Below are 72,089 nucleotides of genomic sequence, written 5' to 3' on the forward strand. Positions count from 1 at the left end.
TCTGAAACAGCGAGGTGGCAGGTGCAAGACAGCGACCCGGTCCATGCTTGCCACAGTTACACGGGCGTTATTATCTCCTACACTTTTGGATGACGTGGTGCACACGCCTTTGATGTGGAATAACGCTACATGCCGCTCACTTGTAGCTGTCTTCTTTGCAGGCATATTCCCGAGAATATACACGCATATTCTTTGTTTTTTTAGCCATATTGGCTACCCAACGAAAAGCTTAACATGACTTGGCTTGACTTCACTGCCTAGATTTCTTCCCATTCTTACGGACTGTCAGTGCTGTCAGCTACTTCAGGTCTTTTCATTTCTGGTGGTAGCACATTTTTAGGCACGATAGTGAAAGAAAAATATTGGCCTAATTTGCATCATAATTTTGGTCAGAAATTTACGAAGATTTATTAGACTGACACACAAGGAACTTCATTGGAAGATTTAGTGGAGAAAAAAAACTTCGCAATAATATACCAAGTCAAAATTATTGTTTAAGCACCTTCATTTTAACTTCTATTGTCTGATTTATGGTAAAATATACAAATACAGAAAATAGCATTCTGTGGGTACATTCATATGAGTTTTTTATTAAAGGACTACATCTCTATTAGTTTGTATTAGACTCATGCAAACTAAGAGCTCCGAAGTCTATTAGCACTTTACTAGTTCTATTAGTATTTGTAAACTACGATATACTATTAGATCTATTTGTATTAGACTAATACATCTAATACAAAAAACTTACAAAACTGATACAAGGTTGTATAAGACTAATGCATGTCTCACACACCCAACACGAAAATGTATCAGACTAATACAAGTTTCTAGTAGAATTTTTGCTAGGGATTCAGTGTGCCAGGTGAACGGCAAACCAATATTTAATTATAAGCTGCTACTACTTGTCACAACTTATCGAAGCTCTTTTTGCAAGATATAAACCAGTGACATATTTGATGGGTGTCAAACAGCTACTCAGTAGAGACATTTTGTGGACACTTGGCAAGTGCGAAGTCAATTTGCCAGTTGTTTGTACTTATTCTATGATTGACCACTATTTTTGTCCTGGACATCGGCTGTCATCCGTTGTTACTGCTAAACCGTGATTCAGGTTAGGACCAAAGTTGTGCACAATTTTACCACTAACAAACATAGAAGATATAACATGGTGCATCAGTGCGCTCGGCTATCAAGCACTACCAGTTTTTTTTTTTTTACATTTTCTGGCTATAGTGGTTTCTAGTGGAGTGGATCAGCACTGCTCACTTTGCATGACAACTTTTGCAGTCGAAGCTTGGAGCAAGCGGCATTGATTTGGAGGGAACACAGACCCTGCAGAGTACACTCTTGCTCTAATTCGGGCAAAGTTGTGGATTTTTGGAGTACATGCAGTACGCAGAATAAGTGAAGCATGTGAGTGTAAACAAAAACTGAGAGTCTGAAAACATAGTAGGTGAGCATTTCTTAGAGAAGTAAAGTGAGTACAATAAAGCTGGGCAAGAAGAGAGGTTGTGATGTTATTAGGTTATGGGGACTCAAGATGAGGTACTGGGATATGCACAAGTCAGAGACTGCAACACGGGGTTTTGTAATTTTGCATGGAAGAACATTTATGTCGGGCGATGAATACTGAGTAAGGCACAAGCAATCGAACATAGAAGACAGTTGGTACGTTCAGGTCGTGGAAATGCTGTGTTTATCTCCTAAACACAGAAGAGTCCGAGTTAAATTCAATAATGCTAGTGAAAGCTGCTTCTGTCCTGCAGATTGGAAGACTTGTTCTGGTCACAGAGGCAGGGAAGAGAAGGCAGTTGAAGGCATGATGGAGGCATCAGCATTGTCAAGTCAGGGCCATGGTTCAGGCCAGTAGTGGATGCAGAGCGGTGGCTTGATGGCAAAACGTCGGGCCATTGTAGAGAATGGAAACGGGGTGCCTGGTTGTCCGGTCGACAGCCACAGGGCATTGTAGTTCTGGCTGTCCGGTTGGCAGGCCTCGGAAACTGACAACTTCTTTCGACATCCTCATGGTCATGATGATGACGTTCAACCAATACAGTAGGCGACCGTTATTTTGGACTGCAAAAATTCGGACTTGATTGATATTCCGTACTTTTTCGAGGAACCGTCAGTTGTCCCATAGGATTCAAACAAAATAAAGCCAAAAGGTCAATTTTTCGGACACATTTTTCTGTGGCAGAGCCACGGTGCGACTCCAGGGTGACGCCATTTGGAATCCTAAGCCACCTGGCTAGCTTCGGATTGAATGTGGATTGGCTTCGCTTTTGCCAGGGTAACAAACTTTGATCTGGGATGCCATAATTTTGCATGTATAACCTGCAGTGGAAGCAATCTTGAAAGCTAGAAATAGGTCATCATGGCCTTTTAGATGCGACTGCATCTCGTTCACTCGCCTTGTCCATGCAGCATCGGCGTCGTTGTCGTCCGCCCCTCCCCCATTCTCCTCGCCGCAAGAGCTGCGCTCTCCGCCGCTCACCCCCTCTCCTCTCCGATAGCGAACACTCTCTCGCGAGGGGCATTGGATTGGATTCAATTGGATTGGCTTGGATTGGATTAAAGTGGATTGTGTTGGATTGTGTTCCATCAAAGCCGCGGCAGGGGGTTCACAGCACGTTTCACCTGATGGGAAAATCAACCTAACGGAAACAACAACGGAACCTCGTATGCGTCGCATCTACACAGGGGTTCCCGCGAGGGGAGGTGGGAGAATTTCTTTTTTTTTAGATACCACTGTCTCGGGTGATGCTGAGGAGTTTAGACAAGGAACCAGTAGCGACTTTTTCCGTCCTATTTAAAGGAAATAAAGTTCATTTCAGATAGCTGTTTTATTCAGACTATTTATCATTCCTCTCCAGGTCCGGAAAATCAGTCGGCTGCTGTATTTACTTCGTTGCGCCGCACAACGGTAGTGGATTGGCCATATTCTTTTGGTTTTGCCACCATATCACATCACAGAGGGGTTGGAAGGGAACCGGCCTGAACAGTGTTGGTGGTGGTTCTGTTTTGCGCAGAGCCTACTGTGTCTCGCATCGTCTCCGGCAGTGTGTCGTTCCTTCAGATGGTGGGCACGACCTGTGTGCAATCTGTGCCGAGGAGATGGTGTACCCCTCCCTGAGTGTTTTGGTGACACCCTGCTGCCGACACCTCTTCCATCGGAACTGCATACAGGTCTGTAGTAGTCTTGGTGGTTTGGCAGTGCGGCACTCACCCACAGTATTGTGCCTGTGTACTTCAACCTTTGATAAAGAAACCTCAGCAGAGGATAATGAAAAAGATTGCCTAACAACTTTCTCCTTTTTTTGCACTTAGGAGCACTGGAAACGCTTTATCTTCATTGGTAGGAAATGCCGTGGAGCACAATCTGCTTTTCTTTTATCAGATTTTCCTCTTTTGGACGGGTCGCCAGCATTTATGCTTTTTTGACAAAAACAAAACATTCTAATTGCATCAACTTAAAACAGCCTAGTGGCACCATGTGACAGTGCAAGGCAGAACTGATGCAATTTCACATTATAAAAGGTTACAGGGGCCTGGGGTGGGCACAGAGAGTTTGAAAAAGATATTCTGTTTGAATGTTTCAGAAACCCTTCATGTGCAAAGCTTTATAAAGTTTAGCTGAGCCAAGTGCACAATCAAACTATGAACTTGTCGGAAGCTCATTACCGATTCCTGGGGGTTAGAAAAAATTACACTGGCGCCCAGTGCTTGACATCGTCAACTTTATGGTTGTTGCAGCTGGGAGTTGGCTGGGGCCCTTTGCAGGCAAACGCTAAAGCTTGTAACAGACTTCTGTCTCTCTTCCGCACAGCAACAGGCACTGAGCTCTGGCAGCCATTTCTTCCGTTGTGGCCACTGCAACGACCAGGAGTCCTTCCAGAAGGAGATGCAAACGCATGGCATCTACATCCCTGAACAGTAGGTGCCTCTTTCTTTATTGACGCTGCTTTAGGGTTCTGATAAAGGGTAGACACAGACATTCCAAGCAGATATTGTTAGGATGGGGTAGCATTGGAGGAAAAGGGGCAGCAGACATCTGAAGGAGTGCTGACATGCAATTGTCGCGTTGTGTTCTTATCGATCGCTGCTGTGCATGTCTAGCAGCATGTCTAGCAAATGGCACATCAACTGGTCGATTGGAGCAGTTTGAGGTAGAGCACTCAACTCGTCAGGCTGATGACGATGTTGAAATTCAGTTAAACCTCGATATTACGAAGTCGTTCTTGGGTGCGAAATTTCGTTAAATCGAGAATTTCGTAAAATCGAGGCTTGATTTGTACTAAAACTGGTCGCAAATATTGTGTGAATTAAGAGTTTCAACACTTAGGCAATTGAATTCGGATAGATGACGGTAGTTCATGTGTCGTAACACCGGTGCTTTTTCCGCAACGCCTCATTAAATATGATAGCAGACTAGGTTTCCACTGTTTCTTTTTTTTTTCATTTCTGTCACTACTAAACGCTGCTGTTAGTCAATTGAACCCGCGTCCACGCCCTGTGAACTTCACACCGGCGAGGTGCTGGTTCGAAGTTCGCCTCTTTTCGTCCACTCAGTGGTAGGCTTAGGTGCAGCGTTGAGGGGTGTGGCGGGCCAACAGCGGAAGGGTGCTATGAAACTTTCGAAAGACTTTTTTCATGTGCAAAGGCTCTGCAGTGTGGGCGCGTGATGCAACCACGACACTCGAGATAAAGCCATGAATGTGAGTTGAGCGGAGTACAGGCAGACCGCTTCACTGTGTGGAGCAGCTCTTACGTGCTTCCGCTAAAGCAGAAAGCTTACATTAAATATTTTCCGGCCAAATTCGATTAAGCAATTACTTTTATGCCCACTGAGCCCTTAATAAACCGATTTCTCCGCATCGAAGCTGTGTAATTAACTAAAGCCTGGGATTGGGCTAGTTGGTTTGACATCTCAGGGGGTAAAAACAGCGCATAGACGGGGACTAACGGACGAAAAGACAGTACAAGCGCTTGTACTGTCTTTTCGTCAGTTAGTCCCCGTCTATGCGCTGTTTTTACCCCCTGAGCTGTGTAATTAACACGGTTGAAACCAAGTTGACGACGTTCAAAGAGAGCAATTTATTGCCACCAGCACTCGACGTTCAAGCCGTAGTGAACAAGTCCGTAAGCAGTGCTTGGCATTTCTTGACCAGGGTGGGCTTTACGTGGCGCTAGTATGCTGACAGCGCTAATAAGGCTTGCTCTTAAACATTCGCGTGCGCCTGCGTGCCTCCACAGAACGTCGATAGCATCCATCACTTCGGTGGCCGCCGGTTGCACTGGCACTTTCTCAAGCTCTTGTTCGGAACACTTTTCTTTCCCTTGGAGTGCTCATGCTGCTTACAAGACTCACCTAATGATGCACGAACAAAATAATAATGTGATTATCAGTGAGCACAACCTAGAGCAGCAGCACCATGAGCAAGGATGTGTAGAAAAAAAAGCTTGAAGTAGGCTTCGGCAGCCTAAGCATAGAGGGCGCTGGCAAAGGCAACGATGGAGACGTCAGAATGGTGGCAGCACTATTAAGCCGTCCATGACCGCTAGCGGTTTGAGCAGCTTCTTTCATCGCTTTTAGTTGTCAACTGCAAATTTCACCACTTTTCTTTCATTTTAGCCTTTTTAAGGGGTCGTGAAGAGATATTGAAAAAAGATGTGTTGTGCATGCACTTGTAACCGTGGAACCTTAATAAACAAGTAATGCATATCTGTTGCCCGATATCGGCAAATAGAAAACAAATGCAGTTACGGTTTCACTGAGGCTTTCCTCCTCAACTTGCGAAGTGACGTTTCAGTAAGTCAGTAAGAAGCAAGTCGTAGTTCTCCCTCGTCTGCACAATACGTCGGCATAGAGCGGGCTTGCAAAGGGTCAGATAAAGTTACCGTACTTACCCGATCCTAATGGGCCCCGATTCTAATGCGCACCTGATTTTCCAGGCAAAAACAGAAAAAACTTGCACCTCCGATTGTAATGTGCACGGAACTTTGTGACGAAGAAAAACAAATGTGAGAGAAACGGGCGATTTATTTCCCGAAGTAATCTCACTCATCTCACTCCTAGTCACTCTCCGGGAGCTCCTTGTTGCTTTCCGCTGACTGCAACATTTCGTCCTCAGTGCTGTTAAGCGCGTTTGCAACACCACACTTCAGAACAAACGTTCAACCATGGTCGACAGGATCGTGGCCCACTTCCGCACGCCCATCCCGCGAGCTTCTCCAGAGGAGCACGCTTCAGCCGACCGCTCGTTTTGAACACGTTGGAGCCGCTCGTAAGCCACTCGTGGAAGCGGTGCACCTTCGTTGCCACTGCTGCCATTGCTGTTATCAAGCGCGCAAGTGGAACGATTTGATGATATGTGTGAATCCTGATAGAGATAGAAAAGCCTCGGCACCTAGGCTTCTTGCGTCCCTTTTCTTTCCTCCATGTTGCGTCCGAAAAATTGTTGCCATGGAGGAAAGAAAAGAGTATTCTTTCCTCCATGATTGTTGCTAAGTGCTTTGGCGCCATCTTGAGATGGCAAAGGCGATGGGTGGGACGAAATTTTCGCTTTTTCAGCAGTTTCGGTTTCGTATCCGATTCTAATGCGCATGCATATTTTTGGCCTATTTTTCCGGAGAAAAAGTGCGCATTAGAATCGGGTAAGTACGGTACAACATCGGCGCCATGATGAAACTCGCCCTGCAACTGAACGGGAGATGTCTGATCTCTGATACGACTGATCAACATGGGCAAACTTTCAGTCAACAACGTTGGCGAGTGGCGCAGGCAGAAGTAACCGCGTTTAATCTAAACTGGGCATTCGTAAACTGTTTACACTGTTTCGCACGAGTCTAAACTGTCGTTTTGCTAGCCGATATTCTTGCACAAGTTTGCCGACGTCTCTCTCACGTAGCCTGTATTGTGAGTGGCGCGAAAGTGAAACTTCTTACCTGACGAGATAAATGACTGGACGCTTACAATGAGAATTTATTATGTAAAATGTTTATCGAAGGAACTTCAAGTAGTCGGAACTTAAAACCCATCCTTCATTCACTCATCAAGCGCAAAAATAACTAGCGAGAAGCAGTGGTACAGCGCTGAGTCGCCGAGTCCCACCATCACGCAGTTCGACAATTGCGTTCCTGTTTCTTGCAATAAACAATGCTGTTAACGCTGTTTCATTGATTGTATATGCCCCCCTTTGGCTAACTGCAGAAGCGCTCAACAGTAAGTTGGCAGTTAAAGCTATGGGTTGATTAGAATTTATGAAAGCACGACACACCGTAACTTTGGGCTGGCCCGGAGGTCGCGAATTCGAATCGCACAAGGGGCACTTTTTTTTTTTTTGCTTGAGCGGTTTTGTGCCATTTCATACAAAAAAGGTAAAATTCCGAAAACAATTCGGCAAAACATGAAATTCAGCAGGGAAACCAGCTACAAACTGTACAAACAGCCAGTAGGTCTGAATTCCGCCGCAATGGTTGCCAGACAACTGAAGCGGGACACCGCTCATGTGGATAGAAAACTGTTTTTTGGCAACGAATAAAGGATGCATTATTTTTAAAATATCGGGTTTGCAGCTTTTCAGAACATTATACACAAAGAACGTTGAACCGCGTTGAACTCTTTAATGTACTTGACGGGACATCGCTCTAGTTGCACTGCCGACCGACGACGTGCGCATGGTCGCTTGCGATGCGCCTCAAAACGAGAATTTCAAGGGCACCTCCTAAATTTCAGAAGCAATGAATTGTGAAAATATTTGGGATTTACATTCTTAAAAGGTCATTTAAGCAGGCAAAATTAAGCAAAGACCAATGCATTTTCTCTTCGCGACCCCTTTAAGAGTTAATGCGAATACTGCATGTTTTCAATGAGGGCTCTGGGAGGTGAAATGAAACGTGCCTCGACCGGAATTTCGTTCTTCCATTCTTACGTTCTTGCCGTGACTTCGTTAAATCGAAAGCGCCACACGAAATTAATTCGCAAAATCGAGATAAAAATATGTGCACTTAGTAAAATTTTAATAGAAGACTTGAAAACATTTGTTATATCCCAAATTTCGTTCAATCAAGGTTCGTTATATCGAGGTTCAACTGTAGTACGCTTTCACGGTTTCTCATACATGCAAGAATTAAGATTGATTTGAAATATATAATGCTGGACTGTTGGAGTTGAAATTTTCTGGCAGATGTCTCCACATACAAAGGGGGCTATTTACATTGGTATCTTGGCCTTGAAGTTTCATGTCAGTACTTCTTTGAAAACCTTAACTCTTTCTTTACGGGGCCATAGGCCATCGGGCACGGAGTCCGATTGACTTCAAACCTCCCACAAAAACTCCGAGCTCCTTGCAGACAATTACTGCCGTCTGGCGTATTCACTGGCAGCTCCTTTTTCTGTTTAAGTTTCATTCATTTTTTCTACCATTGCTGGGAATTCAGTTTTTGCTGCTGGTGATTTTTCTCACCCATGCAGCAGTGGTGACTCCAGCAATGACGTAATCGTCAGATTGTAGTTCTGATGAAGCAGATACTTGATTATTGATTACAATGATGTGTCACAAGGACACACCCCTTTTTCGCCCCTGGATCCTGTACAACACCAGCCGAAAAGAATGGAGAAGAGAAGTAATTGCGAGATCTACGAAAAACAAAGGCACAAAGAATGAACGCCTTCTGCTGAACGTGCAATATGTACCTTCTGCCAGTGCGTGACTGCTTCGCTGAGTGGCACAGCCATCAATGCCGCTAGATTGATGGGCCTTCAAAAATTCAGAACATGGTGTACTACAGGATTGATGTATATATTGACTGATAGCTGAGGAACATGGGAACAACTTGTATATTTCGGATTTACTAAAATAATTTTCTGGCTTAGTACAGTTGCCTATTTCTATTGAATTTATACTTTTTTGAGAGAGGAGGGCACCAACCAAGTAATGAAAAAGAAAAACTTAAAACTTAACTACCCTCCCGACCAGACGGGCGTCCGTCAAACCCTTGACTTCATTTATACTTTTTGTGCATTTTTTTATTTGGCAACTAAACTCACGATAATTGTACCTCCCACAAAACTGCTGTGATGCATTGGAAAGACAAAGTATAAGCTACAATTACATGTATAACAATGCTAGATGTGTCTTGTTGCTCAAGGGGAAATAAGTTTTTTGTGCAAGCATCCAAAATCTGTCATTTTTACACCGTAGAGAAAGAGTTAGTATATTGCCTGACTGATAAAATTTTGATGAAATTTTCAGTGTACTATGAACATTAAACCGATGTACTAGACTTTTGTTTAAAACTCCCTTCAATTCTTCTGACTGGATCCTTTGTATCATTCAAGCAGTTTCACCCAAAAAGTGCAGGGTGTTACATCCATACATGGGTGTCTTTTAAAAAATTTTCCTGAGAAAACCGCACCTCCGTTTGCACTCAAATTTTATGTCATTTTGTGGTTTATTTCATTTAACACTTAGAACAAGAACGTCATTTGCCTGCCTAGGAAAACAAATGAAAATGACTTTTTCCCACAGGAAAACTTGGCGCCGTCTTGGCAATCTTGTCCTGTGTACCAGCGCTTGTCCTGTGTACTCCTTTCTGCGTCCTGTTACGTTTGCGCCTGGTTTCATTCAAGATGCATTTCCAACTCGCCCAGCTTGCAACTCTTTTACTACAGTTGTAGTGTGGCACCCAACTCTATTCAACATCACCAAGGTTTTTCTTAGGCAAAAGTCATTTTTATTTGTTTTTAGACAAGTGGGCAAACCCTGTTGCTGTTCTTGCAGTTAAACGAAATAAACCACAGAATGCGACCTTCACGTAAAGGTTGAGCGAGACCGGAGGAGTGGTTCGCTCAGGAAACATTTAAGGACGCCCACTTATCGATGTAACGTCCTGTATGCGTGCTGAGCCAGTGACAAAGTGGCTATCATCAGATGAGATGTTGTGTTGCAGGGATGCCTCATGGGAGCAGGAGCCCCATGCCTTTGAGGAGCTGCTGTTCCGGTACAGCCGCTGTGACGCTGCCCGCTGCTTTTGCCCCCAGGGGCGCAAACACTCGGAGCAGGGCAGGTAGGGGGCTGATTGCTAGTGACTGCACTGGTATTGGCGGTGAACGCGACCACGGGCGGCGCTGCGACGCACGCCTCCGTGACGTCGGCTTAGGGATTCTTGCATTTGTCGTCTGCTTCACTCGCGCTCACTCTCCCTGCTATTTCTTTGCGCTCGGTTGACGTCTGACGCTTCTATGCACGAGATTTGGCATGTGCGTAACTTTTTATCATAATGATGAACATAAAATCGCATACACTAGCTCAAGGCGTGAGTTAAAGGGCAGTTTTGGGTACCGCTACGGGAGAAACATTGCCGGCGTTGCCCCCATTCCTTACGAAGCCGATCCTGTGCGGAGCGCGAAGAGTCGGAGCTAGGGGTCAGCTTCTGTATTAAGCAATGTTTCAAACAAAGGGAACAGTTAGCTGCTTATAACTGACAACAGCTAAATTGCAAGACCAAAACATACCAGGCCTTCAGGGTTTGGCAGAAGGCATTGCGATTACCGGTAATCGTATGTAAGGTTAGAGTTTTTGCAACCTTGCCGAATGCTCGAAAGTTTTGTATCACATCCCTTACGTTGTCATGGCATGAAAGTATCCGGCATGCGTTAAGGGGCTGCAAGAACTGTAGGTTGAGTTCCGAATAACCCACTATGCGTATAGGCGCGTGCTGGTTTTATACCACGAACCCGTATGGAGGTTTGTTGAGCACGAGTCACGTCTACGGTAAAGAAACAGTAACACTATGTTTGTTCAGACCTGGAGGGATATTTCAGTACACTCCCCACAGCCATGTCTTCCCAGTATTTAGATTTGTGGGGAAAATGCACTCAAGAGGAGGAGGAGGAGAGGGAGGAGGAGAAAACTCTAACAGTAAAATCAAGCTGATTAGTGGTTTGGGTTCTCAGTCCAGGACAAATGAGTGAGCATTTTTTTTCCAAATCATAGATCGCCATCCCGGTTTGTTTTTTTACTCCTGGAAGAGTCGAAGAGAGCTCCTTGCAAATATTCATCGGTTTCTATTCTTATAATATATGCATGTATACTATTTATTGCATTCGTTAGCGAGTATATCAAGCCTTAAACACTGTAATCGTGTCATAAGTGTTGATGAAAGTCAGTTCGTTATGATAACAATGGTTACGATAGAAATTTGGAGCATGAAAGCCGCCTTCGAGTACTCTGGACAACGTTGCTTGGGGCACGATCGCGCTGGCGTAGCAAAAACCTCCTCATTGTGTTTGCATGTGAATGAACAACGCATACTGCGGATATGCACTTTCCTGCACGTAGTCATGACGTACGCCAATTTGTGAAGAAGGAATGTATGCCATACATACAGCCTGAAGAAAGTATCCTCACTATCTTTGTGAGCCTCCCAAACATCCTCAAACCTACTAATAAGACGTTTGTAATGGTTATTGAATAGTTAATTAATTATTAATATCAAAATAATACGTCGGGCACAAAAAAAACATTCATCTGATACAAGTCAATAACAACGAAAAAAATAAAAGACAGCCACTTTATTTCTTGCTGTGCGATGCGCGTGTACGTAGCACTGGACTGTTGAGTCGTCATAAGAGCATCTTAAAAATACTGTAGGAAGCCAACGCATTTTGAATACTTATCTGTGCGCTGAACCTTGCGAATAAGCTAGAAAGGATGAGTTGAACACGAGATTTCGACTGATGCTCTGAATAAAGTTATTCTTTCTGTCCTCGTGTGTTGCAAACTTGTGGGGGATACAGCTTTAATTTATTCAGATGTGTCAGAAGCTTGCAAAAATGACTAATTTACTAAACGTACTCTTTTTAATGCGCTAAAGCATCAAAGCGGGCAATTTCTAGCACAGGCACTGCTGCCCCTCTCAAGTGTAGTGCAGCAGACGACAGTGGCGCGAGTCCCTAAGCAGATGTTACAGCCAGGGGGCGCCACTCAAACATCTCACCGCCAATAGTCCCTAGAAATTGGGCTAGTCCTTTGGGTGATCAAAGGCATGGCCAGGCAGCACACCGGTCGACTGCAGCACCCTCTTAAGCGCTAACCACGTGGGGCGATTTTTTGGGCGACGCGACGAGCGACGCGACTAGGATCCGCAGTCGCTGATCCAAAGTCGCTCGCCGAGGCAACCACATGACAGCGACGGCTCGAGCGACTAAGGACGGCGATATCAATGTTGTCGCACTGGTTATAGTAACGCGCTTGGTACGCTGGTTGTTTACAAGCATTTTTTTCTTCATTTGTCATAAAAAACATGACTAAAAAGTGTTACGCCTTTCTACCTTGCGTTTTGCACTTCATTGCATCTCTAAAACTGGTTTGGGTTAGCGAAAGCGCGCGCTTTTCCTTCTGCGCCTCGTCTCCCGGCTACAACATGAACGCCGTGATGAATTCGCTTTCTTGATGTCATTTTTGCTACATGGGTCTCGCCCAGTGTGTGCTGAAGCCTTCTCACTTCTGCTTCAGCATGTACACAAGCTTTACTATGCGAAGCTTTCTTTGCCGCTCCATCGCAAACGCCGTCTGCACGGATTTTACGCGTGCGCCAAATCTCCCCTTGTTCTCTTCCAAAACCGGAGGTTGCGTGCTTAAGTAGGGGCTCTCGTATTGGCTAGTCGCTGAAGCCACTTCCGGGAGGCGAGCGACTGTTTCTGGCGGCCCAGAACCGAGCGATTTGATGAGTGACTTGGTCCGCGGCGACAAATAGTTTGTCGCTAGTCGCGTCACTCCCCAAGTTGCTTGCAAAATCGCTCCATGTGGTTAGCGCTTTAGTGTAATGACTGTTTCTATACCAAGACATCTTTTTAAAACTTAAATAGTTTTGATAGTTTTTCCTGACATTCCTAGACAGTTTTTAATTCACGCACGTACATAGTTTACGTACGTAAACGTGAAAAGTATATGTAGCCCATGTGCAGCTAGTTGGAAACCCTTATAGTTACACGTGTGCGTGCACCCCGTGCATAGGGCGCCTGGATGCACACACTGTCCGCCCATAGCCGCACATTATTCCTAGCGCCATCTATTAACGCTCACCAACACTGCTGTAGCCACTCATGATCTCGTGAGCCCATTGTTATGTCGGGAAACGCTACTTCGCCAGGATTAACAGCTGAAAAATCACCCTTCTATCTGAGAAGCACATGCTTACGCTGTTTTCCGATATAAACTTTGGGTTAGGGTTGGAATGGACAAATTGAAGGCAAAAGGAACAGCTTGGAACATGATAATGCACCGACGGATTAGCGACGAAGCTGTTATAGCTATGAAGTGGGAGGGCAGAGCACCGCCATGGTGGTCAACTCTACGTATGGCAGCTATGTAAAGGCAGCAATGTAAAAATTTCAATTTCACGTGTGTCTGCGAGACTCGCGGTGGCCCTTTTCTTTCTGAGCATGTGCACTCATCATCCGGGAAAGCTCTGCATACGTGAAACTAAAACTGTAGTATTTCCTTGCATCCTTTTCATGCCTGAATAAGTTTATTAAGACTTAAAATGAATAGTACTGTGCTTACCTCTGATCATCTGCTCACTGCACAGTGCAAACGACCTCAGCTGAACACGGGGTGCAAGCAGACTACGCTAGTTTTTCTCTTTTAACTGTTTCGTTACGATGCCATAAGCCATCGGACACGGAGTTCCGATGATTTCAAACGTAATGCGAGAGCTAAAAACGGCAGCTTGTGGACAGCTAACACCATCTGGCGTATTTGTTGACAACTCCTTTTTCGATTTTATGGTTTTGTTGACATTTCATGTGTGGAGACGGCTCTGAGAGTGAAATTTGAACCTACGATAGCGCAAGTTGTGTGAAAATGGCGTCCGCTTCACGGTGAGTTCCGTATAAGCAGAAAGCTGTGGCAGGAACTGGCAGCTGCTGCTGTTGCTGATTTTTGTTACCCTAGCAGCACCAATGACTCTACCAACGATGTGGATTTGTTAGGTTTTAGTTCTGATGAAGACGCTCCCATTCAAATGCCTCAGACTTCAACAGGTGCTGCCAGGTAGGCTCGTTTTCGAATCCGCGGTGCATTTATAAATAAAACATGCTTCCTATCTGGCGACTGCGATTTTACTTTGATGTGTAGGGTCTGGACAACGTACGGCAGGGATCTTTGGCCAAATGCACCGCTCCGTATCGCCTTATCACCTTCAAGATAGTGTGGAGCTCGCGTCAAATTAGCACTACGGAGCGATGCGCAATGCTTCTCAAGAGTGGGGGAAGTTTTTCTTGTTTTTTACCACTGAAATGATAAATACTTGGTGTGAGAACACAAAAAGTGTGCTTGGATGCATAATTTGGAGCGGCCGACTTACCCTCTAGTGGCTTCGCAAAGTGGCACAGCCGTCAGTTCCACTAGGTTGGAAAGATCCCAAACGTGGCGTACAGTGTTAATTTACAGTCAAACCTCTATGTAATGAACCTCAATGTTGAAGTGTATGCATACCAACTTGAAGTGTATGCATACCATGTGTTTTCCCCATGTCTGTAATGTTGCCGAAACTTTAATGTAACAAAGTTTCATGGACAACTAAGCAGGAAGTTTTGGTTGTAAAAGTAGATTTTGGAAAACGTAAGCGCTGAAACTACTAGTCTGGATAAAATGCGAACGGCGATGCCGCAGATGCAGCGAGCCTATTGCCTACAAGCTCCTTGTTTACAGACTGAGTATGGCGCCTCTACAGCTGCCGCTTTGTCCTTAGTTCAAGTTTGCTCAGGTTGGTTAGGCTTCAGCATTCCAGCAAGTGCACGGCAAAGCATTTGTGGGTCTTAGTGAGCCTTGTGCACGCATTTTTTTCACGCCCCCGTCCACGATTGCGTGCACCAGCAGCAGCTTCTGCCTCTGCCAGAAAGCGACTCGTGCTGCACGCAGCAGTCGGAGGGGCCTGGTGACTTTCGCCAATGGGGAGGCGCGCACCCTATGGTGGGAGCTTCGAAGCGCTTGGGGATGCCAGCTGGCTCCGCCCAGAGCTCTTCGATGTAAGCAGTTGCGAAACTCCGCATCAAAAAACGGCCCGCGCCTGGACCCCCCCTACTTTGGATCATGCGTACCGTGGCGCCACTGCGGCCGCCGCATGCAATATCCAAAAAAAAAAAAAATAATTATTCAAACTGACAATTTAAGGTTAAATTTTGTTTTAAAGTGCATAATTCTTTATTTTGTGCTTTCATTGCTATATTAACTCCAGTTTTTAGGTGGTGATTGTTTCTGGGTCCGCGCATCTGCCTCGACAAATTAGCGCTTGTGCGGGCACTCCGGCACAACATAGGTGCGAACTGAAGTACCAAATTCGGAGTTATCCTTTGGCCTACAGCTCATTGTATGCCAAAAATAACCCAGTAGCCGATCAAGCGGCTCTAAATAATCAGTTTCAGGTGGCATAAAGCCGTCGAAAGGACTTATTTATTTTTTTGTGTCCAGAAGACCGAAGAGGACGCTCGGCAGACAACAGTGCGTAAGCGATGGTTGACCCCATGGTTGCATTTCTGTTTACTACTTTTGCTCCGTATGTATATAAAACACTTGCATAGTTCAACACATTGGGCTCCTTTGGCATAACAAATTTACATAAGCACTCAAATACTATTTTTTGCCCAGGTCGTTGTGTGGCGAAGCAAGTTGTATAGTTTATTTTGTCACCAAAAAATGGCGCCACCGTAAAACAAGATCCAAAGCAGTGGACCAATCTCAGGGCCACTTTTTGATACATGGGGTCGATGGGGAGTTTTGCAACTCCAGTAACTCTGGCTCCGCCAGCGTCGATTAGGCTTACCACAGCAGAGGATATTTGATGGGCGCTTTGCTAACTGGTTTGTACACTGTTTTGCAGTGCAAATTTTGCCCACATTAGCGTTTTTCCCGCGTAAACAACTTCTTTTTCCCGTCGTGTTGCGTTTGAGTGACCAGTTAAAAGTGGTCACTGGAGATACTTGCATCGTGCAGGTGGTCTCTGCGGCTGCATCAGCGGGCCTGTGGCTTGTGAGGCACGTTTTTGCATGCAGAAAACACTCCATGCAGTTCACGCTGACGCCCACATAGACTATTAAGCTTTGACAAAAACAGTGTGCCAGCCGCGTATGTACGCCACGTTTTCATTTTCTGGAACCGCTTCACGTGGTTAACACTTCATTTTAATTGTGAATTTTAATGTAGCGAAATTTCAATGTAACGCAGTAAATTGCAAATTTTACCGACTTCGTTACATCAACCTTTGACTTTGAATCAAAGCCAAGAAACATAAGAACAATTTGTATATCTTAGTATTCCAAAATAATTTTTAGGCTCAGTACAATTGCCTACATACGTTGTGTATACTTTTTTGTGCATTTTTTTTTTCTGATTTGACCGATAAATTGTAAATAATTGCACCTTTCACAAAACTGCTGTTATGTGTTTAGAAGAGCAATCTATAAACTACAATTTCTTTTATAGCAAGGCTGAATTTGCCCACTAGTCAACAAAAGAAAAAATAGTTTTGTGGAAGCACTCAAAATCTGCCGATTTCCCGCCGTAACGAAAGAGTTAATTCCGAGATAAAATTATTCTGGCAAGAAATATTAAGTGAATACATAGTTTGATAATATAAACTTGTTAGAACAGCAATTTGATTCTTAACGTGCCTGAATGGCCAATGCGGTGAGTGCACTGCTTGGTGTGCTGAGAGGGTGCTGCAGTCAGACGTTTTGTGGTTTTTAAATTCTTCATCCCTGCGACGGCACAGTCGTAGTGCCAAAACCGGCCCGGACGGCAGGCTAGCCTGATTTCCTGGGAGTGTAGCACTGGGCTTTGGCACGTGTACTCCTCTTCCCCTTTGCAGTCGCTGGCACCTGGCCATCTGTGACGGCTGTGGCTCTGGAGGAGTGCATGCAGGGTGCGGCAACCTGGCGCTCCCAGCAACCAGCTGGCTCTGCACCAACTGCCGTTGCATCCTGGGCCGAGGTGGGTTGCACCGTCACCAATGTATTACACGTTACAGAACCGATTCCTGTGGAGTGCATGTCCTCTTGTTCATATGAAAGCTACAATTTTATATAGTTGGGTAACCGCAAGGAATTTCCAATAAATTAGTGGGAATCATTTTAATGTGGTACTGAACTTCCTGAAGTCTGACAGGTGGTGCCTTGTAGTGTATAATCGTGACACTACCGTACCTCTACTAACAGCTTCCTTTCGATTTCAATGTGTCATCCAAAAACCCCGTTGAGAAATAGGAAAGAGTACTTTTAAATATGGCTTGAGCTGGGGACAAGTGTTTAAATGCCTCTTTTCATGTCAGGTTCAGTCAAAAGTGGGCCACTATGCAGCTCACTGTTATGGTTTCCAGCATTCATTCTGACAGCGTTCTTAAAGGGGCCCTAAGATGGATTTTAAAGTGGTGTTGTTAGTGTCAGAAATCTACTCTAGTTCTTGTAGAGGTAAGTTCAAGAAGTAGTTGGCATATTTCCCATGCTAACAAAAGCTAATACTCCGGCAAGGCAGGACTGCTTGTTGCCTCGACGACTAATAGTCTCTGGCAAGGCAAGCCAGTTACCCCGCACACTTTGCAGCTTCTGCCGTAACGCACTCTCTATTGGCGCATGTCATCGGGCATTTACCACTGCCATGCACGGCGTGCGTCACAGTGTGCGCTGACAACTATGACTTCGCCGTTAAGGTCATCACAAATCGATTTCCACATAAGGATCTTCTGGTGGATGACCATTTGATCAAGTTGCTCGCCCTGGAACCATTACAGTGCTCTTCCAATGTTTGCAAACTCCGGGTCCTCTACAACACGGGCACCTTTCGCATTAACGCCTGGGGACCTGCCCGCATCAGTGTTTCGTCGTGCTTCACTGCGTTCTGCTACGGGCCTTGCCGGACAACCTGGGCCTCCTGTACCGGCAAAGGAAGATGGAGGCACAGCAGTACACATCCGAGTTCTCCGCGTCCCCTTCCGCCAGGTCCAAGGAAATCAAAGTAATCCTGGACTTCCTCCGCATCCAGGTGGAAATTCGAGAGGAGAGCGCGTCCGATTGTTCTGTTCCATCTACACCCCGTGGCCTGGGGAGATAGCAGTCATCGCCTCCGTGCATCGATCTGCCAACCACGATCACTCTCGCCACTCAATTTCCATCTTCGGGGCTGCCCAGATGTCAACTTTGCAACGCTCGGGACCATGTCATTGCTTACTGGACAGCAACAATATCGCCCGAGGAGAAGCGGAAGCGTCTGCAGGCAAGCAAGTGCTGCTTCAGATGTGGCAAGTTCGAACAGTCTGGTATGCGGCCTTTGTTCACGTCGGCACTTCACGACACTTTGCGACATCTAGCACCCTGCGGGAAGGTTGGAGCCTGTCAGCAGAAGACCAAATAACTGTTGGAGCGACAGGGCTGCACTCGAGACAGCCAACGCAGTGACGTCCGGTTCTACCAGCACCGCTTAATTAACCAACACCAGTACTTCTGCAGACAGGCTGATGCCTGGAGCATCTTCATGGGCTGCCAGCTCCTCGTTGGCTTTTTGGTGGACTCTGGAAGTCAGCGGACATTCATCTGATGCGATGTGCCCCGTGCACTCGCTTGTCCTATCGACGGGGTCAACGTCTCACCATTGCTGCTTTTGGAAATACTCTCACGAACGCGCCTGTTTTGTGCAACCGGGTGTCCTTGATGCTTAAAAGTCAGCATGATGACCAGAACATCACAATCGAGGACCTGGAAGACCCCAATATTTGCACCATCACAAACCTTCCCATCAGCGAAGAAATCATTCATGCGATGGCCACTAAGAGTCAAGTTGCTGCTGATGCCCGGCTTTTGGCCACGTTTCAGGAGCATCAGGTTAGCGTTCTGATTGGGTAGGACGCATGTTGGAAGGTGGCCACAGGACAAATTTCTTGCATTTATCCCTCTTTCACAGCTGTGGAGACAGCTCTGGGCTGGACTGTACAATGTGCCCAACCCGAAAGCCCAAGCTCGTCGTCTGCACTTTCCAGCGAGCTATTTTTATCCCTCGTGGAAGCTCCCCATGAAGACGCCGTGGCTGACGTTAAAGTATCGTTCATGTGGTGCCTGGAAGCAATCGACGGACAGGGCACATCGGAAAACTTAGGGTTCAACAACCCCGCCGTCCACCATTTCGAACATGGAATTCGCAAATTAAGCGACCACTATGAAGTGCCCCTTCTAATTAAAGAGCCAGGGTTCAAAGTCTCCGACGACAATTATCGGCTTGGAGAGCAGAGACTCTATATGCAGCTCAAGCGCTTCCGTGGTCAGCCATATTTGCTGAGGCATTATGACAAGACCATCCACGCATACTTTAATGAGGGCCATGCGGAGCGAATGACGTGCAACAAAGGGAGATGGCAAGCCGAACACACATTATATGCAACACCATGGTGTTATGCGTCGGGATGCAGTGACGAAGTTTTCGACGCGTCGTCCCATGTTCCCGGTCATCCATCCTTAAACAGCATGCTACTGAAAGGCCCGAAGTTAGACGCACACTTACTGAAGTTGCTGGTTTGAGTTCCGGTGCTACCTAGTTGTTCTTGTTGCAGGCATAAACAAGGCATACCTGAAGATTGTTATTTGCGAGGAAGATCTGAGCATGTTGAGATTCCTCTGGGGGGAGAATCTTCCAATGAAGAATATCCTTTCCCTCCGATAGTTCACTGGCACGTGAGGAGGGCCATTCAAAGCCACGTCTAGCCCATTCCTGCTCACTGCAACACTTCATCACCACTTAAAAGAATCCAAAGAGCAGTTTCAAGACATAGTTGCCGAGCTAGTCGACGCGGTCTACGTGGACGACCTTGTCGTAGGGGTCAACAACGCTCAGCAAACCAAGGGGGTCTTCGCCGAATAGAGATCCATTTTGGCGTGCGCCGGTGTGGAACTGAGGAGATGGGCTTCTAACCTTTCATCCCTACAAGACTATTTCCATGAAGACAACATGGCTTTCGAAACAGGAGGAGGTGACCCTTGCAACATAAAAGTGCTCCGTATGTAGTGGGACTGCTTAGATGACCGCATCGTGCTGAGTGCGGACAATGTGGCCACCTTTGTGTCCCCGAAGCCTGTGACAAAGAGGACAATGCTCCAGTCGTTCGCGCGGCTCTATGTTCCTCTAGGATTTCTGGCCCCTTTCACCACTCGCGCGCGATCATCTTCCAAGACTTATGGAAACTGCAGCATCTGTGGGACTCAGCACTGCTGACAGCTCAACTCAATGCATGGAACAGCTGGTCCAGCGAGCTTAATGACCTAGGATGCATGTGCTTGCCATGACATGCCTTTACGATGAAGGACACGGAACACGACACTTGAAAGCTTCACATGTTCGTTAGCAAGCCCAAGGGCTTATGGGACTGCAGTCTATCTCGGGTCGTTATTAGGAAATACCGGGAGATGGGAAATGAACTGGCTGCTTAGCAAAAGCCGAATCGCAGCGAACAAAACCACCTCTCTCCCACGCCTTGGACTCCTCGCCTGTTTGATAGCTACCCGCCTATTTGATTTCCTGAAGTGGATACAGTACCTATCAGGAGTTATGTCTTTCTTCTGGACTGATTCAAAAATTGCCCTGCATTGGATTGTGGGGGAGCCAAACCGATGGCCGCCATTCGTGAGAAATTGCGTAGCCGAGATACAGTGTCTGACACAAGACCAAGGGACGTGGACACATTGTCGCAGCAAGGATAACCCAGCCAGTTTGATTACTCATGGCCTTGCCGCAGCCACAGAAATGTCGTGGCTTGGCTCACTTTGGCATGGCTCACATGGCTCGCAGCCATAGAAATGGGGTGGCATGGCACAGCTCAGCAGGGAGACACTGAAGTGAATCCTCAGCCGCAGTTGCCTGACTGCTGAAAAGCTGTAGACGACGCTTTGTGAAGTAAGGGCAGTTATTAACAGCCGGCCCCTCGCGTATCTCTCGGCAGACGCCGCTGAGCCATAGCCACTGACTCCAGCTCACTTCTGGCTAAGCAAAAGCAACGCATGCCTGCCTCCGCAACTCGACCTTCCGATGTCCACAGGCTATGAGCTGCGCAGACGAGCTGGACACAGTCAAGTCATAACGGAGCGTCTTTGGCGTCGATGGAAACTAGAGTACCTCTGTTGCTGTGATCCGCTCACGAGGCAACAGCGCAGCTTCCCTCCAGGCTCCATGTGGGGGACGTAGTGCTTGTACAGGGCAATTCACCCCCGGCCTTCTGTCAATTCGGGTGCATTCTTGAGCTATTTCCTGGCCGCGACGGAGTTGTGCGCTCGTGTTCCCTCCGCCTGTCATCGGGATGGGAGTTATGTCGTCCAGTGCAGTGGGTGTGCTTTTTTGAAGAAAGCCCCTGATCAACTTGGGGCCGCGGGAGTGCGTTGAATAAAGAGAAAGAAGCGCACCACGATCGCAGCCAGTGGGAGCTCGCTTCATGAGCGCGGCTCACATGGTAGTCGGTTCGTTGGTATCTTTGATAGCTGGACGTCTGGTTCCTCGTTGCTTTTTGCCGCAGTGCTCAGCCAGTTGCGTGGGCTTGGCGGAACTACAAATGGGCTGCAAAAGTAGGAACCTTCACGAATCTGAACGAGATAGAAGAGCCGCTCGGTCAAAGGCTTCCACCCAGTGCTTGCACCATCCCCACTTAGGAGCAAGGAAATGCATTTTGAATATTTTTCAAATATCACCGTCATTTTTGTGTTGCGTAACACAGCTACTTCATGTTTGTATCGCTTTCACAGTGTTAGGTGAAAGAAAGTTCCCGCAGTAATTCTTTTTTTTTTTTTTGCATTTGTTCAGAGCACATTTCCAAGAGAAAAGAATTGTGTTACAGGTATGTAGATTGAATGGAAGCCGTATGTATAGCTAGCTTCTCTTCAGGAGCACTTGACTGCTCGTCTGTCAATGTCATTCCATGCTTTAGTTGATTTAAACAAGCCCTCGTCAACCTGCAGGCATGTGAAGATTTGGAAACTATTTTTGACAGCTTGACACAGATTATGTCATGTTCCAAATCGTGGTAAGGCAATTGCAGCATTCCTTTTTGCAGTCACTGCAATTTCAGCATGGGGCTTGATCCCAAAATCATTGAGGACAGTATTTTTTGCCATGGTGGGTGAATTGAGGTAAGTATTTTGAGATTAAAATATGCAAGGCCACTGCTTAAACCCTATTAGGGTGTAGGAGATTTACAGTCACGTTCACAATAATAATTGGCCTTTACGATATATTGTTTGCATTTTGTTAATTGCAAATTTGCCGCCCATGCTGGTTGTGCCGTGCACTTAGTCATTCCGAAACAAAAGGACTTGCTACACTGGGGGCATGACATGAAAACGACATGAAAAGCTGCTGTCTGAGATTTGATGGAACTGGTTATGCTGGCATAATGAACACTTTTTATTGATGGGCAATTGTGGGCCTTTTTTTCCCGTGGAAAAGCCATTCTGTTGCTCCTAGCAATGCTTGTCGCTGCTGCAAAAGCCTGTTTTGTTGCTCCAGCATGCTCACTTGTTAGCTGCTACCAAATCTTGTTTTGCTTCACCAAAGCAGCCTTGCTCATTCTTTACAAGCTGCTCCAAAATGACTTGGGCCAATCACATGACTGTACAAGGCTTTGCTACTTCTGGCTAGCACTACTGGGTTTTATGAAGGTTATTTCTAAATTCTTGGGTTTGAGGGTGACCGATTTTGTCTTAACATTAGTTCTAACATCATTGCATGGGGCCCGTTCATTGATCCTAAAGTTGAAGTGGCACAAATTTCCAGATCTGTACCAAAAGAGGGGCTGTACATCTAGATTATCCTGTTGGCATTTCTTTCAGTATTTGCTATTTTATTTTTGTAATGTATTAAAACAAAAGGGCATAGAATACTAGCCTGTGGATCTCCAAACCTAGCATGGAAGATTCTTCAGCAGTAGCCACCAATTACCGTATTTACATGATTGTAAGTCGTCTCGAATGTAGGTCGACCCCAAGAGTTGCATCTCTCTCAAAAAAAGAAAATGCGAGCGCCGCCTAGAAAATCGTATCACAAATAGCTCTTCCATCAACCCACACGGTGGCTCTACCATCAATGATCGATGCTCCCAAAAGAGCCATGTGCTTGCAGTATGCACGGTAGATGTTAAAAAAGAAAAGCTTTCGTATAAGCACCTGGAATAACCATGCCTGTGGGTTGAGCGGGAAGAACACATTCGCTGCATGATGACAACCATCGAAGCAACTGGCTGCAGCCACTGCCGCGCGATACCAAAACAAACAACATGGCGGCTGACGGAAGCGGCCGCGCGCGATTTACTTTTGAGCGACTAACCTTCCACCATCGCGTTCGGAAGTGTACTGAATAATGTGATATGATTTGGACGTTAGCGTCGCGCATTGAATCAACAGATTCGCTAATACTCATTTTCTTTATTAGCGACGAATAAAACGCTTCTTGACGCGTTTTTGCACGCGATTCCTGCGCGTCGGCGTTGCGTGGGCGACTTTTTCACTCTCGCGTGGACGATTCCGCGCCCGAGGCAGCTTCTAATTCTACGTCGGTATGACACGTGAGGGGCACGGCAGTGGGAGGAGCCTGACGCCTTGCCCCAATGGAGAGGTGCGCACTTCATGGCGGCAGTTTGAAAGCGCTCGGGACGGCCGGCTGGTGCCGACAGATATGTTTAGGCTTACCATGGTAGCGGATATTTGATTGGTGCTTTCCCTAGCGGCACGGGTGATGCTTTATAGTGTCGTTTTCGACCACATTATCAGCTCCTTTCCTGCACAAACGCCTTCGTTTGTGCCTTCAGTGATATCTTAAAGAGCGGTTAGAAGTGGTCGCTGGAGCTACGCACACCTCTTCGCGGCTGGTGACGCCGCCATGTTGCCGCCGCCGATCACGTAGCGTGCAGCATGCAGGTGGTATTCGCGGCAGCGGCAGCGCGGCACATTTTCGCGAGCAGAAAACGCCCCATGCGGTTCATAACCATGGGAATGAGGGTGCAAAGCTGTCCCCACCTTGTTGCACCCCCGATTTCTCGTTTCTCTTGCCGTTACTAGCAGTAGACTGTTCGATTTCGATCCTAAGTCGACCCCCCAACATTGGATTGTCAAATTTAGAAAAAAGGGTCGACCTACAATCGTGTAAATACGGTAGGATTGTTGTTTTAAATATTTAGAAATTAAAAGAAAATTCTTTCCCCAAATTCTGTAATTCTTTATTTTCTGTTTAGAACAACATCGTGATTCGCACGGGGCACCTTTATATTCAAGGCGGTGTTATTGGTGACACCGCTGACCCCGAGCCCCCAAACATGACGTGTAACCAACTGTGGTTAGGTGTTTGCAGGGGGAGGGTAAGAAATCACAAACGGTGGCAAACCGGTGGTCACAAAACCCGCGTTATATCCGGTCCCGCACTATTAGTGGTTACGTTATAAATGGTCTACACTGTGCATATTCTTTGGGTGTTGTGCACGCATTCGCGGCACACAAGCCATGCAAAAACCAAATTGTCAATATGGTTTTTAACAGTATCACTATATACGCCCAAAAACTTGAACTGGTCCTGTGCTGGGTTCCAGGCCATGCTGGGATTGCTGGCAATTAGGTTGCTGATGAGGGGGCCACTCCTGCTACACTCAGGACCATGGTGGACATAACAGTACCTTACACTGACCTCAAGCCACACATTGGACAACACCTGCATAACATGTGGCAAACACACTGGAGTGAACGGACAGACAAGCTACACGTAATAAAACTACACTTGGCACGATACACTACTGACACATTCAACAGACACTGAAGGGGTCTTGGCTAGGGGACAGATAGGCCACACCCATGTAACACACTCCCACCTGCTCACTGGTTCTCCAAGGCCCCTTTGTAGCAGGTGTGAGGAGGGCCTATCCGTAGCACACGTCCTAATTAGATGCAAGGCACTTGATACGACAAGACACAACAAACATTTCCCTGAACTCCACTGCACCCATCACACTTTTTAGCCGACGAACCAGTGTTTTCTGTTAAACATGTTAAGTTTTTAGCATATAAAATTTCTGCAGCTATTGTCGTGTCACACACAATCATGCTGGCCCTATACACCAGCCATCTTCATTGTCTTTGTTCCGGTTCACTTTTATTTTCACCCGCAGGTTTTAGTATTTACGGTTACATCACTCATTTAATGACTCTTTGGCGCTTTGCCCTACTTGGCCTTGCACCATTAATCAACCTTCATCATCGTGACCCATCAAATCTACAGCTTTAGTGGCAAACAAGCAAGGTGCAAGTACCATACTTTTCAGATACAGATTTGTTGATGGGCTAGTTGGTCTGATACTTGAAAAGCCATTAGGATTGCGCAGAAGGACGACATGCATAGGAAAGACAACAGGACGAGTGCAACTAGCAGCTGATTTATTCAAGGGCATACACCCACAAATATACGACAAAATTGGCACATGCGCCAAACATACATTTGCAAAATGCCTAGGAAAGAATAAAACATGTTCCAGCGTCACACCCTGCAAGCACGACTTTAACAGACTCTCTTTTAAAGCCAAGGATGTGTCACTGACCCAGTGGTGCGCATTATTTATCAAAAAGGCTTCCATAATCTCACGTGCAACGTCGCTGCTGCCCTGGCCAAGAACCTTAATCTCATTCAGTCACGGCCTGCACCAATTTTTTTGGCAGTTTCTGCAATGCTCTGTCAAGTTCTATTCCCAATGTGCGTTCATGCACCCCTGCACCATCATTCACCCAGCGCCCAGTGTGGCCAATATAGGCTTTTCCACGTGTCAGTGGAATTTCGTACACGGCACCTTTCGTCCTGGTTTTTCTCCTTTGCGGTGAGAGAACAAAGCTGTCCCAGCTTCACTGGAGCAGAGAAGACTATAGCTACTCCGTACCTATTAGCCACTTTTTTTAAATTGTACCACCACTGGCTTCGCGCCTTTTTTTGAAACCCTGTCGCGTGTTTTTCCTTTTGTCTTTTGGAAAAGCGTTTCACCCAAAGACTCAAGGCACATGGCAGCAGTAAGATCCTTTGCAACTCTTGGATGGTACATCCAACACACGTGCGTTTCAGAAACAGACATTTCGGTGTCCGGGAACTGGAGAGTTTTTTTCTTTTGGAACCTTGTGCAATTGTCAGCCCCTTACCATGCTATCTAAACTCATCTAAAATCCCATTCATCAGGTCATGGTAGCTCAAATGATCCTGCTTCTGTAAAAGAATTAAAAAATCATCCACATACATAAAAACTTTTGAAACCTTGTTACCATCAATAACATTCACTAGGGTGCGGTCAATATGACAAAAAATATTACACAGGACAGCGTCTACACACGAACCGATACATGTACTACGACATTGCAAATAGGAAACTGTTGTCAAAAGTTATAAAAGTGCTATTGAGATAAAATTCAAGTGAAGGTATAAAATTATCTACATTCTTCTCTGTTGAATTCTGCAACAAAACCTCACCATTCTCCTCTACGCAGTATCTAACAGACTCGAGCAGTTCAGCATGAGGCACGGAGTAAAAGAGGTCCTTAACATTGACAGAAAACATAAATCCTATATTCTGGTGCTGTTCAACAAAGCAAGTTACATCCTTTGAATTTTTGGTAGCAAAAGGATCGCACACCTCTAGCTTATGTAAATGTTTCTGAAGAAACCTACTGACCTGGATCTGCCAGGAGCCTTTCGCACTTACCGCGGTCCTAAACGGCAAATCTGCTTTATGTGTCTTGGCCAAGAGAAATACCTCCAAAGAGTTGCCTACACATTTTTTTATACCAGAGGCTACCTTTGCCAGTCGCAAGTCATTGCGTAACTTTATGGCCTTACTTTGTATTCTCATCACCGTCGTCTTAACCTGTCTAAAGTTCTTACTAATTGCCTGATCTGCCTTTTCACTAAACACACCTTCAGGTACAACAACAGAATCTCCATTTTGTCTGCCTGAAAAGGCGCAGGTTCTTATTTCTAAAAAGTGCAGAACATTTTTCAAGGGTCGCTTCTTAGTTCGTGGCTTGGGAACAGTCTTCGCTAAGCTGTCCACCCTTTTTAAAACACAGTGCTCTTGACGCTCGCTGTCAGCTTTCTTGGCGAATCTTCTGTTTAGTACAAGTAATTTATGAACTTGCACATCTGGCACCTCGCTGTACCTCGGTCCTTTCTTGACAACATCCGTTATCATCTGTGGCACTTGAACGTCTCCTAGCACAGTCACGGTCGTCTTTCTTCAAATTTATTTCCGCTTTTCCATCCACTTCAACAGTTGTTTTATTGTGATGCTCCACAATGCCTGTCCCCTGAAGGCATGTCCCCTAACTTGACATAAAACCGGTAATACAAGTGGGACCTGTAAATCTTGTCAGAAAACTCCACACACAGTCAGACAATAAACTCCACACACACACACACGACACACTCCCACCTGCTCGCTGGATCTTCAAGACCCCTGTGTAGCAGGTGTGGAGGTGTGGAGTCAGGCCTGTCCGTAATCTGCATCCTAATTTAATATAATGCACTCTACAGAACACATTTCACAAAACTCTATAGACAGCGGCTTTTACACCATCCATGGTTCTTTTGATCTGCTGACTCTAACTGAAGTCAAATTCTGACACCTCATTGCTTACCTCACGTAGTCACAACCTGGCCCTCTACACAAGCCATCTTCATTTCCTTTATATTCATTTGACTTTTATTCTTGATGACAGGTTTTAGTATTTGCCTTTACACCACCGTCAATAAATTTTTTTGGCACTGCGCCCATAGTCTGCCTTGCACCATGAAAAACCAATCATCATCAGCGACAACCACAATTTCAGTATACAAGCAGAGAGAATTTGATCATGTGTAAGTTGATATTAAACTGTTGTTATTTTTTCTTTGGAGAGGTAGTTTGTGATTCAGTTGACTGATGTAAATATATAGGTAAGTAGTCGTAGTGGCGAATACCTATACAATGTTTTCAGGAACTGTACGGAGGAAGCTGTTGTGGAAGATGAATATGAATAATTGAAATGAATCTTGAATAGACGTGCAAAAGTGTTGAATGGACAAGTTCACCTTGGCAAGGAAGAACTGAAACAGGTGGATGAATATAATTTTCTGGGACAAGTCAGTGCCAAACAAAAAAGGAATCTGTCTTAGAATTACTATGAGCTGGCAGCATATGGCAACCTCTGTGAGGTAATGAACAGCGGGCTACATCTGTTGCCAAAAGGGAAAATGTACAACGAATGCTCACTCCAGGTGACTTGTGCAGCAGAAACTTGAGGACTTACTAGGCACCTTACTAGGCACATAACCTAACCAGGTGACTTGTGCAGCAGAAACTTGGATTTACTAGGCACCTAACTGAAAAATTAGAAACGTGGCAGGTATGGGAATCAATCTCAAGGATGCTGAGTAACAGGCGACTGGCTTGAGGACTTCTCTACGCCGATGACACGTAAACTACTGCTGTTGGGATAACTTAAATATGAAAATAAGGGTGCCAAGAGCAGAAATAAAAGTCAAAACAAGCGCATGCCCCTTGTGGCACTGCTGTGTATTCTTTGAAGGGGTTCCATGAAGACGAACACAAAATGAGTGCACGCCTCCCAATGCTACATAGAGAAGAGAGACTATTTCTGGTCATAGTAAGACCTATTGGTATACTTCTGTCAGAGGAACCATGGCCAGCTGGTCAACGAGGGTCGCTGTAGTATGCTAGAAAAAGTGTTGACGTTTTCTCATTTAAAACTCAGAGAAATTCTTTTTCGGTGGTCAAGGTGAGCTTTTTGTCTCGCCGCCTCCTGTAAAAAAGGAAATGGAGATGGAATGAATGAATGAGCAAGCACTGGTTATTGTCACTGTGACACAGCTGAATGAGTTTTTGTCTGCATGCCTTATGCCTTTTTGCTAAAATGTTGAGGCCGGAGTTGTGTTTTTACTTTCCCCAACTGAAGACCAAAAGTTTTCCATTCTAAATTAACCAAGACAAAAAACTTCGTGAGCAGATACTGAAAAACAACCGACCACAAAGTCTATGTGGGTAAAACACGGAGCATACCAATTTTGCAGGTTTTAAACCATCGTCAGAGCCCCTGAAGTCAAAGTCAGATGTACCCAGGCCCCCCAACAAACCAGGTGCTTGTAAGTGGGAAACGGCATTATTCTCAGTGCCTGTTTTAGTGACCACCATGTAATAAGTCTTGCAAACTAATTTAGCCCTGCAAGCATGTTCACAGCTTAAACTAACGTTCTGAGCAAATTTTTAAAATCTGCTTAAAACCAAAGGAAGCTGGTATTTCCAACAGGCAAGCAAACTTTAATGATTAGTGTTCTGCGGTTCAGTGCAGTAGAGTGCTCGCTTCATGGAGCGGCACAAGCCCTCTGTCATACGAGCAGCTCCTCTCGGGCACTTTCCATGCAATTATGTCTTCAATTCTTGCAACTAGCAGTGCTAAACTATTATTTCTGATTTGATCTCCAAGTTTCCTTCAGGCTCTTCATGGGAAGGTGAGCAAAGAGATATTCAGAGTTTTGTTGCTCAGGTTGGCAGTACTGTGTGCACATGTTTGATGACCATTTTGTGTGTCATCTGTAAGAAATTTTAGAAGGAAACATGCTTTCTTTTGCACCTATGTAGTGGACTATTACATCGTAACACTTACTTGCAAAAGTGAAACACTTCAATATACGGCCAGGGCATGTTTCTCAATGCAGCAGACAGATAACAGCACTGCCCTTTCATGTTTTTTTAGGAATTTCTAATTGTCCCGATTTGAACACGAGCTCTGAAAATTAGTGCAATGAAGGCACCTTGCATAGATGCATGTACATGACTAAAGAAACCAGTTATGCTTAACAGGAATACGTATTCCTTAAAAGACACAAGTTTCATGTATTTTCCAGGTTGCAGGCAATTCGAGAACATTTGCACATAAAAGTTGTAACCCCAAACCCTCTATGTAGCCTGCATTTTAAACTGTTTTCAAGATGGTACTATTTTCCGTAGTCATGAGTTTTCTGTTATCCTAACTATGAAAAACGGTATTGACTGCTTTTGTTTCCATACTTGTACGACCGTTTAAGCTGAAAATGTTCAGGCAGAAAAATGATTTTCTCACAAATTTATTGTACCTGAGCCTGAAATCTCGCAGAATTGTGACAAATTACCGCAAATGTAGGCTTGATGCTGACAAGCCCATTGTGCTTCTATTGTGCAGGCTTCAAGTCATCATTGTCAGGGCCAATCACATTGGAGCTGAATGACACTGAACCCCCTGGGAGAGCAGCTTCGAGTAAGTACAAAATAATGCTCCTTTTTTGAAGGTTTTGGAAACAATTTTTCTTCCTGGTCAGACCCTATTCACTGATTAGGATTTGCCTTAATCCAGTACATTTTGCAGTCGAACCTCGATGTAACGAACCTTGATGTGGTGACAAAGTTCGAGATGCAGTGAATTTATTACGTGTCAATTTCTCGTTACTATTAAGCTGCATGTGTTTTTACCCTCAATTTAACTCTTTCCTTACGGCGCCATAGGCCATCGTACACGGTGTTCCAATGATTTCAAACGTCCTTCGAAAGCTAAAAGTGACGCCTTGTGGACGGCTAACGCCATCTGGCATATTTATTTGCTACTCCTTTTTCGACTTCATTATCATATGCTTACATTTCACGTGAGGAGACGGCGTCAAGAGGGAAATATGAACCCACAATAGCAGTGAGCTGCGCGAAAATGGCGTCCACTTTTAGCCATGTTCCACAAAAGCAAACAACTGTGGCAGGAACTTTGGCAGCTGCAGCTGCTGATTTTTCTTACCCTAGCAGCAGTGATGACTCCAGCAACGATGTGGGTTCGTCAGATTTTAGTTTCGACACTCCCATTCAATAGCCTCGGACTTCAACAAGTGCTAACGGAAAGGTTCATTTTCGACTTCACGCGGTATTTATAAACAAAACATGCCTAATGTATGACGACCGTGGTACTACTTTCATGTGTAAAGTCTGGACAGAGTGTGGCAGGGATATTTTGCCAAATGCACCGCGCAGTATCGCGTTATCACCTTCATGATACTCTGGCACTCGTGTCAGATTAGTGCTGTGGAGCTATGCGCACTGCTTCTCAAGAGCGCTAATTTTTGTTTCTTGTTTTTTACGCTGCAGTGATAAGGATTTTGGATGAGAACACAAAACAAGCATGCTTGGATACATATTTTTGAGAAGCCGACTGACTCTAGAATGGCTTCATGGAATGGCACAGCTGTCAGGGAGATTAGGTTGGGGGGGCCTGCAAAAATCTAGAACTTGGTGCACAGCATTGGTGTATATATTGAATCATAGTTTAGTAATGTAGAAACATTTTGTATATCTTACAATTCCTGAAATAATTTTTGGGCTCAGTAAAATCGCCTATTTGTGTTTCGTGTATACTTTCTTTGTGCATTTTTTGGATTCGTTGACCAATAAACTCTCAATAATTACACATTTCACAAAACTTCTGTTATGGGTTTCAAAGCGAAATCTATAAGTTAAAATTTCATGCATAGCAATGCAAAATGTGTCTAGTAGCTCAAGTGAAAAAAAAAATTTCTGGAAGCCCTCAAAATCGGATATCTTTCCGTGGTCGCGAAAGAGTCAATGAAACAGCTTTAATCCTGTTTGCTTTACCCTCCATTTAACAAAGCAGCTTTAAGGCCAAGTTTCAACACAACGAAATTTCTGTGAGCGCAAGTCACATTTCTGCAGATTCTGCTACTTTTAAAGTAAAAACATTATTGTTTATAATAAAATCGTGATGGGGTGTTGAGAGCGTACGCAGAAAAAAAATATGCCATGGCGCCACCCCACACGATGGACGTTCAAATACAAAGCATGATGTTTTGGTGCCCATGGTGACGCTTTACGACTTTACATCTAGAGCATCCATTTTCTTTATTTTTTTATTTGCGCACGTCAAGGCAGTCATTTCTTTGTCATTTATTGTGGTGCTAGTGCTAGTACTTTTGTGTGAAAATAAGTGGTGCTCCATGCAAAAGGAAAGTGCTTTCGCTGGACCTCAAAGCCGACATGAATCAAGAAGTTGCCGACGGCGAGAAAAGAACGTTGCTGAAAGGTGCATGCATCGCTGAGCATGCTTTCTTCCATTCTGCAGGCGAAGGACAACATAATTTGTGCCGTAACCTATAGCGGCTAAAGTACAGCACGGTAAAGGGTGAACACAGCTGCGTACGCCGATGGTAATGCGTGCCAAAAACGTGCCCCTGACCGTGCCGTACCCCACCAAAAAGCCCTGGGCTTCGTGTGTATGCGAGGGTGCCACAATCTCAAAGCCAGTGGTGAGTGCTTCGATGTTTTAGAGAGCGCCACAGTATCGTTGGCAAAGTAATCAGTGGGGAATGCACAAAGGCAAACGGAGTTGGAGTCACAGACTTGCTTCAAGAGCACGTTCCCGGCATTCTCGCCTGGTATGACTGCGCAAGCATCTGCAACACTGATGAGACTGCCTTGTTCTGTCCTCTGCCTAAGAGGACCCTGGCCTTCAAGAATGAAGGCTGCCATGGTGGAAAGCAATCGAAGCAATGGTTGACCTTGTTATTGTGTGCCAACATGGATGGCAGTGACAAACGGAAGCTGCGAGGGATAGTCATGAGTGGAAGGCCGCGGTGTTTCGAAGGCAAGACCATCCCTGTGAAATACGTAACACAAAAACCTGGATGACATGAGCAGTTTTCAGCAAGCTGCTGAAGGAGCTGGATCAAGAAATGGGGCAGCAAAACCAGAAAATCTGCTTTCTCTTAGATTACTGCTCAGCTCACCATGGTGACGTGCAGCTCTCTAACATCAGGCCAGATTTTCCTGCACACTTGATCATGCCTTGATCCAGCGGCTGGATCAGACACGTGCACAGTGTTAAGTGCTCATACCAGGAAGGCATTATCCAGAGGATTTAGCTAAATGTGCAGCACAAACGGGACACAAAGATCGTCGGGTTTATGGCTATGAAAAAGTTTGCCGCATGTTGGCAGTCGACCAATTAGGATATCGTTGTAAAATGCTTCAAGAAGGTTGGCATTCTAGCTGTGGTGGGGGGCGCAGTGGACGTGGAATGCGACGATGAGGTGGGCGATGGATAACCATGAGGCACAGCTCTGATTCAATATATGCGTAAACGCTGTACACCACATTTTGGATTTTTGCGGAACCGCCAACCTAAGGCCCTGACAGCTGTCCCACTCAACGAAGCCACTTGAGAGTAGGTCGGTCTCTCTAAAATATGCATCCAAGCATTCTCGTTTCTGTCCCACTCCGCAAAGCCACTAGAGAGTAAGTCAACCTCTCTAAAATGTGCATCTAAGCATACTTGTTTGGGTTCTCACACAGAATCCTTATCGCTTCAGTTAAAAAAAAACGAGAAAAAAATCTAGTGCTGTTGAGAAACGGCGCACGTCACTCCGCAGCACTACTGCAGCATGAGTACCAGGCTATCTTGAAGGTGGTAAAACGCGATACAGCACAGTGCATTTAGCAAAATATCCTCGCCGCATGTTGTCCAGATTCTACACATGAAAGTAAAACTGCAGTCATCAGATGAGAAGCACGTTTTGTTTATAAATACTGCACGAAGTAAAAAAATGAGCCTTACTCTTAGCACTTGACGAAGTCCAAAGCCATTGAATGGGAGCGTCCTCAGCAGAACTAAAATTTGACGAACCCACATCGTTGCTGCAGTCATCAGTGCTGCTAGGGTAAGAAAAATCAGCAGCTGCAGCTTCCGAAGCTCCTGCCACAGCTGTCCACTTTTGCGGAATGCGCTGTGAAGTGAACACCATTTTCGCGCAGCTCGCCGCTATTGTGGGTTCAAATTTCAGTCTCGCTGCCGTCTTCTCAGGCGAAATGTAAACAAATGATAATGAAATTGGAAAAAGGGGTTTCAAATAAATATGCCAGATGGTGTTAGCTGTCCGCAAGGCACTGTTTTTAGCTTTCGCAGGACGTTTGAAATCATTGGAACTCCATGTCTGATGGCCTATGGCACCATAAGGAAAGAGTTCAGTGACCCAGCGGTAATCGGCCAGTCGGTGGCCGGGTTTGGCTTACCAACTGAGTGCGCTCATGGCTCTAAAGGCTACAGTGCCAACAGGACTAGTTCCACCACTTCGAGGTACCCACCTTCTCCAGCTTGCACATGTCATTCCCATCAGCCAGCCCGTAAGAGCACGTTACCAGTCCCAGTGTTAATTCACACAAATGAACTGCATTCGAATGGCCGCTGGGTTTCGTTTTCGTATGTTCGGTACAAGCGCCTGCCCTGTGATAGTTGATCTTGCATCATGCACAATTCACGGCTTCATTTTCCTCGAACCACCAGTCAAGATTTCAAGGTAAGTTTACTATACCTTGTTCGCCAGTCATTTTGTTTATCGTTTTGTTTAAAATAGCTTAGAAAATGAATATCTTCATGATGACATTTGTGTCACTGAAAGACAAAAACGTTGATGCAACGAACCTCACGATAAAAAAGTTTTTTGAGGAAGTACTGCTTTGTTACAGTTAAATCTCGACGTAACGAAGTCATTAAAATTGGTAATTTACTTCGTTACATTGAAATTTCGCTACATTGAAATTCGCAGTTATAATGGAGTGTTCATTCCATGAAGCGTTTCCTGCAAAAGAAAACGTGGCGCGCATACACGGCTGGCGCACTGTTACTGTTTCTACCGGAGCTTAATTGTCTACACGGGCATCAGCGTGAACTGCATAGAGCATTTTCTCCCCGCGAAAACGTGCCCCACAAGCCACAGGCGCGCTGACGCAGCCGCGGAGACCACCCGCGCGATGTGGGTAGCTCCAGCGACCGCTTCTAACCGCTCGCTGAAACGCAATTTGAGGGGCAAACGACGGGTACGCAAGAAAAAAAAGCAGATAACGTGGGCGAAATTTTCACTCTAAAACGTCATACGCACCGCTTACGAAAACGCCCATCATATATCATCCGCGGCGGTAAGCCTAATCGTCTCTGGCAGGGCCAGGCGGCATCACCGAGCGCTTCGAAGCTCCCGCCATAGGGTGCGCGCCTCCCCATTGGCAAAACTGGTCAGGCTCCTCCCACTACCGCACGCAGCGTGAGTCATTTCTTGGAGGAGGCAGAAATGGGCAGAAGCCGCCGCCAGCCCGCAATCACGGACACGGTGGGAGAAAAACGCGTGCACAAGGCTCATAACGATTCACGAATGCTTGATGGAACAATGGAACCCAACAAGCATGAGCGAACTCGAACGAAGGGCAAAGCGGCGGCCCCGCCAGAGGCGATTAGGCTTGCCACCTCGGAGGATATTTCATGGGCGCTTTTGTAAGCGACACGTATGACATTTTACAGTGAAAATTTCGCCCACATTATCAGCTTTTTTTCTCGCGTGCCCCTCTTGTTTGCCCCTCGAGTTGCGTTTCAGCAAGCGGTTACAAGCGGTCACTGGAGCTACCTACATCGTGCGGGTGGTCTCCGTGGCTGCGTCTGAGTGCCTGTGGCTTGCTGGGTGTGTTTCGTTTTTGCGGGGAGAAAACGCCCTATGCGGTTCACGCTGATGCCCGCGTAGACTATTAAGCTCCGACAGAAACAGAAACAGTGCGCCAGCCGTGTATGCACACCACGCAGTTTGTGAAGGGGCTCACTCACAGACTCCGTGGCTCGCTGCATCTGCGGCATTGGGCGGCCCGTGTCGCCGTTTACGTTTTATTGAGACCCCAGTTCGGCGCTTGCGTCTCCCAAAATCTAACTTAAATTTTATGCATAGTTCCAACATGAAACTTCGTTACATTTAAATTCCGGCAAATGGGACTTGGTTACACAGAGGGTGAAAATACATGGTGTGCATACACTTGAAGTTACAGAAAATTTCGTGGTTCGTTACATCGAGGTTTAACTGTATATCAAGGTTCGACTGTACTTACAATGAACAAATGTATAGCCATAGCCTTATATTCTGCCCAATAATTCCCTGCTGCTCACTGTTCTCCAGTTATGTAAATTTATTTTACTTGGCCAGTAACAGTCAAATGAGCAGAACTGGGCAGTTCACACTTGTTTCACTAGATTTGTAAATTTTTTACTCAGAGCCTGCAAGAATCAAGAACACATCAGGCTATAGGGTCAGGCAAGCTCAGTGATTGAAGTGCGCAACTCATGTGAGACATTTTAAATGGTTGCTGCACAAAAAATTCTATTAATTTCAATGAAAAGAAGTAACACTCTATTGAACATGCAGAGCGTAAAACAAGTGGTATAAACGAGTACATTTATACAACCTTATCTGAAAATTGTTTTTCATCACTCAATACACGTCACCTTGCATTTATGTGGACGGAGAGTTGAAACACAAACTTGGGGGTCAGTCCCTGTTCCATAAGAATTAACAAAAACATAGAATACAGCATTTTATTATCTCCCTACTCATGCAGAAGGGCACAGACATTTGTTATACGGGGAGGTTTATTTCCTGCACACCATAAAGTTTCATAGGAGAGATGTGGTGCTAGCACTAGTGCAATTGTTTGCAGGCGTGTCCTAGGGCCAAGTGGACATCATACGTGATAGAATAAGCAACTTCTAGGGGCTCAATTGCAAGAGTCCAGAAGTAATTTTTTGAAGCACTACCTTCAGGCCCTGTGTTTGTGTCAGGAATATAGATGTATGGGTGGAAGAGCTGCGCCACTTGCGCCATTGAATGCCAAATTTAACGTCTTGCGCCATCCTGTGCTGCAGTGCCCAAATTGAGCCGCGAGATACGACCACCATGATGCCTCGCACCGGAAAACTCGGCTGAAACATTGTGCTTTTGGTTTCAACATAAGTTTTAGGGCGGGCATGGTTTCGCATCCACCGAGACTATTAGCACCTGTGGAAGTTGGCTTTTCCTTGGCTGTAAGGCCGCAGGCACTGCGCACCTTGTTCGCCTTCTCTTTGGAATTTTTTTTTGTCGCATTTGGCCACTGTGCCACGATCAATGGAAAACGACCAAAAGTGAAATGTTTTTGTGTCATATCACGAACAGATATAGTAATATTCACATGAAAGATTGTAGTTTATTGGAGGTGAACCTCAATTAGGTCCACCATTTCTGACAATCGTAGCTGCATGTATGAACAAACAGGGTCTTGGACGCTTTGCTTGTTAATTCAGTTCGCTTTTGTCGTGAGGTAATTACCTATTTTCGCATGTGCGTTAGCTGGGCTTCTGTGGAGGTGGTACAGCATTAATTATGCCTTCTAAACACTATAGTTACGTAGTCTGTGGGGTACATTCATCGACTCTTGGAACCTTGGGACGAGTTAAGACAAAAGCTCTGTTCTGCTTCGCATGCACTGAAGCCTCTGTTTGATAGAAAAAAATGCAAGCCAAATGCCTTGTTTTACGGAATGCCGTCGTGAGTTCACTTAAGCACTGCCATTTACTGGATGGACATGAAGTGAGGCCTGTTATCTTATCCCTTCAACTCTGTGCGTGAGGTTTACCCTTTGAACGGTGATAGCACGGCGCACACGCTCAGGCGGAGGTAGGTGACTCCGCATATTCTAGATTTCCAGATGTAGTACAAGATATTGTACATAATATTGTACATGCGAATAGTCAAAAGTCATAAAAATTCAGAGAGGCACTTAAGACTGTTAATTAGGGGGAATACAAAAACATCTTTTTATTTCAGCTATGCGATCAGCATTTTATTGATCTAAGCCATGTTTTACCTTGATCTCCAGCTGAATTCTACATGTGGCCTCCCTAGTCCCCAGGATTTTTGCTCCCCAATTTACTTCTGGTACGGTAAAATTCCCCAACAAGATGACTTCTATCTTTAGTTATGTCACTAAATGCTCATCAATGTTCCACATGCATTCAGTAAGGCCCTAGGGGCCTATAAATTATGCCAGCACAAATTGGTGAAAGAATAACTTACACCCTATGCTTCCTTGTGTGTCATTTGATGACAACGCTTCATGTGTGATTTTTAACAGTGCAATGCCACCCCCAATGCTCTATCGTTATGGGGCATATTGTATGGGCCAGAAAAAACATCATTACTGTTGATGTGAATCATGCAATAGCAATATGCATTGAAATTTGTCTACTTTGTTCACAATGCTTTTGGTATTCCAGTATGAGCTCATGCTCCTTTTTTGTCATTCTTGGTGCAGCTGCTGACTTGTGCGTGGCGGCCTAGCAGTTAGACTGTACATCCCATGTATAGTGGATGCGCCATTAAAGGGGCCATGAAGACAAAATTCAAGTTCAGTTTATTGCAAAGGCTACTTTACCCTCATAACAGCAATATCAATTTTTTTGCACATTTCAAGCAGATAATCGAGATATGAAAAAACTTTTCTTTCTAAAGAATGTTGAGGGAAACGCGAAAGCTTCGTCCAGTCCAAGGAAAGTGTGTCCAATTGATCAAAAAGCCTTCAAACCCAAATTGCAAACGAAGAAAAAAACCCATGCGACGATTCTTTGTGCACCAAGTATACACATCAACAGTCTATAGGGGACCGCTAGGCCGTTCTATGGCACCACCGTCACTTCAACAAACAGCGCTGCCCGTGGCACAACGCTCGTCAGTGGAGTGCCAGTGGCGGTCAGTGCAGCGTTGTTGTGCATGGCTTTCTGTCGTTCTGCTGCTGTGCAGCTTGCAAAGTGTAGATAACCACGAGGACTTTTTTCAGATCGGTAAATCGAGAGCAAAGGTGACCTTTACGAGGCATGCAATGTATGTGGTTTACGCCCGCCCCTACTCAGTAATTACAAATAGCAGACGACGCTCAATGCACCAAGCTGGAAGTCAAGCTACAAGTGGAATTCCCTTCCTTCATGCAAATTTTTCGTTCCTGCACGCAGTTTTGCGTATCGAGGAATATATTGCAGCTAAATTCTCCTACAAAGCCGGTGTGTGCAGCTGATCCAGGAATGCTGCAGCACTGGCCTTTGGCAGCTGATGAGAAAACAGCGCCGTGCACAAGCGAAAGACAGAGCTGGCGGGTGCCTTCTAAGATTTACCTCATAACAGAAATTGTGATGGACAACGCTTCCGTAACTTCATTAACTACGGTAGAAACGTGTTTAATTTCGCAGAAATGCACTTACTACAGTTATCGGCAATCGTTAACAGAATAAATACCGCATGATAGTAGAGCGTTATTGCTTGTCGTGGGAAAGCATTTCTTTACAAGAATTGCAATGGCTGCTGGCTAGTTGGTAAATGGTTTTTCAAAAAACAATTCCGGCATGGCTGAAAGACGAGAGACAGGAGGGTGCCAAAAACTTGTACTCAGTTTCACAACTGAATGCTATGGTCGTTTTACAAGCTACCAACTATGCTTGAAAAATCATGCTCCACTGCTAGCGATGATTATGGCTTATTGCAAAGCTTTCTCGTGTGGGTTTGCTTGGTTGCCTTCTAGACTTGAACTTTTCCTAGTTGAGCTTTGAGTGTGACCAGCACACAGTTAGGTCTTTTGATCGCAGAGTCTTTGACTTTGATCCTTTCCTGTTCTATTTCATAACGAAGAAAGCTTCGTGTTCGAAAGTCGTCGCCATTAGATGGAGGACTATATGATTTTGGTGTTGAGTTTTGCACTTTCATGCACCCCTCTCCAAATCCTAACTTCTTCCAGCATTTCGGAAAGGCATGTGTGCTGCAGGATTTGGCTGTCTTGGTCTTGGTTGCTGTTTCGTTGTTGTGCCAGGCTTTTCACCATGAGGCCATGTATGTGCCCTCAAGCAGGGTGCTGTAAAATAAAAACCATTGCACATATTTCAATGAAGTTTTGGATTCTTTTTTTTTTTTTTTGGAAAGACAATACTAATGCACACACCAAATTTCATGGAAACCAATGCATTTTTAGTCAAAGTAAGTTTCCAAACGTTTGAAGCCTGTTTCCTCCAATGTGCATTTTTAGCTAATCAGCTCACTCTTGGCAAGCGTAGCTCAACAATGCATGCATGGGCTTTTGTGCCGTTTGTTTTGCTGTAATACTCAAAGTTCATTTGGTGTTGTGAGCCTCAAATTCTGCAAATACTACCTTATTTTTTTTCAGTGTCTATGCAAAAAGCAAAAATAAGTTTCTGCAAAAAATAATAGTGTGAAATAATGGTCTTTACAAAAAAAAGTAGTAATTAAAAAATTTGAGATCGTCACAACCTCAAACAACCCTTTTGACTTATAATAAGAGCAACCGTAGGTTAATACTTTGTTCCTTGTGTGTGAGCTGACAACACTCAGCGCTGCAGCTTTTTTATCTTGCGTCGAAACTTGAATAAGCGGTCAAGCAGAAACATGCAACTTCCACACCAATGCAGGGTTTTGTTTTACAGCCCTTCAAATCCATAAATTGACTTAACAAAACTTGTTGAGCTAGTTGGTTCATGCTTATTGGAAAGACTAAAAGGGGGCGCTAAGCAGACGAAGACGAAGTAAGACACAAACGTGGTGTTTGTGTATGTGGTGTTTGTGTCTTACTTCGTCTTCGTCTGCTTAGCGCCCCCTTTTCGTCTTTCCAATATTCATAAATTGGTGCATCTGCAACTAGCCATATCACATGATGTTACAGCCTTTATGCTTTTTTGCTCTAAAGGGTGCGTAAAAATAGAAAAAATAACTAAGGCCGTCGGTCAGCTTCATGTTGAACAACATGCGTGAACAGGAAGATAGCTGCGATGGATGCAAATCAAAACACCACTGAAACAACCGGTATGTGCGATTTTTTGCGACTCAAGCTTGGCACACTCTAACTAGTGTGGTGCTGAGTCCCCATTTATAACAACACTAAAACAAATAGTCGAATTTGTCTGTGAAGCCGCACCGGCACTCGCCGATGCGCACGCACACCAGCGAAGGCCGCGGCAAGAAACGCGTTGTAAAAGGCCAGCTATGGTGAATGACGTCACGTCTACCAACATGGCTGCGCCCTGGGCACCGTGCTGTAAACCGTCTATATTTTTGGGTGGACAAATTGGTGCATTTCCTTGGTGATATTGCTAAACACTACTGCACAAGATTCTTCATAAAATTTTCTGCAATCAAGTCATCTTTATTCAGCTTTGCATTTTTTTTTGTATATTTGCTTAAGCCTTATGGATGTTTCTAGGGTTTCCTGAAAGAATATTTTTCAACTTTGTACACTGTTGAGCTTGTAAAATGAACTCCATGCTGATGCTATTGTAATAGCTCATTGTGCTCCAAGTAAATGTCACCTGTTGGGGTTTGTGAACAGCGTACTCAACATCATTCAGCCATTTTTATTCAGCTACCAATCTTACAGAAATCATGGCAGGCCTTGAACTACAAATCCGTATTGTTAAAAGACATTTTAACTGAAACGACCCTAATTGCAAGTAAGAAGTGACATATTTGGCATACGTCTTTTCTTATAACTCAGAAAATAATTATACCACGCTAAATGTAATTGCTTCTTTGAAATGATGGAGGCAACACACATATTCACAGTGGATTTCATTGTTGTAGATAGAGTAGTAATAATGTAACTTTACTTTAAAATGAAGACCCTTGTGCTGGCACCGTGCTGTGCCTTCTCTATGCCAGTCAAGTAATTGCCACTTTGCTGCATCCCTAGACTGCACTTTTCCTTGTCAACTGGGGTCACAAGGTAGGGAATGAGGCCACAGACACAAGTGGATATGGCGCACATAAAACAGCCGTGCACAGACTCTACTCCTGTCTAAAAGTTTTAGAACTTGAAACCGCAGGGGTGGGTCAAATAAAAGTCCCAAGTAATGCTTAATTATTTACTAAATGCATCGTAAAGAGAAAGTGCATTTGTTGTGCCTAATTTTGTCTGCTTGAATTACCTTTTAAAGGCCAACTGCACTCAAATTTCACCTCGGCCAAATTTGTTTTTAATGCGTAGTAAGTACCCCCAAATAAGCTGAGACACAAGTGGTAGCCCCGTGAAATGCCTCGTTAATCAGTCAGAAGCGTTTAAAAAGGCTCCGCCGCAGACCACTCTGCACCTGCCGGCGGATCGCGTAAACAGCCATGACGCGCCTGTGACGTTCCAGCCTACGGTGGCTTTTTCCTCTGGCCAGCCACGCAGCGGGAGAACCGGTCGAGCTCTGCTGCCCCGTGCGCGCGTAGAGCTTGCGCGCAGACATTCTCCCGAACTGGTGACCGTCCGGCCGCTCGCTGGACGGCTGCAACGTCACTGCAATGGCCGCGCTCTCCTCGGTTTCGGTTTCAAAATCGTCGATTTTTGCTGGCCGCTTGCGGCGTCCACGTGCGTATTTCAGCTGTTGTATTTTGCATGTTGCTTTCTTTTTAAGCAGACTATACGGAAATAGGGTTTTCAAGAAGTCGAAATTTTGAGTGCAGTTGGCCTTTAAGAACATAAATCCTAAATATTTTCACAATTCATTGCTTCTAGAGTTTAGGAGATGCCTTTGAAATTCTCGTTTTGAGGCGCATTGCAAGCAACCATGCGTGCACCGTCGGGTGGCAGCGGGAGTAGCAGTGACATCAAAGTAAGAGAATTGAAGTGTTAAATGCTCTTTGTGTATATTCTTCTGTACAGCTGCAAACCCAAATTTTCAAAAATAATGCATCCTCTATTCATTTCCATAAACAGTTTTCTATCAACATGACCGGTGTCCCGATCGCTTCAGCTGTCTGGCAACCATACTGGCCGTTTGTACAGTTTGTAGCCAGTTTCCTTGCTAAAGTGCATGTTGTTTTGCCGAATTCTCTTCAAAATGTTACCTTTTTTGTATCAAATGCCACAACACTGCTAAGGCAAAAAAAAGTGCCCCGTGCGCGATTTGAACTTGCGGCCTCTAGGCCAACCCAATGTTACGGCCAGCCTGCACTGATATCAGACAGTCAGACACGTTATCCACTACACTATCAACAAGAGAAGCGCGCTCGGCAGAAAACTGCGGCATAAAAGCTCCTTCACATTTGGTACCCAGCATTCCAATGTGTTATCATAAATTCTAACCAACCGAGAGCTTTAACTGCCATCATACTGTTGAACACTTCTGCAGTAAGCCAAAGCAGAGCATATCCAATCAATGAAACAAGGTTAACAGCACTGTTTATTGGAGGAAACAAGAAAGCAATCGAACTGCGTGATGGTGGGACTCGGCGACTCGGTGCTGTATCACTGCTTCTCACTAGTTATTTTTGCGCTTGGTAACATGTGACGACGGGTTGGTTTTAAGTTCCGACTACTCGAAGTTTCTTTGATAAACGTGTTTTTATAGCAAATTCTCAGTTTAAGCTTCCGGTCATTTATCTCGTCAAGTCAGAAGTGTCACATTTGCGCAACTCTCATTACAGGCTACGTGAGACAGACGTCAGCAAGCTTGTGCAAGAGTACTGGCAAGCAGAACGACAGTTTAGACTCGTGCGAAACAGTGTAAACAGTTTACAAATACCCAGTTTACTTTAAACGTGGTTACTTCTGCCTGTGCCACTCACCCACATTGTTGACTTAAAAGTTTGACCATGTTAACCCTTTGAAGGTCGAATTTTTTCGCCAAATGCAACCCCCCCCCCCCCCCCCAGGGTCGATTTTTGTTATTGCTGATTTAAATTCTTTGGGTGAATCTATTTCAAGAAAAAATTATCGTATTTTTTTCATCATCATCATCACCAGCCTATCTACGCCCACTGCAGGGCAAAGGCCTCTCTCATTATTCTCCAATTACCTCGGTCCTGTGCCAACCGTGACCAATTTATCCCCGCAAACTTCTTGATCTTATCTGCCCATCTAACTTTCTGCCGCCCCCTGCAACACTTGCCTTCTCTAGGGATCCACTCTGTTACCCTTAATGACCAGCGGTTATCTTCCCTTATTACATGCCCTGCCCACGTCCATTTCTTCTTCTTAATTTCTACTAATATGTCTTTAACACCAGTTTGCTCCCTGACCCACTCCGCTCTCTTCTTGTCCCTTAATGTTACACCTATCATTTTCCGCTCCATTGCCCGCTGAGTTGTTCTCAATTTAAGTTGAACCCTCTTAGTGAGCCTCCAAGTTTCTGCCCCGTAGGTGAGTACCGGTAAGATGCAGCTGTCATACACTTTCTTCTTCAGCGACAATGGTAGGCTGCTATTCATTATCTGGGAATGTCTGCCATATGCTCCCCACCCCATTCTGATTCTTCTAATTATCTCTGCCTCATGGTTGGGATCTGGGGTCACAACTTGGCCTAAGTAGATATATTCGCTTACCACTTCCACTGCCTCGCCACCTATCTCAAACTGCTGTGCTGCCCCGAGGTTATTGATCATTACTTTAGTTTTCTGCATATTAATTTTCAGGCCCACGGTTCTACTCTGTTCGCCCAGTGCGGAAAGCATGCTTTGCAATCCGTCCCCCGAGTTACTTAGCAAGGCAACGTCATCAGCAAATCTGAGGTTACTGAGGTATTCTCCATTAACCCTTACTCCCACCTGTTCCCAATCCAACGTTCTGAATACTTCTTGTAAGCATGCTGTGAATAACATTGGAGAGATTGCGTCTCCTTGTCTGACACCCTTCCTTATAGGTATTTTACTGCTCTCCCTATGGAGGATGATGGTAGCTGCAGACCCATTGTAGATATCCTCTAGTATTCTTACATATTGCTCATCTACCCCCTGGTTACGTAATGCCTGAATGACTGCTAGGGTTTTGACCGAGTCAAATGCTTTCTCATAATCTATGAAGGCTAAATATAGGGGTTCAGTATACTCAGCGCACTTCTCTATCACCTGATTGATCGTGTGAATATGGTCCATTGTTGAATAACCTTTACGGAACCCTGCTTGTTCTTTAGGTTGACTGAAATCTAAGGTTGCAGAGATTCGGTTAGCGATTACCTTGGTAAATACCTTGTAGACGACTGACAGTAAGCTGATCGGCCTGTAATTTTTCAAGTCCTTCATGTTGCCTTTCTTATGGATTAGGATGATGTTCGCGTTCTTCCAAGATTCCGGTACCATTGCGGTCATTAGGCATTGCGTATACAGGTTTTCCAGTTTTTCAAGTACAATTTCTCCGCCATCCTTCAAGAGGTCTGCTGTTATCTGATCCTCACCAGGTGCTTTGCCCCCTTTCATTTCTTTCAAAGCCTTTCTTACTTCTTCGGTCGTTACTGGTGGGATGTCTATCTCCTCTGAACTACTGTCTCGTTCGACATTATCCTGTATGTCCCGGCTACAGTACAGATCTCTCTAGAACTCCTCGGCCACTGTGACTATTTTATCCCTATTTGTGGTGACATGGCCTTGCTTATCCTTAAGTGCATACATCTGATTTTTCCCCACGCCAAGACGTCTCTTCACTGCTTTCAGGCTACCTCCGTTTTTTACAGCGTATTCGATCCTCTCCATATTATACTTCCGTATGTCAGCTGTCTTCCGCTTATTGATTAACTTCGAGAGCTCGGCTAGTTCTATTCTGTCAGCTGCAGTAAAGATTCTCATGGTTTGCCGTTTCCTGATTAGATCTTTCGTCTCCTGTGAAAGTTTACCAGTATCCTGTCTAGCCATAGTGCCCCCGACTTCTACTGCACACTCCGTGATAATGCGTGTAAGGTTGTCGCTGGCTTCCTGTGTCATAAGCTCGGCTTCCATGTTAAGGGCGGAATATCAGTTCTGCAGCGCGATCCTGAATTCTTCTACTTTACTTCTTACTGTTAGCTCATTTATTGGCTTCTTTCGTACTAGCTTGTTGCGGTCCCTCCTCAAATCTAGCCTAATTCGAGATCTTACCATACGGTGGTCACCGCACCTTACCCTTCCGAGTACTTCCACATCCTGCACGATGCCAGGGTTATCGCATATTATGAAGTCTATTTCATTTTTGTGCTCCCCATTCGGGCTCCTCCAGGTCCACTTCCAACTCTCCCGTTTACAGAAGAAGGTATTCATTATGCGTAGGTTATTCCGTTCTGCAAACTCAACTAGTAGGTCCCCCCTGCTATTTCTACAGCCCAGACCATAGTTCCCAACTGCCTTGTCTCCAGCCTGATTCTTGCCTACTTTAGCATTGAAGTCCCCCATAACTACGGTATACTGTGTTTTTACTTTAGCCATTGCCGATTCCACATCTTCATAGAAGCATTCCACTACTTGTTCGTCGTGGCTGGATGTGGGCACATAGCCCTGCACCACCTTGAGCTTGTACCTCTTATTGAGCCTAATTACAAGACCTGCTGCCCTTTCGTTAATGCTATAGTATTCGTCTATGTTGCCAGCTATACTTTTATTGACTAGAAATCCCGCTCCCAGTTCTCTTCTGTCCTCTAGACCACGGTAACATAGGACGTGTCCATTTTTCAGCACCGTAAAGGCGTCACCCGTCCTCCTAACCTTGCTAAGCCCTATTACATCCCATTTAACGCCCTCTAATTCCTCGAACAACACCTCGAGACTTGCTTCGCTAGATAAGGTTCGCGCGTCCATCCTGAACCTGAACGTTGCCAGGTTCAGATTCCATTGGCGGCCTGTCCGGGTCCAGGGATTCTTAGCACCCTCTGCTACGTCACAAGTCTGACCGCCGCCGTGGTCAGTTGCTTCGCAGCCGCTGGGGTCTGAGGGCCGTGGGTTAATTGGCGTATTCATGGGAGGTTGTGGCCGTTACTACACCAGGGTGGCCAATCCTGCTCTGGTGAGGGAGTGCGTTGCCGGCAATGGTCGCCGGGATCAGGCCGCACCCCAAGCCCCAATGTGCAATTCCAGAATTGCGTAGGTTTTTTTTTTTGAACACGAATGGCTTATTCTGTTTTCGGAGCTGGCTTTTAACTACTGGGCGCGGGCCAATGCGGTTGTGCATGCTTCGCAGTTAACATTTCGACACGGCGGGGGCATTTCCCTTGCTAAAGAAAATGAAAAAATAGAAAGCAGCCCGAGCAACATACCAGAGCTCTATTCTTCCAACACGTAGAAAAAGTAACAAAAAAATCATTTGTGCTGTTACATGTGGTTTATTCATGAGTAACACAAGAAAAATTCTAAATAAAAGCGCGAGAGTAACAAGCCGGCACCTTTTGAGTGAACCGAAATCAGACATCAGTTTCGCGGGCGCAAAAAGCAGGAAGTGCCCGGAGGACGATACCAAAACGAGCCGCTGCGCTCGCGGGCGTGGCCAGATGCACAAGCGATAGACAGCACACCACTCCTATAAAATTAAAAAAAATGAGAAAAGAGCCTGATCAGTTTCGTAGGTGCCCTTGGTCTGGGGCAGGCGCCAGAAGCGAGAGGCGCCCGGGCGCCCGGTGGGCGATACCCAGCGCGCCCCCTCGTTAACGGATGCGAAAGCGATAGCTGGCGTGCCGCCGAATTAAATCACACAAAAAAAAGACAAGCCATCGGTGCAAGAAAATAATGTGACGTATTTCCGCAGTGTGGCAGCACATTCCAAGCAAGAGAAGTTGGCGAAAAAGGCACGCTTTTTAAACATACAGGTGATGACATACATATACGTTATCGACCATTTTGAAGGTGTTTGCAGAGGATGTACATGCACGTCCCTGACCCTGAACGGGTTAATTGATCAGTCGTATCAGACATCTCCCGTTCAGTTGCAGGGCGAGTTTCATCATGGTGCTGACGTTGTAGCTTTATCTGATTCTTTGTGAGCCCACTCTATGCCAACATGTGCAGACGAGGGGGAACTGTGATTGGCGCCTTACCAAGACGTCATTTTAGTTGAGGAGGAAAGCCTCTGTGAAACCATAACTGCATTTTTTTTCCTATTTGCCTATATCAGGCAACGAAATGGGTATGCATTGTTTATCAAGGTTCCACAGTTATAAGTACCCACACAACACAATTTTTTTGAAAATCTCTTCATGACCCCTTTAAGCCCTAGTAGCACTAAGCTGTATTACATTTCAACCTAATCTCCCACACTCCTGGTGAAAATTTTGTGCTGCTTCCATGGAGCCTGAATATCTTTAGAAGCTATTCTTTTCTTGTCGCGTGCAACCACTCGTGCACAGCAAGGCAAACCTATTTCAAACATAACATTTTCCTAGTAAATTTTTGAGTGGTTAGAACAGATAGTGATGACTTGGGCCAATGTCTGGTGAGTATGGTGTATACAGAAAACTCGCAGAATTTGTCTGCTACTGTTGCACCAGCAGTACAGGCTTCACACTGTCATGCTTCAACACAACACTTGGAGGCAGCAGTACGTCGTTTTGACTTAGTTTCAGGCTGCAGGTGATTTTACAGGGCCAAGTAGAGCTAGCTAGGGATAGTGGTTCCTTGCGATTCTCTGAAATGACACCTTTTTTTTATTCTAAGAAAGATTCAGTGTAATATTCTCTCCTCGTGGCTGTGTTCGCAACTTTATTAGTTTTGGTCTTAAAGAATAGTGTTATTCCTTAGTGCTCTGGTGGGTTCTGGTTGGCAGAGGTGGTGGTGGACACAGACTTCATCTCTGGTGAAGGCTCTTGCAAGGAAGGCATCTTGTTAAACGTGCCCCAGAACTTGTTTGCGCACATCAACATGTCGGTTTCAGTTCTCGAGTCAGTTGGCAAACCATCTTAGTCAAATTTGAGCAGATCGAGCAGTGTTGCATGTTGGACCATCACTCGTGTTTACAGTTGCCACACTGTCCCTCAAGCCGTCACAATGCCTTCAACGGCTACAGTGGGCCCGACCTGTATCAAGAGTATCGGCCACAAACGTCACACTCTTTGTGAACTTCTGATTGAATTCACGGACTTTGACACGCATGCCTCACCGTACTGGACCTCCATCGTGTGACGAATTCTCATGGGTTTCGCACCTACACTGTGCAGAAACTGACTGCTGTCCCTCCCTGGCCCAAGTTGCTAGTGTGGCGATCATCTTTACACTGTTCCTGTGCCACCGATTCTTCCCCTGCACGTCTCTGCTACTTAGTGAACATCCGGCTGACTCCTAGGCTGCGATCTTGAGGGCTTCTGCTGCCATCTTGTGTCGTTCTTGTTGCATGTTTGCGGTTTTTATTTTACCTGCTTGTATGTACAGTGGAACTTGTATGTCAATGAAAGCCAGAAAAAGCCACCACCCTAAAAGTTTAAACTTTCAGGCAACTGACCGGAACATGTGATATCAGGAAGTTAGAATAATGAAAAGAATGAGCAGCTCTAATACAAACCAGGCCATGCAAATATGTGGCATGCCGTAATACAGTGGAGACCCCAGTTTTACAGCAATCCACAGCACCGTGGACATCAAGGCACATAAGCCTGCAATGCCTGTTTAGCTTGTGCTGGACCTTGGAACCAAGTTTGGTTTGAAATAAACATGTTGCCTCGGGGGGTCTTTAAGTCTTTGTTTCTTCCCTGTTTTAAGGTTTCAAAAACGTGCAGTTGCTGTCAAGGAGGCCGTGAGGACAAAATACAAGTTTGGTTCATTGAAAGATTTCTTTGTGGTGCTAGCAGTGCCAGTTTTGTCATAAACTTCACACAAATCTAGATATTACAGAAAACGGGGGGAAGCTGTGGCGACTCCCCAGCCACTTTGTGGTGAGATCTGTGACTTCAAAGAATCTTGTTTGTGCAATTTTCTGTCACCGACCAAAGCCACTGCCAAGAAGCATGACTGGGTCATCGGTGATGTAGCGTGAAATTCGATAGTTTTTAATATTGCATGTGCTTTTTCGGCAACAGGAGTGGGTGGCCTAGAGTTGACCGAGTTACCCAAAGCTAGTTCTTTCAATTCGAAGGAGGTTGTATTTTGTCTTCATGGCCTGACGATATCAGGATATTAGGGAGTGGGTCTTGGACAAAAAGTATAATCCCTGTATTGTATGAGTAAAAAGGTCACACACCATCTTTCTTATGGGGAGAGGGCTCATGGGCGTGCTTTTCCCATTGGTTTGTGATCGTTCTCTGCTGTCTACCTTGTGACTTCTGAGTATGAAAGAGTCATGAGAATGACTGCCATTGCATATGCATTGACAATTTATTGCTGAGCCAGGCATTGTAAGTGGAAAAGAAGTAAATCTGATTGCTACAGCATGTCGGACAAGGTTCATGGTTAGATAAAATGATCTGCTGTCATGAAACCTGTCTGCAGTGTGCCATTCTCATGTAGTCAGTTTTGGGGAAGATTCAAGCATGCAGTAGTTCACACCGCTGTCACTTTGTATGCAATTTATTATTTTTCGCTGCTTGTTTATGTAGTGTACGTGGTGTATGCAGAGTGGTTTGTCTAGCATACACAACATTGCATTATTACACCAAAGCCACAGCAGCCTTTTCAATGCACAAATCCAACTCATCTTGAGACTTCTGTGCATGTGTAAATTCGGAATGCAAACCTATCAACAGCACCTGCTATACTACCCATAGTGAACTTGCAGTGGAATAAGTGATAGCAACAAAGCTATCTGACTACCGCCGTAATGTTTTAAAAGAACGCCCACCCAAACTACAGAGATATCAAGAGGAAAAATACGGGATGGGCAACCTCTCGGTTCAGGTGCGAAAAACTACAAAAAAAGTAGCCACACCTCCAACCTAAATGGGAGATATCACGTAACAAAGCCAGACAGGTTGTATCTCTCCCCTTGACATCTCTGTAGTTTTGGGTGGGCGTCCTTTCGGAACTTTACGGTATTGGTGATGCAGTGAAATGAAGCTTTCCAGATGGAACCCACTGAATTGAAACTCTGCAATGTCTTGTGATAGTGGACCGTTCTCAAATGTAACGTTTTGTGATAGTCGATATTTTCCGCTTTACACCATGCTTATCTGTGTGAACCAAGCTGACACTTCTGCTAAACGATCTAAGAAAAAAAATTCCAAAGCTGGTTGACCTTAACTGTGAGAAAACTGATAAAGCTCGCCAAACTGTCCTCGTGCCTGAGCTTGGTTATGTAGCTCTAAAACTGCACAAGCCACTCTTCAAACTGTGCTTGTAGATGTTGGCAGTTGCTTGTTTTACGGTGAAAAGCGAGTCCCCTGCCCTGCAGTGATTTTTCGACCCAACCGCTACCTAAGCATACTGCTGAACAGGCAGGTCGCTACACTTTGGTTTCAACAGTGCACAACTGACCTTCGCAGACATGATTAAAAGGTGTATTGGCCAAGAATAAATCACGTTTAAGCATACCATGCAAGGAATGCTGGCTTACTTTGTTTTAAAATGCACTTCCAGGTTTTATGTGCTAGGCTTTCTCCGGGAAGTGTCAACTGCAGTCTTTTTATAAGCCCCTTTCTGCATCTCTTGCAGGCAATATTTTTGGTACTCATTTTTTATATGTTCAGGGGCAGACATTGGCTGCACAATAAAGCATGACCTTGAAAACTAAATCGTAGGTAATGACTGCTGAGTAATGCTTGTGCTAGGGTGTGCAGCAGTGGCTTTTTATTTCAACGGGTGTATGTATGATTCCAGCACAATAAATTTAATGTAATTTCGGTTTTTTAAGTAAATCTTAACAGTGTAGTCCAGAAGGTGAGCTTATATTTTGTAGATTTTGCTTCAACATGGAACTAAGGTAGTGAAAAAAGCAGGCCTCTGTGAAAAATGTCTCAAAGGATAGTTGGTGCCGAAAAAAATGCCAATGGGGATCTCGTAGAAGCAACATAGGATAATTCAGGGCTCAGGCGTAGCATTTTACATAAACAGCCTGCAGTTACGATCACCCTATTGACTTTTGTGATCACCTGGATAGCCCGAAATTCATTTATTCTCCCCCCCCCCTTTCTTTACAAAAGTAAAATGACATGAAAGGGACTAAAAGCTGTTTAGAAGTGGCTTGATGGTGTTTCTGCCTAATTTTATTTGGTAACACAATATCAGGAGGAGTTTCAAAAACAAGTGGTTAAAAGTATGCTGTAGCACTAGAATAGGGATAAAAATTAAACGTTCCTGGATGCATAATAAACATGCTAAGAATATACAAATACCCATATAGACATGCATACAATATACATACATCTATAGACACCAACATTACACATATACATTGCATGCACATGTGCACATCATTCTTTGTGTATGAATAGATACTACTGCCCATAAAAGAATAAACTTGTGTATAATCAGCAATTTGGCTGATTATACAACTTATTTCTATGTTGCGAAGACTGGGTGAACCGGAGCTGGTGGTCTTCAGTAGCGTTAACTTGGCTTTTCTTAGGTCTGGCCATCTTATCGGTAGATCAGACACTGATGCCTCCGAGTGCACGCCGTCTTTCTCAACTAGAATACCTGTACGTCAGAGCCTACGTCATCACTAGGCGCAGGCAATCCCCGACACGCCCCTTCCCACCTGAACATCTGCGCCACAACGCGCACTCCCTACAGCTGCTCTTCAGGTCCTTTCCTCCTCGCCACTTTCCCTCACGCTTCTTGGCCTAGCATTTTTTTCTCTCCACTTTGATGCACTGAGCTTTCAGTGACAGACACAGATCGAACTCAAGCTCAAACAGCTGCGCTGTTGTTCCAAGTTTTCTCTGCTAACTGAGTCAAGCCAAAGTCCACAGTCTGTCCTTTTAAAGTCCAAAATGCAAACTGCCAAAGTTCAAAGCAAATGCCTGCGCTACAAACACAAAGGAAAGGCTGAGCTCTTCCCAATGCGATGCAAAGGTAGTGCAATTGACTAGACGCTGGTTTCATAATGCGAGAGGCCCAGGTTCGATTTGGACCATGGGAAACATTTTTTTCTTGAGGCATGCACTCCCCACACCTTCTCGTCGACTCCTTGCCTCCTCTCTACTTTTCCTCACTTCTTGAACAAGCATTTTTCTCCTCTCCACTTTGCCCAGTTTTGAGCAACACCAGGCACAGATGAAACGCAAGCTTAGCTGGCTCCGCTGTTCAAATGTACATGCCTCTGCTGTGCTTTTGCCTCTAGCTACCACGCAGCCATGAAGAATGTGTCAAGCAGAAGGTGCAGTTTAAAAATTTGTGATGCAAAATCAGACATTTTTTTCATGAAGCAAGACGTACATCTCATTCTGTGATATGGGTGGGTAAGTGTCTTTTAAATGTAAGCTAATAGTGGCCCCTCGAGCTCAAAGGTGGGCTGAACTATGAGCGATAAACTATCTGACTCTTGTTGCAGCCTTGCAACTGAGAGCCACCTCAAGCTCAATAATTAGGCCCTTAGTGCTGTAGTGAAAACAACCCGTATCGAGCATGTTCGTAAGAGTCTTTTTGTAAAAGCAGTTTATTTTTCGTTCCTTGTTCTTGAAGCAGGGAGCAGACTTGAGCCCCCCAAGTGCCGATGCAGACTTTGTGGCCGCGGCTTCCCTTCGCTGCGTCTTTTGCACGGGCACCTGCGCTGCAAGCATGCCAAGGAGTGGAAGGGGAAGCACCGCTGCCCACACTGCCTGTTCTCCAGCAGGTACAGGTATGTCGGCATGTACTGCTAGTCCACACGATAATCTTCACCAACTCTTCAGTAAGCTGTTATCTAGAAGTAACATGGTAGTAGTGTCTGGGAACTCAATGGCATGCAAATGATGTCATCGGGATTGACAGCAATATGGGGATGTTTATGTGAGACCATCGCTAAAGCATTAACATCACATGGTTGTTTTCGCAAGAGGTTTCGCTTTCTTTAGACAGTTTCAGTCCCTTGCAGTGTGTAACTGATGTGATGCACCCTTTCTTTTCCTGCCACGGCCTAGGGCTGTCATTCTTATCCACAAGCGGGCCCACATTTGCAACAAGAAGCCTTTTGTCTGCAAAGTCTGCTACAGGAGCTTCTTCCGGCAAGGCCTCTTGAACTTCCACCTGAAAAAACACGCAGATGACGGCTCCAACAAGCTGGCACTGGGCAGACAGAGCAGCGACGACCAGTCAGGGCATCATTGCGACACGATAGGCTTAAGTGGTGCAGGGAAGCCCCCTCGTGCAGACAGTCCACAGGGCTGTGACGCTGAGCGGGACAATCATCAGCCCTCGCAGATCGACTTAAGCGAGCAGCCTCACTCATGCAACGTGTGCGGTCGAAAATTTTCCCACGCCTCCCACTTGGGGCGGCACATGAAAGTACAGCACGGCAGGCGTTTAAACGAGCCGTCTCACTCATGCAAACTTTGCAGTCGAAAGTTTGCATTCCTCCTCCACTTGTGGCAGCGCACGAAGTCGCTACATGCGAGGCAGTTGCTGACCAACGTAAGCAAACAGCCTCACTCGTGCAGGTTGTGCGGCAGGAAGTTTTCATTCCTCTGTCACTTGGGGCAGCACATCAAATCGCAGCAGGCGATGCACCCCAGCAATGCGCACAAGCGACCCTTCGCATGCAGAACGTGCTATCGAAGATTTGTCTTGCCCTGTAACTTGGCGAGGCACAAGAAGTCGGTGCATGGCACCCAGCCCGCACCCGCAGATGAACTGACTCACTTGTCCAAAACATCTACTCCAACACTTTCTTCAGCTGGTGAGATGATGTCTTCTGAGAAATCTGTACTCTGCAAGCAACACGTGCTTGCCAACAACCAGGCACTCTGTTGTGGAACATGCAAGCAGAAGTTCTCCAATGACAGTGAGCTGGCATTTCACGAAATATCGGAGCATGGCAACCAGTTGATATTCACCAGTGAACAGGCTCGCATGTGGGAAGCAAGCAGTCGTGAATTTTTCTTTGACAGTCAGTTTTTATTGCAAGAAAAATTGGTGAATGGCAGGAAGTATTCATTCCTGAGTGAAACAACTCGCTCGTGTCAAAGGAGCTGTCAGGAATTTCTTTTTGACAGCCCGCTGGCATTGCGAAATAAATCGATGAATGGTACTGAGTATGCCCTTGTGAGTGCAACGACTGACTCATGTGAAACAAGCAGTCAGAAGTTTGCTTTTGACAGCCCGCTGTTGTTGCCTGAGAAATCGGCGCATTCCACTGAGAACGAACAACGTGGAAGCCAAATACTTCATTCATGCAAAGTATGTGGTCAAAAATATCTCTCTAATCATCACCTGGTGCAGCACCAAATATCTGTGCACGGTGCGCAGCCTGTGCGCGCAAGCGAGAGGCCTTATTCATGCAAACTATGCGGCCAGAAATTTCCACACCTTTCACACCTTGTGCGGCACGAGAAGGCTCATCCCACTTGGGATGCAGGCAATAGGCACAAATTGTGCAACATATGTGGCAGGCGATTTCTTCTCGCTTGCCACCTGGGCAGGCACAAGAAACTCGTGCATGCCTACAAGGGTGGCCTCGCAGGCAAGCAGCCTCATTTGTGCAGACAGTGCGAGCAGAGCTTTCCCTCTGCTTCACAGCTCTCCGTGCACAAGAAATCAGTGCATGGCGATTCGGAGGACGCAAGGCCCTTCTCGTGTAAAGTGTGTGGTCGGAGGTTTCGTTTTGTTTATCGCCTGTTGATGCATGAGAAGCTGCACACCAAGCAACTCGGACATGCCAAGAAGGAGCCTCACGTGTGCACCGCATGTGGTCGAAGCTTCCTCTTCGCTTCACAGCTGGGGCAGCACAGGAAATACACGCATGGCCTTTCAGACGCAAGGGAAAGGCCGTACTATTGCAAATTATGCAATCGAAGCTTTCTGTTTCATCGCAACCTGAGGAGACATGAGACTGCAGTGCACACCAAGCAGGAGGAGAAACCCGCGAAGCACAGTCAGACATCTTCCTCTGTTTCGCAGCTTGTGAGGCACCACTGGTGTGAAATATGCAGTAGGAAGTTTCCCCGTGCTTGTTACCTGGCAACTCACAAGAAATTTGTGCATGGCAGTGTAAATGCCAGCAGCAGTTCCCACTGCTGTGAAATATGCTGTAAGAAGTTTCCTTGTGCTGGTGACCTTGCAACTCACAAGAAGTTGGTGCATGCTAATATGGCGGACCCCAGCAACAGGTCTTACTGGTGTGAAACTTGTGGCAAGAAGTTTCTACGTGCTTGTCACCTGGCAGTTCATAGGAAATATAAACACGGCAGCACGAACCCGAAAAACAAGTCTTATTCGTGTGAAATGGGCAGGAAGGCGTTTTCCCGTGCTTGTCACCTGTCAGTTCACAAGAAATATGGACACGGCAGCACGGACGCCAAGAACAAGTCTCATCCGTGTGAAATGTGCAGAAAGACATTTTCCCGTGCTTGTCACCTGGCAACTCATAGGAAGTACGCACATGGCAATACGGGCACTGGCAAAAGGTATCACCGGTGCAAAATGTGCAGTAAGAAGTACTGGCTTGCATGTCACCTGGCAGTTCACATGAAATCTGCACACAGCAGTATGGATACCAGCAACAAGTCTAACTCATGTGACATATGTCACAAGACGTTTTCCCGTGCTTGTTACTTGGCAATTCACCAGAAATACAAGCATCAGAGTCACTATGCGCGTACCAGAAGCAAGTTTCACTCATGCAAAAAATGTGGTCAAAAGTTTTTGCGCCCTTCATGCCTTCTGACGCACGAAAAACTGGTGCATGCCAATCCGGATGCGAGGAACAGGCCCCACTCATGCAAAATATGTAGTCGGAAATTTCTCCTTGCCTGTCACTTGGCACGCCACATGAAATTCGTGCACGGCAGGAAGTGGGCTCCCACAGGCATGCAGTTGCATACAGGCACAACTTGCAGGGACAAGTTTTTCCCTCTTTCAGAGCCAGTGAGCCACGATGCCAGTCAGGCTGCGTGTGAAAAGCCGCACAGGTGCGAAATGTGCGGTAAAGAGTTCTCCTTCCATTCCCAACTAGCAGTGCACGAAAAGTCTTTTCACGACAAAGGGGGAGCAGGCGAAAGGGCTCACTCGTCCGAAACATGCGGCCGGAAGTTTTTGTTCCAACGTAACTTCTCGAGGAACCAGAAATCGGCGCACCCCAAGCCACAGGTTTTTACGTGTGCGTTTGAAATCCGGCTCACAAATTTGGACCTGAGCCGACACACACAAGTGAAGCTTGCCACAGAGCCAGCTGCACTGCCACAGCAACTGGAATTGAACAAGGGCTTGGGTGGAGAGTGCGAGAGGAGCTCCTCTGCCCCGAACCACGGTGGACATGCCGAGTGAAGGCAAGAGTGCCAAAGAGGCACATCTGTCATTATGCTCAGGCAGCGAAGTGCAGGTCCGGCATTGAATGTGCAGCACTGATGCATACCATGGTAGACAGACGTCAGAGGAAGAAGTAGGGGCTTGAGAGTATGAAAGTGGTTTTGCGAAGGAATTGTTGATAAGGGGATTTGTGTGCTGGTCAAGAATTGTAAAAAAAAGGTAATTGTTGGGTTGCATAGCAAAAACATGTTGAATGTATCTGGCTTTCACCTAGTTTTTGTGACAGATCAAGCAATAACTGAATCGACGTAGTTTAGGGCGGCATGAAGCCATCCATGTTGCTTAAGTGCACTTGAGTGCTGTGTGTATGATATGTGTAAATGTGTGTATACAAGTATGTATATTTGTACGTTGCATATACAGTAGAGCTGACTTGTTTGAATTTGGCACGGTGTTTAACACTTGTTGAAGCTAAAGATTGAGCAGAACTTGATGGGAGCCCATGAGCTGCTCAAGTTAACATGTAAAATGCAGATTGCAGCCAGCAGATGCTGGCTACATATATCTTTTGGCTGTGGCCGCAATTGTTATTTAATACAAAGTACGTATATTGGCCATCTTACCAATGGAAAGGCTCACTTTTCCGAAGGCAGTCAAGCTGTATATTTTTCACTCATAATGCTCAGGTTTATGTTGCAATGGCAACACTGGAAAAGAATGGAGCTGCTAGAGAAGTTTTCAATCGATGGACTCCCTTTTCTGTTTTTCGAGCACAGCCTTATAGGCAATTGATTTCATCTCAACAAAGCTGTCAACTTCGTTGTTTATGTTCAGTTACACTTTTTGATGTTTTTTTTTCTGCTCTTGTTTAAGTTGCCCTTTCTATGACTTTCCTGGAGCTGAATGGAAGTTTTAGGGTCTGACATGGAGTAGTTGTATTTTCAATGGTAATGAAACTGAAAAAAGGGACCTATTTTTACACACGTTCGTGTGCAGCCAAACAATGGCAGATGTTTTAAATATACATGTAGCTTTCACTTTTGCAGTGTACTTTTGGTGAACTAATCCTTTTGCACCACCGTTTGGTTTTAGAGAAGTAAATATTTCGAAGTTATTTCTGTGGTCCCAAACATAACTCTTGTTCCTTTTGATTACAAATACATGGAGCGTAAATGTGGGTTATCTGATATTTGCAGTAGAAAGTAATGAGCCACATAACAGTGGAAAACAACTGCTGAGTGGCAAGTTAGGCTCCCTAAACATTTCTTTTCTAGTACGTTTAGAGTAAAGTTTCGGTCCACTATCACAAACCCAGCAGTGCACATGCCATACCACTGAATGCGAAATGTAACTTGGATGTAACACAACCGATATTGGCTAGCTCGTTGCTTTTATTGGCTATAATCCCAAATTCAGTTCAGACCGCTATTGAGATAACTGCAAAAGCACCTCCAAGGCATGCATAAAAGGTGTCTCTTTTTTAAGGCACTGTTTTTTGTGCAGTCACGAGAAACACGTGTCTCAGAGGAACATTTTGCCTAGTTGCCCTCAGATGGCTGAAAAGGAGTGGTAAGGAAGAGTTTAGTAATAAATTATACTCTTTCCACCAATCCTGGCACTAGAAGAAATTGGGCGAGCAAATAGGACAATGTCTTTCTGGTTATTTTCAAAAATGCAGACGAGACAGGGTTGCTTAATTCAGTCAGGTGGCATAGGAAGATGCTGCAAGTTCTGAAGAGTACTCCGGTTGACATTCCTTGCTTTAGCGATTGCATGTCACTGTTACATCCACTAACAGGTTCTGCGATCACTTGGGGTTTCCTTTGAAGTGTTGTGGGATGAAGCCGTTGCTATAAACTGTGCCTATCTCTTCTAAAATGTCTTTAATGAGGACACTTCTTTTCATAGCAAAACTTTTCATAGCAAAACTTGCTGATTTTCGTTATTTGCAGAGCACTGCCACAAGTCAGCGGTGGTGGTTATTTTTTGGGAGGCTTGTGCTGTCTTACAGCTCAAATGGTATCTTCGATTCTTGCTTTATTTGTGTGCACTGTTTAACCAGTGATGTGTCGCCTTGCCGTTAGTCCAGTTTGTCTCATGCTTTGCCTATTTTTCATTTTGTCTGTGTGACAGCTTTCCTCAATTTTTGGTTTTCTTTAACAAGTATTTATTTGTACTCTAAGTTATCCTCATAGGTTTGCTAATTGGGTGAAGCTTTAGGTACAGTTTGAAGCGTCATGAAAATAGTGAAGCATGTTTGCCAATAACTGTGTTTCTGTGCTGAGGGGCCTACACTGTATGTCAAACACTAAGGCAAGCAGAAGTGTTTGTTGCACGGCAGATTGCACAACTTATAAAACAAACATATGCTGCAGAAATGCTTGCAACACCAGCTGGGAAAATGGCAGCAGTGTGTGAGTGTGTTTTGCCACTGCGAGCCATTTTCCACCTTTGCACCCGTGGTGTAATTGTATGGTCACTGCATCTTTCCACAGAAACATCTCTGGGAACACTACCTGAGTGGGTGTCTTTGCAATGAGCAGTTTGTAGATGTGTTAGGTGTGCACTGAAGCAAGTGTTTAAGATTATGCTTGTGCTTCAAAGCTTGTGGAATGGCACTTGTTCTGCTGCAAGATTGTGCGTGGGAACCGCAGCACATCTTTGCTGTTCAAACTAAATTCATGTGGGTATATTGACTCCTTTATTGTGTCTTACTTCCTCAAAAATACAGTGCTGCGTGTACTTTTTGTGATTCTGTGGCATTGTGGGTATTGCCCATTATTTTTGAATGGCACATGGAGATTGTGAAGGTTTCATGCAGCAGTAATCTCTTGCCTTGCTTGATAATTGGTTTACTTTTTCTTTGTTATTGCATAAAAGATCGTGCAGATATGGGTAGCAGTTGTACACTTTTGCAGAGGGCGTGCTAGATTTTCCTAGAATGTGTGGGTTGTGTTTTTTTGGGGAGTGCTCAATCTTTAAATAAACACTACTATATAAGTGATTACAGTGACCCATTTTGCATGGTGACTTTACTGTCTGAGACCTAGGTTGTGATTTCACGTGTGCAATCCAAGGAATGTCCTGCCGCAAAAATGGTTGTTAAGTATAGCCGAGTTAATGTTCATTAAAAAGGGCCCGCAATAAGGCCTGGAGCATTTATCCTCTCACCACACTTCCAAAGCACTGTGGAAGCTGTGACGTCGCCGACCAGCCACAAGACCACCTAGAGAAACGGGGCTAGTTCGAGATGTGCGCAGCCATTGGCTCTGCTCAGTGTGACATCGCGCTTTTTTATTTAGCAGACGTTGGCCAAGCTACGCCTACTACAGCCAATACCGCTCAGCGGGGCCTGTCAGTGGTTGGCCGTGCCCGCATAGAAACGTCAATTTTATAATAGCAGAAACAAGCGCTTAAAGGCCAGATGGGGGATTCCAAACGAACAAAACATGCTCACACACGACAGTAATTGAAGATTGCCAACGACGACACTTATTGCCAACAACGACGGCACACTTATATGCTGTGGTTATTCGCCATCGGTAGTTGGGGCAAATCGCTCATCTGTACATACCCATTATAATCATCATCTTTACATGATCATCATCTCCGGTGGCTAGTTCTGTTGAGTCACGGGCGGGCTAATATTTCCCCAATTCCTACAGGCTGATTATGTAGGGCCATGAGGTGGGCGTTTTAGCCCCAAAAAGCCACCCCGTTTCTTGGCCAATCCCCCACGTGGGCATGTGCCACTAGAAGAGGAACAACAACAACAAAAAAAACCAAGTCCACTAGTACTGCTTCCGACTTGTGCGGGGTCTTCCGTCGCCTTACGCGACGAGTCAGGAAATGACAGCTATGACTGTACCTACAACCTCAACTGAAGCTGAAGAAGTTGCGATTGCCCTGGCTGCCACGACCAGCAAAGACTTCATTACAATACCGACTCGCGCAAGCGGCATGTCGAAGTTATCAGCGGGGGCGCACCTGTACACCAGCACTGACCATTATGAAAACCATTGCAGAGCTACCTGAGATGGAAGTCGTGTGCATTCCTGGGCATGAATCCATCGACGTAACGAGGCGGCTCTAACCGCTGACCGCGCGTACATAGAAAGGGTCATTACCCGAGACGGAATGTGTTCCGCTGACTCACTTCTCCGGTATGCAGACGTCCTGGCTTGGCAAAAGAAAAATTCCCACCACCTCATCCTCGGTTAACCAGACAAGAAGCCACCACTCTTCGGCGATTGCAAATTCTTATCTCCACAGCACCCTCCTCCATTCCATCTACCCCACTCAGTATCCCTCCCTTTGCAATTTCTGTCTCACGCCCGGCGCCCTGTACCACCAGATATGGCAGTGCCAACTGCCAACAAACTCCAAACCCATTCCCATCTTTTGAGCAGTGGATGGCTCGTCTGGTCGATCCAAACCTTGGACACCAGCAAGAACTAGTAAAGAGGGCCTCGATGGCAAGGCGCAGCCTGGGTATCTGGAAATAATTAGGATGCCCTCCACCGGGCGAGTGCCCTGCCGTCAGCACTTACGCTCAAATGTTTATTCTCTCTCTCTCCCCAATGCCCCTTGGGGCCACACAGCTGCAAATGACCTCTGCAATATTTTAGAAGCATATATTTATGTTCTGTTCACTTCGTGCTGCATGTCTGTACAGCTTTAAAAAGTGCTCAGCTTGATTTCATTTTGGGATGTGGGCAGTTAGACAACCACACAAAATACGCGGTTAAGGTAACGTTCAGGGTTGCGTGATTCACGTTCTATGATGGCCGAAGTTCCTTTTTTCAATAAACATTTAACGAAACACAGTGTCAAGAGTGCTGTCCGGCGGCGTTCCAGCTCAGCGCTGCTGGCATGGCTAGAATGCTATACTACGATATCAAAATATGTAAGGCTAGGCTGGGGCAGGGCAGAGTGCCTGCCGTTGTGGTGTGGAGGTTGCTTCTTAGCTTCCTTATACCAAGGGGAGTGATTTGAAGCCGCTCGTACCCACTTGAATTTTTGTTCATTTTTAGTTTCGATTTAATAGTCACGACGTAAACTATAGCTTCGGTATTTTAAATGATTGCTTTCTGTTCGTTAGGTTATGTCGGATGATTGTGCTACGTTACGTAAGGTGAGCGTAGTAGTTAAGGCATAAAGTTGGGCTAGTTGGTTATCTGACTGCATTTTACTAGCGAAAAATAGACGCGGACGAAGAAGAAGTACACAGGACACTCGCTAGTGTCCTGTGTACTAGCGAGTGTCCTGTGTACTTCTTCGTCCGCGTCTATTTTTCGCTAGTAAAATGCAGTCAGAGCGTAGTAGTGCTTGATGGAATTAATATTTTACTAAACTCCCGCGGACTTCCCCTTAGTGAAGTGCTTGCTGTACCTTTAGGTTACACTCTAGACACAACCGTAACCAAACCGTTATTCAGAGGTGGAGGCCACAGGCCAAGCGGGCTGTTCGGTGCCCACCTGACGGTGCCCACGCCGTCGACATTTGCCAGGCGAGCGCGTTCAGTGGCATCTCGCCTGTCCTTGCTTTGCAATGGCACGATCACTAGAAGCACACTACTACTACAGTGTACTACTACTGTGCGGAAGGGCACTTACGTGCTGTGGCTTTTTCTGGTGCTTCTCATTTCAGTGTATACTTTCGATTTCGTCCACCATACAGAAGCGGCCCTTCCGGTATGACGCAATTACCCAAGCAACCACCGGACGTCCGTCGGCCATCCGCCGTACGTCCATTCCGGCTCTAGCGGACCGGACATGGGCCGCTTTAAATAAAGTGTGATCTCTCTCTAGCGGACGTCCGTATGACGTCCGTTTGAGGGCCGATGGACGTACCATGTACGTCCCCTGGACGTCCGGTTTTAACACGTACGTCCAGTCGGACGTCCGAAATTGGCTGTATTTTGGATGTTCAGTGAAAATTTCCAGAATGGCATAACGACAAGCTAATGTTCTTACAACGAATAGTACAGTACACCTCGCAAGGCTAACGCACTACCGGACAGGCGGCATACATGAACACAGTGAACTTGCTATATTTCGTTAGCGGCTCTCAATTCTTATATATCCTTCCCCAAAGAGATTATCGTTGGAGTTGGTGAAGAGCTTCAAAAAAAATTTAAAAATTGGGCTTCATATTAGAAATATGCAGATGAAACTTGCAACCTGGAAGCCAGGGTGTTGATGTACAAAATCTTTTTAATTGAAAAGCACAGTAGCTTTTTCGTTTTTGCTTTTATATCCAATTTACGCCATTATTTGATGCTTCATAGTAACTTTTTACGTCCGTCGGCGGATGTCATTCGGACTTCTACATACGTTTCTGCATGTCCACTGTACGTCCGAAAATATACGTCCAAACATGGACGTACAGTGGCCGTCCAAACTCGGCCTTGGATGTCCGGCTGCATTTCGGACGTCCCACGGACGTCCGTGGTTGCTTGGGTACAGCATCAGTTAAAGATGGTGATGGTCTACACGCTAACAGTCTGCCACCAACCACTTAGTTACCGAAAAAAATGAGTACAGGTGCTGATTTAAACCATCACACAAACGGTTCCTGACCTGAAGGAAAATTACGCCCATCTTCCCGCGAGGGAACCCTGGTATGATGCGACGCATCGGGGGGGTTCAATTGGTGTTTCCGTTGGGTTGATTCTCTTAATCGCGGGAAACGTGTAGTGACCGCGTATGCTGCATTTCCATCACATGCGGGTGTTGCAATACGCGGGACGATGGGCGTAATTGTTGTGTCACACCACTCACTGAAGGGACCGTCGCTTCCATCACGTATCAAGTTAAGCACGAAGTAGTCAAAGCAAGGTCACGTCAGTGCGAGAGCGAGCGCTTGACTGAACCGTCGCGGCACGATACCCGCTTTATATTCACAGCGATTGAAGGAGAGGAGACAACGGAGGAGAGTCGCGCATGCGCGCACTTGCACGCACCGGAGCAGTTGTTAACGCAGCGAAGCGCGCGCCAAACAAGCGCGCCAGCTGTGGCCGTAGTGAGAGTGTTGCACACAGCTGTGGGAGAGAAGAACGGAGGAGGAAAGCGGACGGACGCCGCGACGACGACGCAGGAGGGACAAGCCCGAGAGCAAGAGATGCGTCGCATCTAAAAAAATTACACCATCTTCCTGTGGGGAACCCTGATGAGGATGCGAAGCATCATGGCGGTTCCGTGTGGTTCCATTGTGTTGCCGTTATGTTAAGTAATCTGGTTTTTACTAGCGCCAGAGGGAATTCCGCGTCCGGGTCCACACCGGTGGCAAAGGCACGCAAGTACTGTTGTGTGACGGTGAGTAGGCGGTGGTTCTCGAGGCGCCGAAACGTGTCCATCATGTTCTCGTCGATGTTGTCGTCTCTGTGGTAGAATCGGTAGTCTCCGTCAGCGTTGGTGAGCTAAAGGTTGTTGACGTTGGTGCACTGGCTGAGAGCAACGTATACACGCCCTCCTCTTCGCAGCTTTGTCTTCTTCTCCTCCTTCTTCAGCGGTTCCCCTGCGGGAAGATGACGACGGTGGCTGAACGCGAAGCTATCTCGTGATGGATTCTTTGGTTGGCCAATCCCTAGGGACATCCTGCCACAATCATCATCAGCGGAGCCTGGCAAGGTATGCGCAGTGGAGGTGCGGACGGCGGACAACGACAAGGGAGGGAGGGACACAGCCCCGAGCATGAGATGCTCCGCATCTAAAAGGACACGCAGAACTGTGGGGGCTGGAAGCCAGGTAGCTGCAATAAGACCCGAAGTCTCCACCTCAAAGCCACAAGGAAACGTGATCCAACAGAATTCCCCTCTCCGATATTCCCTCTGTAGTGCGTATGCATCGCTCACACATTTCATGTGGGAATGCTTGAAGATCCTTTCCCATCAACCATCAGCAGGCGCTGTGAATCTCAGACCTGCACGTACAATTGAGTCTTGGTTGAACGAGCTCCACCAGCTTCTGGCCGGTGGTAACCCCGTCTCCCTAAACCAATTCGTTCATAATGAAGTCTCTCGAACGGTTGGTCCTCTTCAGCAGTTGTTCAGAATAATTTCACGAGTCGAAAGTGGACCAGGAAATTGCGCTAGGCACTTTCACACATAGCATATCTGTATATGAAACGAAATGCATGTCGCTTCCAGCAGGAGGAGGGTACAGGGATGAGACAGCTGCGCATATTGCGCACTTTTGGTACAAATCTGCTTTCCTGCGCCAAGCTGCTCCAAAAGCTTGGAAATTGCAAAAATTGCGCCAAACTGCTCCAAAACAGTCTGAGAGCCAAGGATTTTAACGCTCCCGCCAGTTTCAGTGGGGAAAAATGCTTACTGACGGCATAATTTTCCAGCACCCCCAAGGTGATCCTGTTTGTAAAGGTTTAATTGATTCATTATACAATAAAATACCTGCATAAAATTGTCCCCAAGATAGTTTTTTCGAAGGTCAACATGTCGGGTTGCACATGTTATATTCTGTGAGTTTTTTAGTGTTCCCATGGAAAACAATGCCAAAGTCCTGTAGAAAAAATACGTATGTGTACTCAGGCGACAAACTACTTGTGAAAATTGATGAAAATACGGCAATTTTCGGAGCGCCGTATATCTCCAGAACGACATTACTGGGCGCCGCCATCTTGGTGTGGTGAATATTGGAAAACATGGCCGTCGGGCGAAGCAGTTGCTCGTGGTTCATCCAGAGTGCTCTTCGCCGATTTCTACTGTGGTTTTGGTTATGGGGGTGGCTGGGTTTTCATTTATTCGTTTGATCTGTTGAGGGAAGTTGCGTGACTCGAAGAACGGGAGTTCATCAAAAACGTGAATTCGCCATGTTTCGGCCTCAAGTGTGAGGCCCGGTGCGTGCTTGAAGTGAAATTGCGGACTCATTGCGGTGTTATAATAAAACGCCGAGTTATTGCTGCCTTTGACAGCGAGCTTGCGAGTGGCGGAAATGGGACAATCGACACTGCAGAAGTGGCGGTGCAGGCTACATCGCCGCAAAATGTTGAAACAGCGGCCGATAGCGGGACGGGTTAATAATGCACGCTAGTAATAATGGTTTATCTATCTGAAGTGAAATTTAATGCCAAGAGGGAGGTGGCTAAACATACCAACGTTATTCAAATTGCGATCGTACTGAATGCGCACCTTGGGGATTGAAATGGGAGGGCTGGTGGGGTGCGAAGATTGTCACCTTGCTTTGCCCAACTTTTGCCATGCCTCTACAATTGTGTGTAAAGCCGAGTCTGGGATTACAAAAATAATAATTTCAGCATTCACATGATAATGAAAATGCCTTACGATTGCTTTTCGATTCGATGTTTTCAACAGCACTCCATGCTATCTATGCATATGAATGGCTCTTAAAAAGGTAGTGCAGTTGATACTCCAGTAAAAAAACTTCATTGAAAGGCTGTTTCAGTGTTATGTACGTTTAAAACCCATTACAAAGCGCACTCCCCCCCGCGTTGCCAAAAATTTAATTTTTAGGCTCCTAAGGTGACGTAAATAGTGTCCTCATTCTGCTCCAAATCAAGGTTCTTCTGCTCCAAAATCGAGATTTCGCTGCTCCATAAACTGCTCCCAAATCTGATTCAGCTGTCTCACCCCTGATGGTAGTATTGGTGCACCTTGCAAGCAGGGTAAAAACGAATGAAAACAGAGGTGAAGGTGCAAAAAAAAAAAAAAACACAAGTGCTTGCAGCGAACTGTTTATTTTCACACGCATAGTTTCTCGTAAGATTTAGATAAGATCAGCGAAATTCAAGGAGAATACAATATACTACCGACCATGCGACGCCGCCTGAAGTTCACGCCCAAGCATGCAGTGAGCAAATTCAGCGCGCCACCGTATGCCTGGGCCCGCCCAGCCAACGCCACCCGTATTAACTGGCAGCGTTGGCCCAACGCACCTCGCCATTTATGCCTAACAAGGCGCCGACAAGCTAGCGCCACTGGAAGGTAAGGCCTCTGTGGCGCTGTGTCCTCAAGCGGGTCAAACGTTTCAATACGCGCAGGTCGTTCTCCAGTCCATGGCCTGTCCCATCTCGCCGCTGAAGGCAGTGTCGCAGTCTAGAATGCGCTTCTGGGATCACGCCGTACGCGGGGGCGCCGCTCCAGGCCCGTCTCCTAGTGATTCGAGTCCGCTTGTGGCGTAGCACAACTTGCTGTCGATCGAGGGCCAACACGCCGCCGGTGACGCCCAGCCGTGTCCGCCTCCCGCCGTGCACCGAGTTGTCCCGTGAGTGGAAGTCGGGTTGGTCAGCCGACGCCCCTCAGCAGCTGAGCCTTCTAGAGCAGCGACGTCCCGTGTGGAAGAGGCAGGCGTTGGTGTGATGACGAAGAAGTGGCCGCGCCATGCCTTGATGATCAGGAAGACCGCGTCAACGTGTAGCCACACGGCGGGTTTCACGGGGCGCGGCACGGGGTAGCCATGGCAGCTGCGGTGTAGCCCGATGCCCAGAGGCTGCATGCTGCGAGCGATGGATGGGCGACGACGGCAGCGTTCCAGCGAGCTCGAGCCACGTGGCGTAACGGGGCGGAGGATGGGCGCCGAGGCCTCCTGCCTGTCACCCTTGGCGGCGACGGCGTGATCGGGAGAACGACTATCGGGCGATGTGACGAGAAACATCCCCTTGCCGTTCCAGTCCATGTACACGATGCTGTCCTTTCAGGGCGGTGAGCAGCCACGGGTGAAGATGCTGGCTGTTCGGCGGAGTGCACTCCCCTCTGAGCTGATTCTTTTTGGTCACGTGTCCCCGGGTAGTTCCATGATGATGATGATGGCGATGATGTTCTTTGGTCAATGAAGTGTACCCAATCGGAGAATCGGTAAATTATCAGTAACAAGAAGAAAGTTCTTGGGAGCGCTTCTCGGGGGCTGCGAGGGCAAAGCGTTTCGAGCAGCTTTGCTTCAGCCGGTCGGCCTTGTGCGTCCGCTGGATCGCCGGCTGGGCGGCTGGAACGTCATTTAGGCCTGCCCGTGATGGCCGCGCTCCTTTCTCAATTTCGGTTTCAAAATCTCCGATTTTTGACGTTCGTTTGCGCCGCGGATGCGCGCATTTAAGCTGCCATATTTTCCATATTACAGTCTTTTTAAGCCTACACGGAAATAACTCTTTCAAGAGGTTGATATTTTCAGTGCAGTTGGCCATTAAGGTGATTTCAATGGTTTGGCTGGGGTGAATTAGGACACTAAGAATGGTATAACCAGGTTTCACGGCGAACTGCGGAGTAAAAATACGGAGTCGTCAACCATTCTGCTTTTCACCGCTAGGCAAGCTTCCGTATACTGTGTTTCTCAAAGCGGCGCTGTTCCTGCAACCATCAGCGACGAAAGGAACGTGCCCTTACGAAAAGTTCGGCAGGGCGCTAAAAAATTACCATATAAGAAGGGTTACGTACTGTTTAAACTACAGGAGAAAATGACGGGATCAACAGAACGCCTCGTACACACCACGCCGACGTCACCCCAGGGATGGTGTGGCGCTGATGACGTTACTGACAGCCACCGAAGCAACGGCAGTAGTGATTATGATAATGACTTTCTTTTGCCTTAAACTGGGTCAGAGGAGGAACGGAAGTGGGCGCCTTCCTGGATTACTCCCCCTCAGATGGCGGCCTGCATCCCCGAAAAGTTAGGCGTACGCCCCACGAATGGCCGTCAAAATAGGAGCGGCTGCGAAGCTGACCGTTCCAGGGCTACGTATACATAATGTGCTGAGCTCCAGTTGATTGAAGTATTAAGTCAATTAGGGTCCTATGGCTACACGTTGCTTATACAAGGTCCAAAACAGGTGAGTCATTTTTCATGCCAGATATTAGAAGACGCAAACTTGCCGATTCCCATTTTGGCACGATCGAATGATACGCCTGCAAGTCTGGATCATGAATAATACGTCGTTTGCGTATAACTGCTCAATTTCTGCTTTTTGTGCAGATTGAGTAAAAACGACTAAAACAGCAACCGTAATAACTAAATTAGGCTGTAAAGCCATGTCTTCTGAATTGCTGAAAAAAGGCGGGTTACATTTATTTTTGTATAATTGTGGAAGCCACATAAAAGACTAGCACTTGAATTTTTCGCAACGATTTATGAAACAGGCACATATATGGCAGTTTACATACATGTATATATTGCCGCGAACCATGTACGGGTTTGTTTATTTATGGTTTGTTTTTAATGCCCGTCCGCGCCCGGCTCTGTTATCTGTGTCCCATGCGAAGCGCGTGTTCCAGTCTTTATTTTTATGCCGCACGGGCTATCTCATTCAGATAAGCAGAGTGTTTCGCCCTAACGCCGCTAGCCCAGAATAATCTTCTGTGATCTACAATGTTCTGGATGTGAATCGACGGTTCCAGAAACTCTCGCGCCGAAAAATAAAAGCTTGCACAGCAGACGCCGCGGCATTCGATTCTGCGACGCTCGCCGACGCTAGTCACTTTGTTGACCGCTTCGCCGCCTCTGTATTCTTTTGAGTTGTTAGGGGAGCACAAGTTCGCTCCAATAAACTTGTTTCTCCTTCAAGACAACTGCGTCGTCCTTGTCTTCGTGACATCTGGTGGAGGTGCTGGGTATTAACCCTTTATGCTCCCTACGACATCTGGAAGCCGCCAAGCCAGTCCAACCAGAGAAAGCCGCCGACTGCAAGGATTGCTACCCGATTTCGGTCTTATGCCAGAAGGGCCCAAGGAAAGAAACGCTGCAACCAACACCATGGTGCAAGAAACAACGTCGTCAATCGTCCTGCCGCAGCCCCGGGAACCGTCATCGTTCCGGGGAGCCCCCGCTGAAGACCCCGAGGAATGGTTGGAAAAGCTGAAGCGCGTGCGGACCTTCCACAGGTGGGACGATGAAGAAACCTTCCGGCATGTTTTCTTTTACTTGGAGGATGCAGCTCGAACTTGGTTCGAGAACCACGAGAGCGCCTTGACCGACTGGACGCAATTCAAAAGCGAGTTCCTTAGGACCTTCACGACCGTGGTGAGAAAAGAACGAGCTGCGCTTTTACTGGAAACTCGAACGCAACACCCGAACGAAGGAGTCGTAATCTTCGTTGAGGAAATAAAGCGACTATTTCGTCGCGCGGACCCAGATATGCCGGAAGAAAAGAAACTGAGGTTTCTGATGCGAGGAGTAAAGCAAGAACTGTTTGCTTGCCTTGTCCGCAACCCCCCCAAATCGGTGGCCGAATTCGCATCCGAGGCGGCCGCCATGGAGAAGACGTTGGAAATGCGCACGAGGCAGTACGACCGTCCCATCAATGCGCTAGTTACGGACACGATCGATGCCGGGGCTCTTAGCTCTGACACACTACGTGATACAATCCGCGCTATCGTCAGGGAAGAACTGCGGAAACTCTTCCCAACAACGCCGCAACCCCAAGTCACCTCTATGAGCGACGTGATTCGGGAAGAGATTCAACTCGCTTTGGGGGCTTCTACGCCTCCCGAAGTACCACGTGAGCCTCAAGCTATGACCTACTCCGCGGCTGTTCGACTTCCCCGCCCTGCTCCAACCCGTCTTCAAGAAGTCCCGCCGTACCGCCGTCCACTGTCGCCCGCCCGACCCCCTGCACGCCAAAACCAGGCGCCGAGGAAGACGGACGTATGGCGAACCGCCGATAATCGTCCGCTGTGCTACCACTGCGGAGAAGCCGATCACACCTACCGCCGCCGCCCGTACAGGAGACTCGGACTGCGTGGTTTCTCCGTCGATGCCCCACGCCCCCGACCCGGCCAGCGCCCTACTGAGATCGACGAATACCTGTCAAACACTAACCGAGGCCCAGCCCGCTTCCGATCGCCGTCGCCCAACCGCCGTAGCAGTGCTGATTTCGCACGTGGAAGGTCCCCCAGCTAGCCCACGCGGGGGAAACTAAAAGCAGCAACTTCTGGAGGTAAAGTTGCACGATCGCGGAAAAATGAAATCCCTCCAACGACGCAACTACTCACGGAAGACAGTGATTCACGACATGCCAACATCCCGACGACCCGACCTAACCCTGACGAGACTCCCGCACACGACGACAGCTACACGGCGCGACACGTACCCGACCTGACCGAGACGTCCGCTGAGAAGACGACAACGACGACGCAAAGTGCCCGACCTTCAACACACACAAGCCGAGATGCGACGCCCCGACGAACCCGGAACTCGAGGAAGGCGGCATCCGACGTCAAGGTGTCCATCGACGGCTTTGACGTGTCGCCCTCGTAGACACGGGAGCGAACTACTCAGTAATGAGCGGACCATTTGCGTCTAAGCTGAAGAAAGTTATGACCAGATGGGACGGTCCTCACATACGCACAGCGGGAGGACACCTCGTGACGCCAAGTGGAACGTGCACATCCCGCGTCACCATAGACGGCACGACGTACCCTGCCGCGTTCGTCATCGAGCCTAACTGCTCCCGCGACGTAATTCTCGGAATGGGCTTTTTGACGGACAACGGCGCAATAATTGATCTGCAGACCAAGTCAATAACTTTCTCCTCCGATCACTCCATGACGCCGGAACCGAACCCCGAACACCGTGCAGCTGTAAGGATCGCCGATGATCATGTCACCCTGCCACCCCGCGCAAGCTTGATGATCGCCGTCTACTGTGAAGGTGGTGCTCCTGACGTTGACGCTATCGTGGAGAGTGACCAAAGGTTGCTTCTCGACCGCGGTGTGTCTGTCGCAAGAGGCATTGCGCTGTTTAAGCAGCGCAAATCCCACGTTTTGGTCAACAAATTCACTGAGGAGTACCAGCATTTAAACAAGGGCGCTTCAATTGCGTTTCTCGAAGAAACGCAACAAGCAAGTGACGTGATCGCGGTTGCCGAGTTTGAACGCGCACCCGAAGATACCTTCAAGCTTCCTCATCTCTTCGACGTGAATCCGTCGTTACCGCAAGAAGAACGAAACAAATTATTGGCTTTGCTGCGTGTTTTTCGTCGAACTCAAAACTACGTCAGACACCTCTAGCGAAGCACCGAATAATAACCGAAGATGGAGCCCGACCTACCCGACAGTCACCGTACCGCGTCTCTTCCCACGAGTGGGAAGCCATCCGGACTCAAGTCGACGACATGCTCAGCGACGACATTATACAGCCATCG

The 72,089-nt window shown here is 46.3% G+C and overlaps 1 protein-coding gene across 1 annotated transcript; it reads left to right on the forward strand.

Annotated features, from left to right (window-relative positions):
- Positions 1-1,540: 1,540 nt before the first annotated feature.
- Positions 1,541-53,404, forward strand: LOC144142952 (E3 ubiquitin-protein ligase PHF7-like). The gene is made up of 7 exons (XM_077674779.1): positions 1,541-1,545; positions 3,030-3,186; positions 3,827-3,933; positions 9,952-10,068; positions 16,873-16,994; positions 48,442-48,556; positions 53,263-53,404. Exons 1-7 carry the CDS (start codon positions 1,541-1,543, stop codon positions 53,402-53,404), a joined length of 765 nt encoding a protein of 254 aa, XP_077530905.1.
- Positions 53,405-72,089: the final 18,685 nt, after the last annotated feature.

The sequence above is a fragment of the Haemaphysalis longicornis genome, unplaced genomic scaffold (assembly GCF_048455015.1).
Source record: "Haemaphysalis longicornis isolate Haplotype H1 unplaced genomic scaffold, Haemaphysalis longicornis Haplotype H1 scaffold_6, whole genome shotgun sequence".
NCBI lineage: Eukaryota > Metazoa > Arthropoda > Arachnida > Ixodida > Ixodidae > Haemaphysalis > Haemaphysalis longicornis.

Bases quoted from the DNA above. Each gene is read 5' to 3' on its own strand.
- LOC144142952 (XM_077674779.1), top strand. The intron at 10,069-16,872 runs GTAGGGGGCTGA...TCCCCTTTGCAG, and splicing joins AAACACTCGGAGCAGGGCAG to TCGCTGGCACCTGGCCATCT. The intron at 16,995-48,441 runs GTGGGTTGCACC...TCTGGTTGGCAG, and splicing joins CCGTTGCATCCTGGGCCGAG to AGGTGGTGGTGGACACAGAC.